This window comes from Malania oleifera, chromosome 2 (genome assembly GCF_029873635.1).
Source record: "Malania oleifera isolate guangnan ecotype guangnan chromosome 2, ASM2987363v1, whole genome shotgun sequence".
NCBI classification, from domain to species: domain Eukaryota; kingdom Viridiplantae; phylum Streptophyta; class Magnoliopsida; order Santalales; family Ximeniaceae; genus Malania; species Malania oleifera.
The window spans coordinates 5,392,789-5,445,019 of record NC_080418.1 but is presented as its reverse complement, the minus strand read 5'-3'; the positions used below and the strand labels follow the sequence as shown (position 1 = coordinate 5,445,019).

Here is a 52,231-nt window from a genome sequence, read left to right as displayed (position 1 = left end):
GTAGGAATCATAAATACGACCTCGCGCCAAAATCATACATAAATACGGCCTTGTGCAGGTATCATAAATACGGCCTCGCGCTGAAATTGTTTTAGGTATATACATTCTAAAAATAAATCATTTATCATATATTCATCAAAATCATCACAACATAACTCATCTTTTCATAATACCTGAAAACATGCTTTGCTCGTAAAATCTTTCATATCATAATACATTTCACGTAAAACAATATTCATGCTACACATGTGCTGTTAAAAGTCATACTTCATATTATAAAATCGTGATTTCTGGCATCTCATACATACATATACATTTTAGTTATCATAACAGTATTTTCCCAATCGTAAATTTCATTCAGAATAAACAGATATAACATATGCTTTTCTGAAAATAGATTTACTCATAATTAATAATAATTTGCATGGGAAATGACTACTTTAGTTTATTCCCTTACCTGGCTATTGAGAAAGCCCCTAAAATATCCTAGCCTGAACCCCGTAAGATTTCCTGATCAATATCTTGAAACTTAAAACTCCCAGTATTAAACTTCAGTATTTTTACGTGTACATCATTTCCTATAACTATCGTAAGACTAAATTCAACTTAAAAAGCCTTACCTTAACTCAGGGATGATTTCCAACTCGCTTTCACTAACGATCCGCTCCGGCAGATTTGGAGAGAACTTCCCCATGAGCGTCGTGGTGACTTTGGATTGTCAATCCGACGTAAATCAGACCCAAAAATGATGTGAGAGAGAGAGAGAGAGAGAGAGAGCCGAAGAGGAGAGAGAGAGGGTGAGGATTGCTTAAAAATGAAGTTAAAAATTGGATTTTTGACTATTTATAGGGCCAGATTCGTCAATGAGACACGTCACCTCGTCGATGAGTCCTTCATTAAATTCGTCGATGAAGCCCTGTATTCGTTGACGAAATTCAGAGCAGCTGAAAACCACGCTCGGTATTTTCTCGTCAATGAATCCTTGTATTCGTTAACGAATTTTCTTTTGCACTCATCAACGAATCCCTGTATTCGTCGACAAAGTCTACGACCTTCTTTTGTTTCTATTTCTATTTCTCTCCCTCTTAATTATTCAGATTCCATTTTTATTCGGGTTGTTACATTAAGTATAGTTTTATAGTATTTGATTTCATGGGAAATACATGTGTATATATATATATATATATATATATATATATATATATATATATATGATTATGCATTATTTTGGAAAATACTGTTAAAAATGATGATATGTTCTAGACACATATAATACCCATGTTGTGTGGCATGAGTAGAAATTATGATAAATTAATGTTTTATGGGAACATGATAATATTATGGATTTTTATATATGTTTTGTCGGCGTACGAGCCGAGTTATGGATATGTTTTTCCGGCGTATGGGCCAAGCTATGTATATGATTTGCCGGTGTACGGGCTGAGCTATGGATATGATTTGCCAGCGTACGGGGCGAGTTATGGTAAAAATATGAAATGCCGGCGTACGGGCCAATGATTTTCATGATGTATATATATATGCAAAACGATATGATGATATTGATTTGGTAATTAATGGTATGAAATATCCATGTATCACAGTTTAATTATATGTTATATGTTATCAGAACCTGGTTGACGTGGTTTAGGCTAGCACTTGCACGGTACCAATGCTATGTGTTCATGATCATCATGATATTGTGTTAATGGTGCTGTACGGAGTAGCGTGAGGACGGATAGTCGATGTGATTTTTAAGAAGTGTGCGTGCCCTTGGTGTACGGACTAGGTCTGGCAGACCCATCGGACTTACAAACTGTACTTTTGACTTGGCAGTGGTCGGTCAACCATTGTCAGGTCCCATTTTCAGGCTACACAACCCAGTCATTTGAGGGTTATACGTGACAATAGTCAGCTAACCTACCAGGGTTGTTTTCGTATTATTATCATATGAGATGAATTATATTCTATGAAAATGCAGTATGTTTTGTCATGTTATGATGATATATGTTTTCCCATATATGAGATAACAATTTATTAAATATGTATATATGATTTATGTATAGCACAGAAAACTTATGTGGCCACACACTAGTATTAGTTTATCTTTCCTTACTAAGAGGTGTCTCACCCCGAATTATATGAACTTTTTAGGAGCCCCTAATAGGAGAGCGGATAAAGCTCCACTAAGGCAGTTACAGTTGGTCTGCCCTTTCTGAAGGGTAAGTGTTTTGGTAAGGTCGGTTGTATTTTGTGGGAAATGACCGTAGAAATTCCTTTTGGGTTGTAAATATAATTACAATGGATGTAGTAACTCTGGTATTGTGATGGATAATATCGTACATATGGTATTATGAGATGTTTATGATTTTATGTTTCGTACTGCTTAGGCTTCCGTATTGTGTTTCTGACGTATCCCTGATACCCACAGGTTCAAGTTGATTATAATCTACTAAATTTATTAAATTGGTTTTGTATTATCATAAAAGAAAAAAAAAATGTATGAAAATTAAGCAGGTCGTTACAATATAAATATATATATATATATTTTGTGACTTCCGTCGATAAGAATACTGGTTTGACCATTTTATCCAGTACCCATCCCGGGCCAGGTCATGCTTAAATAGTGTCAAGGTGGTGACATGGCCGATATGTTATGTATGTTAATATGTGAAAAAAATGGTAAGAAAAATCAGGGCGTCACATATATATTCTGCAATTGTAATTTTGTATTCTGTATGTCCTGGCTTTATGCTATGTATAATCTATATTTTCATATGTCATGGTTTTATGTTCTGTATAATCATGGTACTGTAAAATTCTGTATAATCATGGTATTGTAGAATTCTGTATAATCATGGTTTTGTATATTTCTGTAAAATCATGGTACTAAAAACACCGTATAATCAACTCTGTAAAACATTGTACAATCATGTTATGAAAAATACTACGTAATCATAATTCTATAATCCATTGTATAAGCATGATTCTATAAAATACTGTATATATAGTTGTAACTTTGTATATAGAACTGTATAAGTTATGTTTCATAACTCTGTAGGCTATATAATCGTGTTTCTATAAAACTGTATAACATTGTTTCTGTAAAAACAATATATATAAGCATAATTCTGTAACTTTGTATGAACATTCTATAATACCTCAGTATTACTCATGCCACACAATTAAATAAAATTTCTATAATCATACTCTGTAAAATTGTATAATTTTCAAGCTCTAATATGTTCAAAAATTATATTCTAATACTCATGATCAAATACTCTACTTTATTGGTAAATTTTCTAATACAACTGGCATAACATGTATTCCCTTTACATGACTATCTAGCTCTAGATATTATTTAATAATCTCACGCATGCAACGTTAATAATTTTCAACACCCTGAAATAACACTCATATAATTCCCAGTCACAAAAATGAATTTACAATAATAATTATCACATTCATATTTTCCCCAACTTCACGTATTCAAAATTTCTAACTATAATTTACGTGGGCTCTTGGAAAGATACCTGCTGGAGTCCTCAACTCATGCCTGCAGGGTCTCAAAAACACCCTAATCCTAAAAATACAACACCCCAAAGTTACTTCACAAAACTCCAGTATATCCTCATACCACACAAAATCTAGGCTTAGATAAACCTGGTAATACTAAAAATACCCAAATAATCTACTTACCTTAGTTTTAGAATGGTGCCCAAGTTGGTCTAACCAACAATCTACTCCAGCAGACTTGAAGAGAATCTTCCCAGGAGTAACGTGGCGGCTTCCGATTGTCGAACCGGCTAAGAACAAAGCCGAAAGCATAGAGAGAAGGAGAGGAGAATGAATTTTAAAGAGAAAGAGAGAGAAAACATGGCATGTAATCATCGCAGAAATGTGATTTTTGGCCTTATAGAGTGCTTGTCCATGTGGCCTCGTCGACAAGCCACGTCATCTCGTCGACGAGTCCGAGTAGAGGGTTCGTCAATGAACACCTAACCCTCGTCAACGAGTTTTAGGTCCTAAAATCAGCCCTCTCGGTAAGTTCTTGTCGACGAAACACGTGTCCACGTCGACGAGCCCAAGTAGATTGTTCGTCGACGAGACCCTGCTGGGTCTCCTTTGAAATTTCTTTTTTCTCTCTTTTCTTTTATTATTAAATTGCTATAAATTTTTCAGGTTACTACAAATATCAATTAATGCACGAAAATGAGAGTAATGAGCTTTAGGAACAAATCCATGTAGGCACACACCAAGTAAAAATCAAACTCCCTCTAACTTGCAATTAGTTTGCAAGAAATGAGTAAGCAAAAATTACTCTCTGGTTTTGAAAAGATTTTTCAAGCAAAAATATATGAGAGTATGAAGTATAGGCTTGAAGATATGAAAAATATGCAATGTAGGCTAAGAAAAAATTAGAGAGAATGAAGGGTATATATAGAATTCCCTTAATTTTAGACCGTTAGGGGCACAAAAGGAATTTTTAAAAAGTTTAATTAATAATTAACCCCTATTTAAAGCCAATTATCGTGATTAAAAATATGAAAACCCGAGAGATTCGGTCGCCCGAACAGACACAATCAAAAAAGTGAAGGTTCGGGTGGTTGGGCCAAGGCGATTTTCCAAACACTTGAGGTTTGGTCGCTTGTTGGTTAGTTTGGTATACTGAACTTCATACTTCAGTTACTCGGTGTATATTTGAACTTGCTTCTGCATCTTGCCATTTGGCTCATTTCCTTATGTTAAGAGTACCTGTTTGGTACCTTTTCCGAGTGCCTCCGTTATCTCCGCCACTGGCGATTTCGCCGAAGATGACGACAATCTCTCCGACAATATGCTCTATCTTTTCTTCTACATCAGGTCTTTTTTGTTCTCGAGCTTCCCTTCGGCAATCTCCCCTTTTCATGAACCCTAATAGGTTTAATGACCCAAAGATTAGTGGTATTTAAGTAATAAAGAGATAGGGAAATGGAAACAGTAACAAAGGAGGTAGCAGACTTCGTAGATGACGTTGCACTTTGGGCTCATCGACAAGGGTTTGCTTCATCGACAAGTAGATACCGAGACGATACCTGGGCAAATTTGAATTTCGTCAACGAGGGGGGGAAGTTCGTCGACGAGTTGCCTTCTTGACCTCATCGACGAGGTGACGTGACTTGTCGACGAAGGCTAGTGTATAAATAGTCTTAAACTTGGATTTTACGCAGAAATTTTTAGTAGAAAAACTCTCTCTCTCTCTCTCTATCCTTTACGATTCCTCCCTCTTTTCTCTTCGATTTCTGCCCCGTTAGTCGCCGGATCGATGATCTGAGGCCACCACAACGCTCTTGGGAAAGTTCTCTCCAAGTCTGCCGGAGCGGATCCTTGGTGGGACTGAGTTGAATTTTATCCCAGATTTAGGGTAAGGTCTTTTATTCAAAATTAGGTTTTCCAACAGTTGTAGGAAATGTATTAGACGCAGAAATAATAATATTTTATTATGGAATGTATTGTTTTCAGGGTGTTAAGTGGGGAACCATGCGGGAGTAGAAGCCGTGTTAGTAGGAGATTTTAGCAGGAATCAGGTAACGGAAATATGTATGCTAGGTAATTTTATGATTCAATATAAATCATATGTTTTTGGCAAATTATTATTCATACCATATATACAGTTTTTAGAGCCTGATAATATTGATATTTAAGTTGTGTGGCATAAGTTTAAGGATCAGTACAGGGTTTATATAATTTTTAGAATACCATGATTTACAGTATACATACAGAAACTTGTATTTTATAATATTTTCATAATACTATGTTGTGCAAACCTCATAACCATAACATTCAGCTACTACAGTTAATCAGATATTTCAGCTATTCAGTTACGTAGATATCTCAGATATTCAGTCATTACAGTTTATTCAGATCAGTTTTTATAATGTTATTGTTATTTCAGTTATTACAAAATCATGGTAAAAGCAGTATTTTAGAAATATCTGTTATTTATATATATAGTATTAGACCCTGATGGACCATATTCAGCTAGCAGAGCATGGTACCGTAGCTATATTTAGTTCAGAGTGCAACCACTACTCAAATAGTATTTGGTATTCAGAAGTCGATAGTGTTTATGTTGTGGACAAGCTCCCCATTAGATATGGGTTGAGGGGGCTGATCTAACTGTCGGAGTCAGTTGACTTACCCTGGTCGGCCAGCCAGGTTAGGTCCCGCCTACGGGCCGCACAACCCTATCATGAGGGGTTAAATCATGACTTTCAGTTATCCAATAAGGGAATCTTTTCAGTTATTATTTATGTGTATGATCAGATTTTCATAAAATAGTCATACCTATAGATATTAGTAGTATTATGAATAAATGTTCAGGAAAATCAGTTTATGTTAAGCGACATAGATATGACTTATATTGCAACAGGTTTACAGGTTTGACTCAGCTTTGTTATTTATGGTATTTTTTAAGTTAGATTGTATTAGCATGTAGCTCACTTGCCACACACTAGTAATAGCATATTTCGTCTTACTGAGCATTGTCTCATCCCAATAATTGACATTTTTTCAGGTGATCCAGCTAGGCGAGCATATCAGGCTCGCAGATAGAGGGGGTTACAATGCAGGCCTGTTAGTAGGGTGAGTTTTTTTTGGGAAAAGGAGTATTTTTGTGTAGCCTTAATTCAACTGTATATGTGTATTTTGGGGTTATTTTGGCACTCTCGTATTGTATATATATATTTATGGTTGTGGAAATATGAATTCAACTTCTCGCTGCTTAGGTTGATAGTTAGATTTTTTTTGGAAAATAGCAGAGTAGTGTAAATTTTAGTTTACATAAATATTATAAAAAAAAAAAAAAATCTAGCAGGTCGTTACAGATAGGTGACCTCTTTTTATCTGGGTCTCGATTTCATTTTTGAGGTGAATGCACTTCTCTGTGTCATACCCGTGATCCTTGTGAAACTGACAGAGTTTCGACATATTTCGCTTATGCGAGGGCGTACGCATAGGTTCAAGCCATGAAACATATCCTTTTTCTCTTATATGAATTAATACATTGGCTCGAGGTGCATTCAGGGGGGGGTATAAGATTGAAACTTACTTGCGTGTCCTGACCCCCTAGAGCTACTTTGTAGCTTGCTGCTCTCCTATCTCTTTCGTGCTCTAGAAGTTTCGTTGACGTCTCTCGCACCCTTTCTTTTCAACTTGGCCCGATCTCTCATTGTATCCATTACTTCTTCCAAGTTGATATGCTTTTGCGCCTTTTCCATAAGTTCTCCCATGTCTGCTGGGGGCCTCTTTTCCAGCAAGTATAGGAAGTCTCCAGGGTAGAGGGTTGTGGTTAGGGCCGCTAGCTCTACCCCATGATCCAAGTTACGGATCTCCAAGGTTGTTGTAACGAAGCAATGTATAAATTTTTTCAGCGTCTCCCGTTCTCCTTGAACCAAACTCATTAGATGAGCTGAGGTTTTGGTGATCCTTCGATTGTTAATGAAATGACTCGTAAACTGCTACTCCATCTCAGAGAAGGAGCTGATCAACCCAGGCTTTAGGGTTTGATACCACGCCCTGGCATTACCTTTAAGGGTAGCAGCAAATGCACGGCACATGATGGCATCGGGGCACCCTACAATTGCATCAATACCTTGAAGGTATCTAGGCGATCCACTGGGTCAGTTGAGTCTTCATACATTTCAAAAGTTGGCATTTTGAACTTGCTAGGCAGCGAAACTTCCATCACTTCTTTGGTGAAGGGTGGATCTGATAACTTTAAGGAGGTTTCTCCATAAGAGGGGTTGGTTCGACCCTCTGTCATCATTTTTTCTATCTGATCTATCTTTTTTATTCTCTTCTCTAGCTCATTCAATCATTACTCATTGACTCCCACGTTGTTCGCATCCTCCACCTTCTTTGTGGGGATAGATTTTTCATCACTTTCTTTCGAGTTTTCTACTTAGGTGAATTGGGGTCAGCCCACTGGTGGTGGGGGATGAGTTCTCTTTGACCCTTTTGTTGTAAGAATAGGTTGAACATGTTCTCCATTTTTCTTCTAGGATGCTACCGTATCTTCCATTCTCTTTTGGAAGACGAGGAATTCTTCCATGGTCACCCCCGGACGATCTCCGGGCGTAGAGTGAACGGATTGAGGCGATAAATCGCCCGCAACAAGATCAAACCTGGAATTAGTGGTTGTTGTCATGACTCGAGAATCGAGGGTTGTAAGTAGGATGTACACCTCTCAAAAGTGTTCCCACACACGACATCAACTATTGTGGGATAAAAAGTAAAAGAACTTCCGGTGGACCTTCTGATCTCGATCCTTTGAAAAGGACAAAAAAAAAAGTAAAGCTTGGAAGACCCGAGGTGTACTCCGAGAGATCACTCTAATGCCTAAGTAAGTGATTGCTCTAGAGAGGTAGCAAGCAACAGTAAAGATGGGTTAAGATTAAGATACTTTAGCCTCTTCTCCGAGTCCCTATTTATAGTGACGGGAGTTGACCTGAGGGTGTAATGTCATTTATTGGTAAATTATGGTGCGGGTGTGAATCGCTCTGGTCTTTATGGATTGACGCCAATTGCTCTGGCTGAGCAACTGTCTTTGAGTGACAATGACCATTATTGTTATTGTGCCTTAATGCTCATTTATGGCAGATTGACTCTTTTGACCTTAATATATTTAGGGTATATCAATTCGAATCACATCTTTTAAAAATTCAATACAAATTCAAAACTATGGGTTCTTTCAAACATAGAGTTAGTATTTATTTTAATATTTATAAGTGATACCAAGCGTTTAATGTTGCATTTGGGAGCATAAATTTCAAACTTTTTGTTTCTTTTGATTTGTGAAATGCTTGTTTTAAAGAATAAATTATTTTTAATAGATTAGTTATAATTAGTAATATAAGAAATTACATTGTTACTATAAAGTAGATAACAATATGAAACATTTTATGAGTGCATGATAAAGAATATATAATAAATAACTATTCCCAAATTTCATTATAGGGTGTCTATTTCTTTCTTATTCTTATAACATGTTGAATGAAATAATTATAAACACATAAGAAATAAGTACTTCCTTAATTTCTAATATTTAATTATTTCTAATGCCAAAATTAGTAATGCATTAATTAAATATTACCATATTATATATATTAAAAATTTCCCAAATTATTAATTCCAATAATTCATCTAGAATCCCGTGCATTGGGTCACGAGAGCCTACTCGTATTTAATAATTTAAAAACTCGATCGTCTTTGAAGAACTCAAAATTTGAATATGCATTCCATACATAATAAAAACTAATTTTAAAATAAAAATAATAATAAATATTTGCAACGCCAATAAAGACTCTCTCAACCACCAAAAATTACATATTAATATTTTAAAAACATTATCATTTATTACCATATTAATGTCCAACTACACAACATCACCATTAATTTATTATTTGTCAGTGTAATCATATAAATTTTATATAACATAATAATATATATATATATATATGTGTGTGTGTGTGTGTGTGTGTGTGTGTGTTAGTCTCGCTGCCCACTGCAGAGGTTACCAACAGACCATGGCAGCAGTCACTGAGAAGGCCGGAGAAGAAGGGGGAGAGATGAAGAAGATGATGTCCGGGTCGGGTTTCGAGTCTTACCCCCCTGCGCTTCGCCCGACCCACGAGAGCGTTGAGTCCGACGAGCACGGTGAAGAGGTGGAGGGTCCGGACACTGTGCCGGTCATCGACGCAGAGAGGCTGGACCCGGGGAAGCTGGGGGAAGCCTGCAGGGAGTGGGGAGTGTTCCGGTTGGTGAACCACGGAATGGGTTCGACCCTTTTGAGCGAAATCCGGGAGCGGGCGAAGGAGGTGTTCGGGCTGCCCTTTGAGACGAAACGGGCCCTGTTCGCCGCCACGAACCCGCTGTCGTACTTTTGGGGCACTGCCGCCCTCGCCCCATCCGGGTCAGCGCTGTCGAGGGGCAACCATGACGCGGACCGGGTCGAAGGGTTCAATGTTCCTTTGGGTCAGCTGTCCCAGTTCCGAGCTGGAGATCCCCTGATTGATTCGTTCAGGTACTTTAACCATTTTGGGTCGATACTCATTTATTCGTTTTTTTTTTTTCCAAATTTTTAATTTTAATTTTTTAAAAAATATATTAATTTTTAGAATAATAATTAATTAATTAATCGGGATAATGTGTCTACTCTTTTACGGTAAAATTTGAATTTTGATGGATAATGAAGTTTTAGTTAGTTAAGTAAATTCATGAGTCATCTTCAATCATAATTTTTTTTAAAATATTAACAAAATATTTTACTCTTTGTATTTTTGTTATTTTCTTTTTATAAAAAAAAACTGAAACCTCAGCAGCTGTTTGCTAATTTCCAAAGAAAATTTTAATTTATGTGCGTGTTTGTGTTTTTTTTTTTCAAAATTTTAATTTTAATTTTTTGAATAATAATCAATTAATTAATCAGGATAATGGGTCTACTCTTTTACGGTAAAATTTGAATTTTGACAGATAATTAAGTTTTAAATAGTTAAGTGAACTCATGAGTCATCTTCGAAAGATTGATCACAATTTTTAAAAAATATTAACAAAATTATTTTATTCTTCGTATTTTTGTTAGTTTTTATTCATAAAAAAAAAAACTGAAACCTCAACAGCTGTTTGCTCATTTCCAAATAAAATTTTAATTTATAAAGTTCTGATTAAGAATTTTATTTCAAAAAAGAAAAAAAAAATTTGTTTGTATTGTTTTCTATGTCAAATGATATTAAAAATAAAATTTTATCATGAGATATTTAAAACTAAGAAAATCAAATATTAGTGGTATATAAAATCAAATTTTTGTTTATTTATTTGTTATATTATTTTCCTTCTCATCTATGATAAGGAAAAATTAAAAACATAGCCCGAGGTTTGTTTTTAAAAAGGAAAATAAAGAAAAAAAAAATATTTAAACAATTAAATGCAATTTAAACAATTTATTATTGAAGTTTCCCAACAATGCATTTATTTATTTATTTTTTTTTCGGGTTCAAGTTGAGTTTGAGTTTGCCTGTATTTATTATGATTTATAGAAACTTTATTCAATTCACATTCGGTCATAACAAAAATTCTATTTAATTAATTTTATATGTATATTATCATTGATTTTTTTTAAGTAGATAATATGAACAAGTTTACTTTTAAAAATTCTAAAATTTAAACTCGAAGTGCAAAATAAAAAATCTTGATCAAATCGTAATATCGAATCGAAAACTTGATTTTCTTTATTTTTCAATTTGCAATTTACAAATTTTTTGTTAACGGTTTGGTTTTGAGTTGACCTATTCGATAAAAAAGTATTATTATTATAATTATTATTTTTGTCTAAGGAAAGTAAAGAAAAGAAATGAAGATTTTTTTTTTCTTAATATATTTTCTCTCCACATCAAAGGTACTTCTTATGAGATTTGCTAAAAAGATATTGATCTCTTGTGAGATTTGATAAAAAGATATTGACCTCTCCTAAGATTTCAAAATTTTTTCATAAATCTTTTGTGAAAATCTTAGGCAAAGTTGTATCAGCATTTTTTGGAAAAAAAAGTAATAATAAGAATTAAAGTTTTATGACATGTAAAATCAAATATATCAAAAATAAACTAATTCAAGTTTTTATTTTTTTAATATATTTTTAAGATCCATACAAGCCTTGAAGTTTTGCCAAAAAATAAAAATTGAAAGTAAGAAACAAAAAAACTCAAAGCTAGCACCACCATACTTGCCAACCATGCATCAATGACAAAAATCTTATTGAAAAGTAAAGATCTCAATCTTTTCAATCTCAATAATGAGTCCTTTTTGCCATTATCAACATCACTTTCATAACTCATGCTTTCATTTGGTGATGTGCATATCTTCTCATTGATTTAAAATAATTTTATGATCCGTTTGAATTTTTTTAAAAAAATATATATATTAGAAAAAGAAAAAATTCACACTTTTATGTTCGGAAAATGAATATATATCTCGCTAATAATTAATTAATTAATTAATTTTAGCATAAATAATAATTAATATTTTTTTAAAATTTATTCTTACTAATATTTGATATAGAGAGAAAATATAATAAAAATATATTTTTTACATTTATATTTTTTATTTTCCCATATCGAGAGAGACCTTTGTTCTCACATCAGTAATTATCGTCATGGTAATAATTATTTTGGACTTTACTAATTAATTTGTCTCGATATTTTACTGTCGAAAAATCGGGAGCTATCCATTTTCTTATTTATTTAATTTAATTGTGTTTAACTTTGTGTGCTTAATTCATAAGGGATATGCTAGAAGAGTATGGAAGGCATCAAGCTAGGCTTGCAAGGACCATTTTTGAGGCATTGGCCAAAAACCTCAAGTTGGATCCGAAACAATTGGATTCCCATTATATGGCTGAATCCACGGGCATAATACGGGTCTACCGCTACCCGGCCCGCTCCAGCGGTACTCGGGCGCTCGGGTTGGAAGAGCATACCGACAGCTCCGTTTTGTCAATACTGAACCAAGACGACGTCGTTGGTGGGCTTCAATTCCTGAAGGACAACGAATGGCTCCACGTCAAGCCCGTACCCGACACACTGGTTGTCAATATAGGTGACATGATGCAGGTTAGTGAAGTATTAAAAGTTAATTATTATATATTTGCATTAATTAAATATTTTGATTAAACGCATTAAAACTAATTAAGACTCCAAAATTAATAAAAATTTGTAGAAGGGGGTTGACTGATTTGACCCGTTTGCAATTTTTGTTTGATAATAATGATTTTTATAATAAAAAAATATTTATTTATTATATATATATATATTTTACATTTGTGTTTTATTGGTCTTCTCAAATTTTCAAGAAATTGTCGTTTTGTGTTGCTCACCCTTAAAATCAAAATCGCAGCCGATTTTTAAGGTTATTAATTTTAGTCAAAAATTAAATTTAAAACGTTAGTTTTATTGGTTAAAATAATATTGAAATTTTTGATCTATTGTTGTATGTAAAATATTAATACTACTACTATATTACATTGAAGTGAACTACTCAAATGAATCTATTCAACTAATCAATTTAGTTGTTTGTAAACTAATTGAACATGTTAATTAACTACGGTTTAAAATTAAATCAACGTAGGCAATGAGGGATGACGAGTACAAGAGTGTGAAACACGAAGTAGTGGGGAACAAGCAAAGGGAGAGGATCTCAATTTGCTACTTCATTATGATTAAGAACAATTTCTTTTAACAATGTCTGGTACACCTCAGCAAAATTGTGTGGCTGAAAGACAGAATCATACTTTTATAGAAATGGTTAGGAGTATGTTGAGTAATTTCTCAGTGCCCATTTCATTATGGATGGAAGCCCTTAAAATAGCAGTGTATGTGCTAAATCGAGTTCCTAAAAAGACAGCTTGGAAAACTCCTTTTGAACTGTGAACGGGAAGGAAACCGAGTTTAAGACACTTTCATGTTTGGGATTATCTAGTAGAGATTAGATTCTATAATCCCAATGAAAGGAAATTTGATTCAAGGATTGTGAGTGGGTATTTTATTAAATATCCAGAAAAGTCTAAAGGGTATAGGTTTTACTGTCCTAATCATAGTATGAGAATAGTTGAATCTGACAATACAAAGTTCCTTAAAAATGGTGAAATCAGTGGGAGTGATATATCACGAAATGTGGTCATTAAAGAAATTCAGGTTCCTATACTGATATCTAGACCTTTAACAGATATTGTTGTTCCTTTAGTTGTTGAAAGGCATGATAACACTTAACAACAATCTAATGATGTCTCACTTCGTAATGAAAATGTCACCATTGAGCTAATTGCAGAACAATCACAAGAAATAGCATTAAGAAGATCTTAAAGAGTAAGGAAACCAGTTATTTTTTATGATTATTTTGTATATCTATAAGAGACTGATTATGATTTAGTAACTAGTAAGGATCCGGTTACGTTTTCACAAGCCATTAAAAGTGATGATTCTGAAAAGTAGATCAATGCCATAAATGATGAGTTGAAATCTATGGAACAAAATAAAATTTGGGACATCATTGATTTGCCTAATGGATTTAAAACAATTTGGTATAAATGGGTCTTTAAGACCAAACACGACTGTAATGACAACATTGAACGATATAAAGTTAGACTTGTAACAAAGGGGAAAACTTAGAGGGAAGGTGTTTGGGGCGCCTCGAACCCGTCACGTGGAGCCCGGGTGCCACGTGTTCCAATCACCTGTATCTGATACCATAATTAACATGCACGCAGCGAAACATAAATAAATAACCTCGAATAAATATTAGAGTTCTATATAACAACCCAAAAACGAACACTACAACATCCAGATATCCGTATCCACAACCAGTATTTAAAATATAACCCAGTACAAATATATTTGTATATATATACCAGTATCTCACAATACCCCAAAAAGAAACCACCAAAAACAGTCCCAGCCCAGGCCTTCAAACCTGATCTCCAGAAGAACCTGAAAAGTTGTTAATCCACTAGGGTGAGACACTTCTCAGTAAGGGTGGAATAAATTATAACAGTGTGTGACAAATGAGTTTTAATATTTACATATCAAAATAAACTGTTTCTTATATAATATCAATAACAACTGAGAAAATGTACCATTAATAACATTCCCGACATCTAATATCATACACACATCCAATATGCACAAGTACATAATTTTTAAGCAGGCGAAAGTCCCCGAGGATAGGGAAGATTACCCGTCCATACAATTAACTTCTCTCTGCTCTGGTACCTAAAAGATACCTATCAGAGCACTCACCTTACTCGATAAGCTCACAGGTGAAGTATTACCTCGCCACCAGTACACATATCTTTATTATTTTAAAAGCGAAGGTTTCCGAGAATCAGGATGTTTACCCGCCCATACAAGTAGCATCCCTTTGCACTGATACCATGAAACTACCTAGCAGAGCACTCGCCTTTCTCAGCAAGCCCTCAGCTGTATGTTTACCTCACCGCATGCACACGCATGCATTCACAATATGTTATATCATTATTATTAAGCTATAATTAAATTCATATGCGCACAATACATCCACACAGGAATCATGCATCTCATACTTCGTCTTCCAATGTCATCAGTACGTGGCCCACACAGAGCGATGACGTACATATCAGTAAGTGGCCCACACAGGCACCTACATACTTTTTATCTACATGTGGCCCACACAGGCACCACTACCCATACAGGGTACATAACATGGCCCACATAGGCGCCATTATCCACACAATATATAATGTGGCCCACACAGGCACCATTCCAGCTTTCGCAACACGTGGCCCACACAGGCACCACTATTCACTAGTATCCAATTCCCATGACCCACTTGTCGTACATCAATAGAACAAGCTCCTCGACCTACCAATGTCCTACCCCATATAAATGACAATATGACGAGCTCCTCGACCTGCCAACGTCATATCATGATTTATATCTAGGCAATATAACAATATGCTTATACCAATGTTATATTGAGATGCATACGAATAATCACACCAATTAGTTCACACAGAAGCATCAATGCATTTCCACATAGGAATCTAACAGATCAATACATTTCCCACACAGTATCCCAATAAATCAATACATTTCCACACAGGAGTCAAACATAACAATTCATTCATCATGTCATAATCATTTCATACATCCCCACATGCAAACTCAAATATCACAGTAATTCATATTCAATTTATTAGGAAAAATTGTTCTCATGTCACACGAATTTAATATCATATGTAATTATCCCAAATATAAATTTTAAACAAAATCATCATTTTCTAGCACTCAGACGATTCTAAAAATCATATAGATAAATAATAAATTTTATACGCTTTTAAATAATTGGTTCATCTTAATAAAATACTGATATAATTATATTCCCCCTTACTCGATTCCCTGAATCATGCCTGCAAGGCTCTCAAAATTATACTCGCGGCGCTCACCCGAACCTTGATTCAATCAAATCAGCCCCAATAAAATATTATTTTAACTTTTCCTAATTTACAATAATTAAATATCAATTAATTTCTAAATAACCCATTTATCATAATTTTGGGGTTATTTTTACAACGACCCCACGAGAAATCTGTTCCGCTAGACTTATAGAGAATCATTCCTAGATTCTCATGGTGGTGTCCGATCGTCAATTTGACTTAAAATTTAGGAAAAATTGAGGTAGGAGTAAAAATTTGTCTGACTCTAGGAGATATGTCTACGTTGCTCCTATGACAAATCTACTTTGGTAGATATGTCGGTGGCAGAGAATGGAGTCTAGTGGTATTTTCGAATTTTCAATTGATCGAGAATTCGCCGCAAAATCGTAGAGAGAGGAGGAGGGGAGAGCGTGAGCTGAGAGAGTTTTTTTTTTTTCTTTTTCTTCCCTTTCTGCGCGTGAAGCTTCTTTCTTTTTTTCTTTTTTTTTTTCCTTATATCCTCTTCTTGCTTTGTTCAGAAACTTAAGAACTAAGTTTCCTTTTTTTTTTTTTTCTTTTATTCACAGCCCTTCCTTATCTTCTTCTATCTTTCTTTATTTCTTTCTTTTTTTCCCTTTATCTCTTTACTTAATACCTTATATATATATATATATACCCAAAATCCTCAAATGTCCTAATTTAATTAATTTTCTTAATAATATATTTTTTTAATTATTTTTTTTTTGGTTGTTACAGTTGATTATAAAGAGATGTTTTCTCCTGTGTCTAAAAAGAACTCTCTTAGAATCATAATGGCTTTGGTGGCTCATTTTGATTTAGAGTTGCACCAAATGGATGTGAAAATTGTCTTTCTAAATGAGAATTTAGATGAAGAGGTATTTAAGGATATTCCTGAAGGTTTAATGATTAAAGGAAAGGAGCACATGGTTTGCAAATTAAAGAAATCAATATATGGACTAAAACAAGCTTCGGGGCAATGGTATTTTAATTTTCATGATACCATCATGACCTTTGGTGTCACGCCTAGAACCCCGAAGTGGGACCCAGGAGTGAATTTAGTAACTAAACCCATCTCTGTATCAATTCAAAACATACATAATACAAACCAAGAGGGGGGGGGGTCCAACCCCGTGGGGTGAACGGATGCCCACATACACACACAACCATTCATACTCATCCAAAATACGCAGCGGAATATGGTCTTTTATACATAAACAGCATCATACCAAAGTTTATACAAATTAAGACATACATTCCCATAATATAAAACATACCCCAGGTGTCTACAAAAACCATCCTGACAGCCTGGATACCTAAACTCGTACCTAAATAGGTACTAGCAGTAGCTACAACACCCTTGCTTCCAGACACTAGTATGCTACTTACGACTACCTGAAGGACCTGAAAAAAAATATTGTATGTACATTCGGGGTGAGACACCTCTCAGTAAGAAAGAAAGCAGGTTATATCAGTGTGTGACATACTAGTGTTATTTTACGTACTCTATAACACTATAAAATACGATACAGTTCGAAACAATTACATACAGTTTCATACAGTTCTATACAGTTCCAGTATTTTCACAAAAACCATTCCAGTACATAAGATACCAAAAACATACGGTCAGTATCGTCACACTAGTTCGCAACTACACAAGGTCACCCTCGTCTCACAGCGATTACATTACTAACAACACGCAACTACGCTTGCGACGACCAAGGCCCAATAGTGATTACATTGCTCCATACGCAACTACACAAGGTCACCACCTCGTCTCACAGCGATTACATGACTACATACGCAACTATGCTGCGACAACCGAGGCCCACAATGATTACATTGCTACAATGCGCAACTACACAAGGTCACCTCGTCTCATAGGGCGATTACATTGCTACATATGCAACTACGCTGCGGCACTCAAGCCCACAGTGATTACATTGCTACATACGGTTAGAACACACCCTTTGGTGACTAGCCGGAACATACGGGTGATATTTCACCAACCCCGGATATAGAGTCGGCCACTCTCGCCCACGTAGTTAACTGGATCATGGTTGTTTTACAAATCCTTGGAATCATTTTGGAACTCACGTTCCTATATATGTCAGCGTACGGTAATAAGCCACCACATAGCTGTTTACAAATACCACTGGAACAAATACATACATTCATACATACCACACTTATTTGGTTTACGACAAAATCATATCGTTTACCAATTCAAGTATAGCAGTCTATGAAAAATATGGATAACAGTCATCTTAATAATACAGTTTAAACAAAACGAACGATTTTCCAAACAAAGTAGAGATGATACCCGAAATCCCTAATTTTTTCAAAAATTGTACCCTGAAAAATCCCGCATTTTTACCCCGATAGATTTCCCCAAACAGTGGCCAAAACTTACATACGATTGTAGCCTACAAGCTTACCCGCCTTGATTTTAAAAATAACTGAGATAAACTGAATCCCTTTACCTTAACCAGAATTCAGTTACGAACTCTAACGGTCCCCAAAACTACGAACCGAGACTCCAAAACCTACAAACCACAGTACATTACATACTTACAATCCGTACTACGAACACATATACTGAATCATAAACAAAAACCTGAACCTTACATCGATTTTAGCTCAAAACCCTAGATCGCTCGAAATGGGAATTCTGATCCGCTAGAAACGTGGAGAATCCTTCACTGATCCTCGCAGTAACTTTGGATTTACGATTCCGGCGACAAAATAGCGAAGTATTGAGGAGAGAGAGAGAGAGAGCTTCAATCTTAGAGAGAGAGAGAGAGAGGAAAACCATAACTTAGCCAAGAAAGAAACTACAAATATCCTTATATAGACCTTTGACCCGGGGGATTGCATTGACGAATTGATGTTTCTCGTCGACGAAGTCCTCAGTGATTTGGTCGACGAAACGGAAATTTCGTCGACGAATCCTGATATTTCCAACTTCCGCCTCTCGGCTTTTCCTCATCGACGAATTATGGCATCGTCGACGAAGTCTGCAGAATTCCATTTTTACTTACCTCTTTTACATAATAAACCCTCATCTCACGGTTGGGGTTCTTACAATCTCCCCTCTTTACAAAAATTTTGTCCTCGAAATTTGCAATCTCTTATTACAAACACATTCATACTACTACATACATACTCACTCTGAAGCGAAACCAAACTGTCACGATTCATACATACATAACTCTAGAGAATACGGCGGCTATTTTTTATGCAGTCCCATTACAATACATACATACATACTCTAGAAAATACGGCGACCATTTATACGCCGACGCCCCGTTACGATACATACATACATACATTCCCTCACTTATGGCGGAGGAATAACCGTGGTTACATACATACGTGGCCTCGGAAGTTTATAACACAACAAGATTCTCCCAGAGACTAACTACCAAATACAATACGATAACAGAGTATGACACACATACATACATACTCATACTATCATGTTATCCAAATATTACTCAAACAACTGTGGATACTTCCGACGTATTTCTGTTTTTAGTTCCCAGAAGCTTCCTCGTTCTCGTGGTTCGCCACAATACCTTCACCATGGTATTTCTTTGGTGTGAAGCTCGAACTTTATGATCTAGAACCTAAACAGGTATCGCAGCCTCATACGCGAAAGTATCCCTAATTTCCAACTCTCATAACTATAACTGTGAAGTATCCAACACGTACTTCCTCAATATGGACACGCCAACACATCATGGACCGCTCGAAAGTGCTATGAATAATACAACTCTGTAAGCACCCACCCACACTCCTCAATTACGCTCGAATGGTCTCTATGCCTCGAGCTCAACTTGCTTTCCTCCTAATCTCATCACCTCACACCCCCCTCACCCCCTTTCAATGTAATCGGAGTGGGGGGCTGATACGCAGAACTCCTTACCTTACCGCCCACCTCGAATCCAACTCACGGTGGCGACCAGTCCAGTTCGCAACAGTGCCCACACAGGCACCACTTTCACTAGTAATCCAATTCCATGACCCATTGTCGTACATCACTAGCAAACCCCGTCCTCGACCTACCAATGCCCTACCCCATATAAAGGACCACTATGCCGTGGGAAAACGCGCGAACGGCCCCAAGGCCAGAGCAAGGAGGGAGAGCGAGGCAGAGAACAAGAGGCGGAGTACCAAGGGGAGAGGGAGAGGCAGACGAAGAAGCACACCAATGAGGCACACAGAGAGCAGCAATGCATGGGCCAATAGGAAGCGAACAGGAGCAAGACAGGGCCCACACAGGGAGCCCAAGGAAAGCATATACAGGGCCACACAGGAGGCAAATCAGAACAAGGCAGGCAGCAGGGCAGAAGCAGGGAGACAGCCCAAGGCAAACGCAAATAGCACAGGAAGGGCAGAGGCGAAGGGAGGAGTCATACCTCCTCTCCCTAGACCCCCCCTCTGAGCCCCCCCGCTCTCCGCTCATCGATCCAACCCCTCCCCCTTTTATCTCTCTACCATCCCCCCCTTTCAAATCACCCCTTCTACCTCCCTCGCTCCCTTGCCACAACCCCTCCCACACTTCCCTCATCTCCATCCCACCTCTTTTCATCAACATTGCCCCTAAATCTCCCCCCTCTTTCCCCACCTCTTGTTCTCCCTCTCTGGCTCCTCAACCCCGGTTTCCCCCCCCGCCCCCCCCCCACCCCTACCCCAATTACTCCCCCCTCCTCACCCATTTCACCCTACCTTCCCACTTCGCGCCTTCCTTCTCTACAGCCTCTCCCCTTCCTTACCCCATCCCACACTTCACCTCTCACTTCCACCCCCCCTTACCTCTCCACCTCCTCCCTGTGCCCGTATACCCCCCCGTTACATCCCCCAACCTTTCACACTCCTATACATTACTCCCCCCCCCATCTACATCTCTCCCCGACCATCTCCCAAGCCCCTCCCCTTTTCCCTTCTTTTCACAGTCCCCCCCCCCCCCCCACCTCCCCCTACCCACCCCACCCAGTTTCCACTTTTCTATATACCACACATCTTCTCCACTTTCTTTTTCCCCACTTCACCCCTGCCCTCCTCTCAGGAAAAATTGTTCTCTGTCACACGAATTTAATATCAATGTAATTATCCCCACTATAAATTTTAAACAAAATCATCATTTTCTAGCACTCACAGACGATCTAAAAAATCAATAGATACAATAATAAAATTTTATACGCTTTTTAAATAATTGGTTCATCTCCCCCCCCTAATAAAATCCTGATATCTTATATTCCCCCTTACTCGATCCCTGAATTCATGCCTGCCAAGGCTTCAAAAATTTACTCGCGGCGCTCCACCCGAACCTTGATTCAATCAAATCAGCCCAATAAAATATTCTTTAACTTTTCCTAATTTACAATCATTAAATCTCAATTAATTTCTAAAAATAAACCCATTTATAATAATTTGGGGTTATTTTTACAACGACCCCACGAGAAATCATGTTCCGCTAGACTTATAGAGAATCTCCTAGATTCTCATGGTTGGTGTCCGATCGTCAATTTTGACTTAACATTTAGGAAAAATGAGGTGGAGTAAAAATTTGTCTGACCTAGGCGATATGTCTACGTGCTCCTATGACCAAATCTACTTTGGTGATATGGTCGGTGGCAGAGATGGAGTCTAGTGGTATTTTCGAATTTCAATTGATCGAGAATTCGCCGCAAAATCGAGTGAGAGGAGGAGGGGGGAAGAGCGTGAGATGAGAGAGTTTTTTTTTTTCTTGTTCTTCCCTGCTGCGCGTGAAAGCTTCTTTCTTTTTTTTTTTTTTTTTCCGTATATCCGCTTCTTGCTTGTTCAGAAAATTACGAACTAAGTGTCCTTTTTTTTTTTTTTCTTTATTCACAGCCCTTCCGTATTCTTCTTCTACTTTCGTTAGTTGCTTTCCTGTTCCCTTTAGGCTTTTACTTAATACCTTATATAGAGTATATATACAAAATCTCAAATGTCCGAATGTAATTAATTTTCTGAATAATATATTTTTTTAATTATTTTTTTTTGGTTGTTACAGTGATTATAAAGAGATGTGTTTTCTCTGTGTCTTAAAAGAACTCTCTTAGAATCATAATGGCTTTGGTGGCTCTTTTGATTTAGGTCACCAAATGGTATGTGAAACATGTCTTTAAATGAGAATTTAGTGAAGAGTATTTAAAGGCTATCCTGAAGGTTTAATGATTGAAAGGAAAGGAGCACATGGTTTGCAATTAAGAAATCAATATATGGGACTAAAACAAGCTTCGGGGCCATGGTATTTTAATTTCATGCTACCCATCATGACTTTGGGTAACGCTAGACCCCGAAGTGGGACCCAGGAGTGAATGTAGTAACTAAACCCATCTCTGTATCAATTCAAAATACATATACAAACCAAGAGGGGGGGGGGTCCAACCACGTGGGTGAACGGATGCCCACATTACACACACAACCTTTCAACTATCCACAAATACGCAGCGGCATTGGTCTTTTATACAAAAAAGCATCATACCAAAGTTTATACAAATTAGACATACATTCCCATATATAAAAACATACCAGGTGTCTACAAAAAAACCATCCTGACAGCCTGGATACCTAAACTCGTACTTAATAGTTACTAGCAGAGCTAAAAACACCCTTGCTTCCAGACACTAGTATGCTACTTACGACTACCTGAAGGACCTGAAAAAAAATATTGTATGTACATTCGGGGTGAGACACCTCTCAGTAAGAAAGAAAGCAGGTTATATCAGTGTGTGACATACTAGTGTTATTTTACGTACTCTATAACACTATAAAATACGATACAGTTCGAAACAATTACATACAGTTTCATACAGTTCTATACAGTTCCAGTATTTTCACAAAAACCATTCCAGTACATAAGATACCAAAAACATACGGTCAGTATCGTCACACTAGTTCGCAACTACACAAGGTCACCTCGTCTCACAGCGATTACATTACTACACACGCAACTACGCTGCGACGACCAAGGCCCAATAGTGATTACATTGCTCCATACGCAACTACACAAGGTCACCTCGTCTCACAGCGATTACATTACTACATACGCAACTATGCTGCGACAACCGAGGCCCACAATGATTACATTGCTACATACGCAACTACACAAGGTCACCTCGTCTCATAGCGATTACATTGCTACATATGCAACTACGCTGCGGCAACTCAAGCCCACAGTGATTACATTGCTACATACGGTGTAGAACACACCCTTTGGTGACTAGCCGGAACATACTGGTGATATTTCACACCCCGGATATAGAGTCGGCCACTCTCGCCCACGGTAGTTAACTGGATACATGGTTGTTTTACAAATCCTTGGAATCATTTTGGAACTCACGTTCCTATATATGTCAGCGTACGGTAATAAGCCACCACATAGCTGTTTTACAAATACCTGGAACAAATACATACATTCATACATACCACACTTATTTGGTTTACGACAAATCATATCGTTTACAAATTCAAGTATACAGTCTATGAAAATATGGATAACAGTCATCTTAATAATACAGTTTAAACAAAACGAACGATTTTCCAAACAAAGTAGAGATGATACCCGAAATCCCTAATTTTTTCAAAAATTGTACCCTGAAAATCCCGCATTTTTACCCGATAGATTTCCCCAAACAAGTGGCCAAAACTTACATACGATTGTAGCCTACAAGCTTACCGACCTTGATTTTAAAAATAAACTGATATAAACTGAATCCCTTTACCTTAACCAGAATTCCAGTTACGAACTCTACGGTCCCCAAAACTACGAACCGAGACTCCAAAACCTACAAACCACAGTACATTACATACTTACAATCCGTACTACTACACATATACTGAATCATAAACAAAAACTGAACCTTACATCGATTTTAGCTCAAAACCCGAGATCGCTCGAAATGGGATTCTGATCCGCTAGAAACGTGGAGAATCCTTCACTGATCCTCGCAGTAACTTTGGATTTACGATTCCGGCGACAAATAGCGAAGTAATTGAGGAGAGAGAGAGAGAGAGCTTCAAATCTTAGAGAGAGAGAGAGAGAGGAAAACCATAACTTAGCCAAGAAGAAACTACAAATATCCTTATATAGACCTTTGACCCGGGGGATTTCATTGACGAATTGATGTTTCTCGTCGACGAAGTCCTCAGTGATTTGGTCGACGAAACGGAAATTTCGTCGACGAATCCTGATATTTCCAACTTCCGCCTCTCGGCTTTTCCTCATCGACGAATTATGGCATCGTCGACGAAGTCTGCAGAATTCCATTTTTACTCCTCTTTTACATAATAAACCCTCATCTCACGGTTTGGGTTCTTACAATCTCCCCTCTTTACAAAAATTTTGTCCTCGAAATTTTGCAATCTCTTATTACAAACACATTCATACTACTACATACATACTCACTCTGAAGCGAAACCAAACTGTCACGATTCATACATACATACTCTAGAGAATACGGCGGCTATTTTTATGCAGTCCCATTACAATACATACATACATACTCTAGAAAATACGGCGACCATTTATACGCAGCCCCGTTACGATACATACATACATACATTCCCTCACTTATGGCGGAGGAATACCGTGGTTACATACATACGTGGCCTCGGAAGTTTATAACACAACAAGATTCTCCCAGAGACTAACTACCAAATACAATACGATAACAGAGTATTACACACATACATACATACTCATACTATCATGTTATCCAAATATTACTCAAAACAACTGTGGATACTTCCGACGTATTTCTGTTTTTAGTTCCCAAGAAGCTTCCTCGTTCTCGTGGTTTCGCCACAATACCTTCACCAATGGTATTTCTTTGGTGTGAAGCTTCTGAACTTTATGATCTAGAACCTAAACAGGTATCTCCTCATACGCTAAAGTATCCCTAATTTCCAACTCATCATAACTAATAACATGTGAAGGATCCAACACGTACTTCCTCAATATGGACACGAGAAACACATCATGGACCCTCGAAAGTGCTAGAAGTAATACAACTCTGTAAGCTACCCAACCCACTCGCTCAAGTACCTCGAATGGTCCGATATACCTCGAGCTCAACTTGCCTTTCCTCCTAAATCTCATCACCCCTTTCATCGGAGCGATACGCAGAAATACCTTACCGCCCACCTCGAACTCCAACTCACGGTGGCGAACATCTGCGTAACTCTTCTGCTGACTCTGAGCCAATCTATTCCTCTCCTGGATCAAACCTACTTTCTCAGACGCCTGCTGTACAAGTTCAAGTCCTAAAACCTGACGTTCACCGACCTCATCACAATACAAAGGAGATTGACACCTTCGACCATACAAAGCCTCGATCGGTGTCATCCCTATACTAGCCTGGAAGCTGTTGTTATAGGCAAACTCCACTAGTGGCAGAAACTAAATCCAACTACCACCGAAGTCCAATACACAAGCTCGTAATATATCTTCCAAGATCTGTATCGTCCTCTCCGACTGTCCATCAGTCTAGGGGTGGAACGTCGTACTGAAAGTAAGCTTCGTCCCCAGTGCTTCCTGCAAGCTCTTCCAAAATCGAGAAGTAAACCTCAGATCCCGATCAGAAATAATGGACACCGGCACTTTGTGCATTCTCACTATCTCATGCACATATAGGTCCTCTAGCCTACTCAAAGGGTAACTAACCTTCGTCGGTACAAAGTGAGCAGATTTCGTCAACCTGTCCACAATTACCCAAATAGCATTCTGCCTGTGAAGCGTTGTCGGTAATCCGGTAACAAAGTCCATGGAAATATGCTCCCATTTCCATACCGGAATAGGCAAAGGCTGCAACGGCCCTGTTGGCCTCTGATGTTTAGCTTTTAACTGCTGACACGTTAGACACTGCTCCACAAATCGGGCAATATCTCTCTTCATACCACTCCACCAGAAGGACTCGCGCAAATTCCGATACATTTTCGTACTACCCGGATGTACCGTATATAAAGAACGATGCGCTTCCTCCAAAATTGTCCTTCTGATCTCATCGTCATTTGGAACACACAGCCTGATCCCAAACCTCAACACACCTCTGTCAGAAATGTTAAAATCCGCAGTTGAACCCTGCTGCACTTTCTCCACAATCTCAGCTAACTCTGCATCATTTGCCTGCGTGGCTTTAACACGCTTAAACAAAGTCGGTTGAATCACCAAATTAGCAATGAAAGCATGATGATCACCGAACACCATTTCCACGCCAAGGCTTTCCAGGTCCCGCCTGACATGATGTTGAGTTACAACTGCAAATACTGCTGCATGTTCTGACTTCCAACTCAACGCATCAGCTACCACGTTAGCTTTCCCCGAATGATAGCTAATCATGCAATCGTAGTCCTTAATCAACTCTAGCCACCACTTCTGCCTCATATTCAGCTCCTTCTGCATGAAAAAGTACTTGAGGCTTTTGTGTTCAGTGAAAATCTCACACTGAACACCGTACAAGTAGTGTCGCCAGATCTTCAAGGCATGAACAACAGCTGCTAACTCTAGGTCATGCGTAGGGTAATTCTTCTCATACTCCTTAAGTTGCCGAGAAGCATAAGCTACCACCTTACCCTGTTGCATAAGCACACATCCCAAACCTTTCAGGGACGCGTCACTATAGATTACAAAACCCTCATTCTTCGAAGGAATGATCAACACTAGAGCAATAACCAGCTGGTGTTTCAATTCAAGAAAGCACTGCTCACACTCACTAGTCCAGTCAAACTTCGCCCCCTTTTTAGTCAATCGTGTCAGAGGTTCAGATAATTTAGAGAAACCCTCCACGAACCGACGATAGTAACCCGCCAGTCCTAGAAAACTTTGAACCTCTTGTGTACTCTTCGGTCTAACCCAGTCGACCACAACTTCGATCTTGCTAGGATTAATAAAGATACCGCCCTCAGACACCACATGGCCTAAGAACGCGACCTGATTCAACCAGAACTCACACTTCTTCAGCTTAGCATACAACTTCTTCTCTCGTAGAATTCGTAGCACCAACCTCAAATGGTTTTCATGTTCTTCCGGACTCCTCAAGTATACCAAAATGTCATCCATGAACACCACTATGAACTGGTCCAGGTACTCATGAAACACCCTATTCATCAGATCCATAAATACTGCCGGCGCATTGGTCAACCCGAACGGCATAACTAAGAACTCATAGTAGCCGTATCTGGTTCGAAAAGCAGTCTTCGCTACATCCTCAGACCTAACCCTCACTTGATGATATCCTGACCGTAGGTCGATCTTCGAAAATACCTGTGTTCCCTACAGCTGGTAAAAAAGGTCATCTATACAAGGCAAAGGGTAACGGTTCTTTACCGTCACTTTGTTGATCTCACGGTAGTCAATGCACATATGCATCGACCCATCCTTCTTCTTTACAAACAATACTGGAGCTCCCCAGGGCGAAACACTCAGTCGAATAAAATCTTGGTCCAGTAGTTCCTGCAACTGCTCCTTCAACTCTCGAAAGTTCTGCTGGAGCCATTCGGTAGGAGCTTTAGAAATCGGTGCTTTGCTAGGCAACAACTCTATCGTAAACTCCACCTTACGATCCAGAGGTAAGCCTGATAAGTCATCTGGAAACACATCCAGAAACTCGTTGACCACCCAAATACCCTCAAGTCTCAACTCATCCCGCGGTGGTTCCTTTACGCAAGCTAGGTACCTCTGACAACCATCCAAGAGTAACCTCCTTGCCTATAATGTCGATAAGATCTGTGGCGCCGGACGCACATACGATCCCACAAACTCATACTCCTGCTTCCCAGGAGGTCTAAACACTACTACCTTTTTACGACTCAATTACCGCATAGCTAGAGAACAACTAATCCATTTCCAGTATGACATCGAAACCCGACATGTCGTATACTACAAGATTTTCCGGTAGCAGTCTCTTCTGAATCACAACTAGGCAGTTTCCTATCATCTTATTACAAATCATTACACTCCTAGTTGGCGTAGTTACGGACAACATCTCATTCATCACACAGGTTTCTGCCTCACACAACTTCACGAAACTAGCAGATATGAACAAATGGGTTGCTCCCGAATCAAATAAAACAATAGCTCTATTCGAAAGCAATGACATGGTACCTGTCACCACGTTCCCAGCATGTTTTGCATCTGTTGGAGTAGGTGAATATACTCTTACCGGAGCTGTGGTTGTCTGGTGGATCCCCCGAGACATCAGATTACTCCCACAGTTTTGACTCTATGCAGGCATAATCCTCCTCTGTTCCTAACAGCTCTTCGCCATATGGCCCGACTTGCCACAATTGTAGCAGAAACCCCAGAAAGGCTGACATTCGCCGTCGTGCCATTTACGACACTTAGTGCACGGTACGGAGGATGGATTCCCTTAAGAACCCGGCCGCTCGGTATTCTGCCGGTAACCAGAGCTGTAATTCTTTTTCTTCTTCCACTGTCCCTGCTAAGGACCACTCTGAGGAGCAGAAGATACTGGCCTCTTCCCTTGAATCTGCACTACCTCATCTCCCCGAAGATCGGTCTCAACTATGGTGGCTTTATCCACTAGAACAGAGAACTCACGGATCTACAGCATCCCCACTAAACGGCGGATGTCTTACCTCAGACCCCTCTCGAACCTCCGAGCCTTCTTGTGCTCATTCGGAACCAAGTATGGTGCAAATTGAGACAACTCGATAAACCTAGCAGCATACCTTTGCACTGTCAACATCCCCTGTATCAGGCCCGAAAACTCATCAGCCTTCGCATCCCGAGTGGAGACCGTAAAGTATCTCTCGAAAAATACCTCCTTGAAGTGGGCCCACGTCATACCATATGGACCAACTCTCTGCCTTTCTAGTAGACTCACTGTCGTCCACCATCGCCCTGCCTCCCCAGTTAGCTAGAAGGTAGCATACAAAACCTTCTGCTTCTCAGTGCAGTGGAGGACTTCCAAAATTCTCTCGGTCTTCTCGACCCAGTCCTCTGCCACTATCGGATTCGGTCCTCCTGTGAATGTCAGAGGGTGCATGCGTGTGAACCTCTCGATGGTACACCCCGCATCAGTAGGAGAGCTCTCGTTTCTCCTAATACTCCACCCAATCTCTCGGATCACCTATCTCGCCAAACCACGAGACACAGAAGGAGACTCATCGCTTGCCGTCTCCTCGAAGCCACTTTCCAAGTTATTATCCTTAGGCTCCATTCTGAAAACAGAATAGGAATTGGTTAGAATTCCTATATCATACACAATTAACACAATCACAAACCTAATCATGTCAACTATTACCCTCACAGGTCTAAGCTTGTCCCGTCACATCGACACGAATCCATCAATGGTCTGCCTTGCCTTTACTGGAATCTTAATTCCAGGAAAAACACGGAATACCGTTGACACATCTTGATCTAACAACAGAACAACCCTCGACCAACACTACCCATTTCCTACATCCTATACTCTGGTATGTACACATCAATACTCCTAACCAAGTCTACAAGACCCAATAACTTGGTTAGTTCTGATACCAAGTTGTCACGCCCCGAACCCCGAAGTGGGACCTAGGGGTGAATTTAGTAACCTAACTTGTCTCTGTATCAATTCAAAACATATATGATACAAACCAAGAGGGGGGGTCCAATCCCGTGGGGTGAACGGATGCCCATATGCACACACACAACCATTCATACTCATCCAAAATACGTAGCAAAATACAGTCTTTTATACATAAACAACATCATACCAGAGTTTATACAAATTAGGACATACATTCCCATAATATAAAACATACCCCAGGTGTCTACAAAAACCATCCCGACAGCCTGGATACCTAAACTCGTACCTAAATAGGTACTAGAAGTAGCTACAACATCCTTGCTTCCAGACGCTAGGATGCTACTTATGGCTACCTGAAGGACATGAAAAAAAAAATATTGTATGTACATTTGGGGTGAGACACCTCTCAGTAAGGAAGAAAGCAGGTTATATCAGTGTGTGGCATACCAGTGTTATTTTACATACTCCATAACACTATAAAATACGATACAGTTCGAAACAATTACATACAGTTCCAGTATTTTCACAAAAACCATTTCAGTACATAAGATACCAAAAACATACGATCAGTGTCGTCACACTAGTTCGTAACTACACAAGGTTACCTCGTCTCACAGCGATTACATTACTACACACGTAACTATGCTGTGACGACCAAGGCCCAATAGTGATTACATTGCTCTATACGCAACTACACAAGGTCACCTCATCTCACAGCGATTACATTGCTACATATGCAACTACGCTGCGACAACTGAGGTCCACAGTGATTACATTGCTACATACGCAACTACACAAGGTCACCTCGTATCACGGCGATTACATTACTACATACGCAACTACGCTGCGACAACTCAGGCCCACAATGATTACATTGCTACATACGGTGTAAAACACACCCTTCGGTGACTAGCCGGAACATACTTGTGATATTTCACACTCCGGATATAGAGCTGGTCACTCTCGCCCACGTTAGTTAACCGATACATGGCTGTTTTACAAATCCCTGGAATCATTTTGGAACTCACGTTCCTATACATTTCAGCATACGGTAATAAGCCGCCACATAGTTGTTTACAAATACCTGGAACAAATACATACATTCATACATACCACACTTATTTGGTTTATAGCAAATCATATCGTTTACAAATTCAAGTATACAGTTTATACAAATATGGATAACAATCATCTCAATAATACAGTTTAAACAAAACGAACGATTTTCCAAACAAAGTAGAGATGATACCCGAAATCCCCAATTTTTTCGAAAAATGTACCTTGAAAATCTTGCATTTTTACCCGATAGATTTCCCCAAACAAGTGGCCAAAACATACATACGATCGTAGCCTACAAGCTTACCAACCTTGATTTCGAAAATAAACTGATATAAACTGAATCCCCTTACCTTAACTAGAATTCCAGCTACGAACTCTACGGTCCCCAAAACTACGAACCGAGACTCCGAAACCTACAAACCACAGTACATTACATACTTACAATCCGTACTACTACACATATACTGAATCAAAAACGAAAATCGAGTCTTACCTCGATTTTAGCTCAAAACCCGAGATCGCTCGAAACGGGATTCTAATCCGCTAGAAACGTGGAGAATCCTTCACTGATCCTCGCAGTAACTTTGGATTTACGATTCCGGCAACAAATGGCGAAGCAATCGAGGAGAGAGAGAGAGAGAGAGCTTCAAATCCTAGAGAGAGAGAGAGAGAGAGAGAGAGAGAGAGGAGAAAACCATAACTTAGCCAAGAAGAAACTACAAATATCCTTATATAGACCTTTGACCCAAGGGATTTCGTCGACGAATTGGTGTTTCTCGTTGATGAAGTCTTTAGTGATTTCGTTGACGAAACGAAAATTTTGTCGACGAATCCTGATATTTCCAACTTTCGCCTCTCGGCTTTTCCTCGTCGACGAACCTCTGAATTTCGTCGACGAGAAGCCTTCTACCTTCGTCGATGAATTATGGCATCGTCGACGAAGTCTGCAGAATTCCATTTTTACCCCTCTTTTACATATTAAACTCTCATTTCATGGTTTGGGTTCTTACATTTGGTTTTAAAGAAAACATTGTTGATCGGTGTATATATCTAAAGGTCAATGGGAGCAAGTTTATCTTTCTAATTCTATATGTTGATGATATTTTACTTGCCAGTAATGATTTTGGCTTATTAAATGATACCAAGAGATTTCTTTCTATGAACTTTGAAATGAAAGATATGGATGAGACAACTTATGTGATTGGAATTGAAATATTCCGCGATAGATCACTTAGACTGTTAGGGCTGTCTCATAAAGGATATATTAATAAAGTTCTAGAAAGATTTCATATGCCTGATTGTAAACCAACTCCTACTCCTATTTGTAAAGGGGACAAGTTCAGCGTAAAAGATTGTCCACAGAATGAATTTGAAAATAAAAGTATGGAAAATATTCCTTTTGCATCTGTTGTTGGGAGTTTGATGCATGTGCAGATTTGTACGAGACCAGATATTAGTTTTGCAGTTGGGATGCTCGAGAGGTACCAAAGTAATCCTGGAATGGAGCATTGGAAAACTGCAAAGAAAGTCTTGAGGTACTTAAAAGGAACCAGACATTGTATGCTCACATATAGGAGAACAGATCAGTTGGAGGTGGTTGGCTACTCTGACTCAGATTTTGCTGGATGCGTTGATAGTTGTAAGTCAACGTATGACTATTTGTTTTTGTTAGCTGGAGGAGCAATATCATGGAAAAGAGCCAAACAAACTATCATAACAACATCTACTATGAAAGTTGAATTTGTGGCATGCTTTGAGGCCACGATTTAGGCTCTATGGTTGTGGAACTTTATCTCAGGACTTGGGATTGTCGACAGTATAGTTAGGCCACTGAGAATTTATTATGATAATTCCACAGCAGTCTTTTTTCTCAAAAAACGACAAATACTCTAATGGCGTTAAGCATATGGAGCTCAAGTATTTGGCTGTTAAGGAGGAAGTTCGGAAACAAACAGTACTTATAGAACATATAAGGACTGAGCTCATGATAGCTGATCCTTCAACGAAAGGATTGACACCAAAGGCATTTAAAGAACATGCTGATCACATGAGTCTTTGTTGTAATCCTTGATGTACGATAGTAGATCTTTATGTTTTGTTCTTTAACATATATAATGATATCAATAAAAGTGTTTCCGAAAATTATTTTCGTTTACCATCAATCACGTGATTATGGAGATGGTTTACTGTTAAACAGAAATAGTCTTTGACAAAGACATTACAGGGACATTAGGGTAACTTTCTATTATGGATTATTGTTAAGTAGTTTATTAGTATTGTGGTACATGGAAGGGAAGATGTCGCTCTAATGATATTTACCGTCATGACTCGTATTAATGAGTTGCTTAATTATGATATTATGGTAATCTCATTGAAAAGTTTAAATAAGTTAATGTTTTGTGCACATTATGGTTATTTGCTAATCCATATTAATATCATTCATATGAGCCAAATGGGAGAATGTAGGATTTATATCTTAAAGGATATGTCCCACATGAATGATGAGTCCCACATGTAGGGTATGTGTCCCATATGATAAGGATATGAATTAATGGTTGTATGAGTTAACTAAAGGGTTGGCTTATTTAATATGAGAAATTAATGGTGGAAGTTTGAAGAAATTCGTATACAAACATATACATATATATATTAGCTACTATTATGGGGAGTAGTTATAAGGGCATGCTATACATCAAGCTAAGCTCTAAGGGTAGGAAAAGAGAGTTAAAGAAGAGAAGGGAAAAGTTAAGCTCATAAGCTCTAAGGGGTTAACTACATGGTAAAGCAAAGAAAAGATAGGAAGAAATGAATTGTCCTCTTTCTGTCTCTACTTCTCTAATCATCAAGAAATCCCATAGATCTGGTAAAGGAAGGAAAGAGAAAGAGGAAAAGTAGGAGAAACGATTCTTCGGATTTTTCGAGTATTCTTCTCGATAGGTTTGATATGGCCGATTCTGGTATATAAATTTTATTTTCCCACATAAAGGTTATTGATGTGAAGTTCGTGATAATTGAAGATCCTTGATTGCAGTATATTTATAAAAATTATCCTAAAAAAATAATAGTAGCATCTAAAAATTTTCTTACATATATATATATATATATATATTTTATATTTGTGTTTTATTGGTCGTCTCAAAATTTTAAGAAATTGTCGTTTTCTGTCACTCACCCTTAAAATCAAAATCGCAGTCGATTTTTGAGGTTATTAATTTTAGTCAAAAATCAAATTTAAAAGGTTGGTTTTATCGGTTAAAATAATATTGAAAATTTTGATCATATAAAATATTAATACTACTATATTACATTGAAGTGAACTACTCAAATGAATCAATTTAGTTGTTTGTAAACTAATTGAACATGTTAATTAACTATGATTTAAAATTAAATGAACGTAGGCGATGAGCGACGACGAGTACAGGAGCGTGAAACACAGAGTAGTGGGGAACAAGCAAAGGGAGAGGATCTCAATTTGCTACTTCGTGTTCCCGGCGGATGAAGGCACAATTCGAAGCTCAAGGTACATACCTTTCTCTTACACTGATTTTCGTGCACAGGTGCAGAAAGATATAAGGCAGTTGGGCTCCAAGATTGGCCTCCAACGTTTCAAGCTTCCCACCGCAGTGGATTGATATTACAGATTACAACTTTTCATGTCTACAAATATCCTAAGCGACTCAAAGGATCACTCCGGATTCGGTTCCAGTGAGAGATGATGCCTTATCATTATTATTATTATTATTATTATTATCATTTTAAATGTTTCGCCTGCTATTTCTCGACCCAAACAAAAGATTAAGGAAGCCAAATGAATAAAATTTAGCAGTTAAGAAAATTAACTAAAAATTTGCCTCGTCTCGTGTATTATCGATGCTTTTGCGCATGGGATTGAGTATATTATCCAATTATTACACATGCAAGTTTATGAGTGTGTGAGAGCACGAGCTCGTGAGCATATCTCATGAAGGTAAGAGGAGAAGATGAAGTTCTATATGATGATAGAGGGAAAACGAAAAGAATGGGAAGGCAAAATTATCACTACGAGACTACCAAAATTTTCTCTTCGGCCTTTTAGAAATAGTTAATGTTTAAGCTATTCAAAAACTCGATTCAATATGAGATTCATTTTATTGTTTAAACCAAATGTATACTGAATTCTAAGATGAGCCCATAGAATGTTTATGTGATACAAGCGAAAGCCAAGTCTAGCAACGCACGAAGACTTGTGTGTTATATCTGTTCATTTTTAACAAGTTGGGCTGGGCTGGGGTTTGTGCCAAGCCTGAGCAGATATTTGACCCAACAGGAGCCAAAAAAGGCCTTGGATTGGGCCTGGACAATTCCAACACCAGGCCTTACTTCACTAAGCCCAGGCGCAGGCGCAGGCCCATCCATACCAAAATTGGCAAGCAGCTCTTATTTTTTATTTTAGTTTTCCAAAAAATTGTTAAAAAAAAGTTTAGATAAATATCCGGTCTTATAATATTTGCATGAAAAAAATGAAAAATAATAATTTTTTTTGACATTATTTGCTTGCGAAAAAATTTTATTTTAAAAGTCTTAAACTTTTACAAAATGTCACTTTATTTTATAATTTTTAAAATTTTGATAAAAAAGTTGGAAAATATTTTTATATTATTTTCTATATATTTTATCCATACTCTATTATTAGGAGTATGAAATTTAGATTTTGGATTTGAAGTTGCGTAGATTATGACAAAATATAGGATAAAATTACTTTGAGTTTCTCACAAATTTCGTGCAAATCCAGTTCAAGCCTTAGAAATTTAGATTTTGGATTTGAAGTTGCGTAGATTATGACAAAATATAGGATAAAATTACTTTGAGTTTCTTACAAATTTCGTGCAAATCCAGTTCAAGCCTTAAAATTCATAGTCCGAAATACTACTTTATGTAACTTTTAAAAAATTTAAAAACTTATCTTTTTTTGTGATTATTTGAAATCTGGAATTAAAAAAAAATACTTTGCACAATTATAAACGAACTCTTTATTTTCTACATTTTTTAACACGGATCTTGAAAATTTAAAGATAAGTTAAAATTTTTTTTTTTTTACCTATATGGGGTAATTTAAAAATATTAATGTCATCCCAAAAGGAGAATAAATTGTTTGGCTAGTTTTGAATGTGTAAGCACATCAATTTCTTTTTTGTTCTAAAATAGGTGAAAGCGTGATTTTAAAATATGAATAATATGCTAAAAGAAAATAATTTGATTGGTGGATTTTGGAGTACGAATGACAAAAAATAATTAACCTTATTTTAGTTTTAGTAACAAGTTAAAATAAAGGTATATTATTTGAATGGTAATTTCGAGCATACCTAATATTTACGGTACACATACTATAATAGGTAATGTAGGTCATATTATTTGCTTGAGCTATAAATATGGCATGCATTCGACCATGTCGTATGAGCCCACTAAACGAAGGTGACATAAAAGAATCAGTTGTTTTGTCTAATGACCATAGTCCACGGCTAATCTCTTATAGCAAAAACACCAAAGCATTGATGCACACAATGGGATTGGGATCAAAATAGTTTTACAATATTGATAGGAAACTAAATTTTACTATATTATATTTGTAGTGTGTGTGTAACGACCCAAATTTTTTATACAGCGGAAGATCTCAAATATATTTACTAGAGTACTAAAAACCTTTTATTATAACAATATTTCCAATATAAAATATTATCATCCGTAAAATTCTAAAACATTAAAAACACAACTAATTTAATATCTATTATAAATAACTCTTCTATCCCACCCACGCTTTCGTTATGCTACTCTGATTTCGGTTATACTCTTCAAGGTATCTAAAATGTAAAATAATAATGGGGGTGAGACACCTCTCAGTAAGTATGGAGTATACTATCATCAATGTATGGCTAAAATGAGTTTTAGTGTAAAAATAATTTAATTATAGTTTTATTTTAATAAAAATATCATTGGAAATTTGTTTATCACATATATACTTGTTAGGAGAGATATCAACAAACAACCATTGCGGAATAATTCTTCTCCCTATATGCAAACAAATATAGTATATCTCTACTTTTATATGTGCTATAAATAATAAGAAAAATAATCAATTACACCAACTCACAAGAATACAAGCAATTTTTTATGTAAAAAACTTCCCTAGTCTGAGGAAGAAAAACCATAGGACCTAGTCCAGTTGAAACTTCCACTATCAACCAAATAATGGGTATACTAAGTATTCTCTAATCGCAATTAGAGGTTACAAATATATATCTCATCAAGATATCAACAATCTTGGCAAATACAAAGAGAATTAGAGAGAATATACCAAAATTGCGGTTACTGTTCACGGGCAAAAATCCAAACTCTTGAGCTCAAAATCCGATCTCCACCGTTCATATTTTAGCTCCTTGAGTTGTGAACCTCTCCTCTAAATTTCAGCTTGATCGGACCACAAACGAAATGGGATCAGAGTCTTGATGAAATCTGTGTAGCATGAGAAAAATCACGTTTTTCTTTCTTTCTTTTGAGAAGTGACGGCTCCTCTCTTCTCCTCTATCTTTTTATTACTTCCTTTAGGTTACCACATTAAAGGGTTGGGTTTTGGGCTTTCCTCCACATGGAAGGAAATAACCCAACGAATCTCCCCCTTTCCGACTATGTGAAGGGAATCGTCATTCCGGCGATCGAACAACAAACTTCAAGCTTCTCCCTTGGTAGTGTCTTTGTCAATGTATCAGAACCATTATCATCAATGTGAACCTTCTCAAGTTCAAGTAACTTATCGTTCAATGCATTTCTGATCCAATGGTATCGTACATCAATGTGCTTCGATCTTACATGGAAACTGGAATTCTTAGCAAGATAAATAACACTCTAACTATCACAAAACAACACATACATCTGCTGCTTGAAACCAAGTTCTCTCAAGAACTTCTTTGCTCATAACAACTCTTTAGTCGCTTCTGTTGCTACAATGAACTCTGTCTCTATCGTAGAGAAAGGAGTACACCTCTAAAGTCTCGATTGCCAAGCTATAGCCCCACCTACAAAAGTTATCAAATAGATCGAAATAGACTTACGAGTATCCACATCCCCAGCCATATCTGCATCTGTGTATCCAACTAACAATGGTTGTCTATTTCTTAACCCAAGTCTCAAACTAAAAGTGCCTCGAAGATACCTCATGATCCACTTTACTGCATTCCAATGCTCTCGTCCTGGGTTTGACAAGAATCGGCTAACTACTCCAACTGCATAGGCTATATCTAGTCTCATGCAAACCATTGCATAAATCAAACTTCCTACTGTTGAGGCGCAAGGAACTCTTTTCATTTTTTCCTTTTCCTTATTTGTAAAAGGACACTTTTTTGAACTTAATCTGAAGTGGATAACAAGAGGAAAGCTAACCACTTTAGTTTTGTCTATATTGAACCTCTGAAGCACTTTCTTAATACCTTTAAATTAAATAAAAACCTCATTTCTTCAAAATAATTGACCATAATTATTAAAATTTAATAAAGGTATGACTTTCACTACTATAAAAGGGGCATCCCGAGAGGAGGCAAGCATCACTTTGTCATTCATTCTTATTATCGCAGTAAGCTTGGCCTCCCACACTCCCTAACATAGGCATCAAAGTCATCCTCCGAAATACACCTCAGGTCATCCAAGTAACTTTTTATAATTCTTTGCAGGTGGTCACGATCAGAGATCAGTCCATGTTGTGCATCCAATTTTTAGTAGCAACACTATCTGTGTTAGCATTTCGTAAATAGTATTTTTTTTCTTTTATCAGCAGTAGTGTCCCAACTCTTAATAAACTAAATTTATTGATACATCTAAATTTTGATATAATTAAAATGTTCTTTCTTCTATTTTATTTATGTTTATGAATTATTAAATAAATAAAAATAATGACGTTCATAAAAAGGGAAAAAAATGATGCAAATAATAATTATAACTATATAATATAAGATTTAAGTCACTTTGTGCAGATATGAGATTGAGATTGTTGTCTTTATTGAAGTTGTCCCATTCCCACAAATCTAGGGTATGGATATATATAGCCACATGCACACACACAAAAATATCTTTAAAAAAGACAACATATGAAGCAATGATAATAACTAACATTAAGGTTATGTTTGGTTCGTGAATATATATATATATATATATATATATATATATATATATATGTTCCAAAAGCTCCCCAAATTTTTTTTTTTTTCAACAAGCTCAATTTTTTTAAAAACAAACTTATAATATCTATTTTTTATTTTTCAAGAAAAGCCTCGAAACTTATAAATCTATGAATCTGTCATTTATATGATAACATGAGTAGGGAGACATTAGTAAAACTAAGTTTGAAGAGTTGATGAGTACTGAATTTAAATAAGATTTATAAATTACTTAAATATTAATTTGACCCGATCATTAAATCAAAATACTAAATTATTTTAGATAATTAGTATCTAACATTGGACATACGTTCTCTTTCACTTTCGAGATTATAACGATTAACAAGAAAACATAAATTAAAGTTTTTAATTTAACATAAATTAATAAAGATAAAATATTTTTTATACAAAAATAAAAATAATTTTAATTTTAACTAGGGTGCTAATTTTTTTTGTGTAATTATTATAAAGAGTTGTTATAAAATGATGATAATCATCAAATATGATTTTGAATTTTATGTGTAATTTAATAATTATAACAAAATAAAATCTTCCATTTTTATTTATTTTCAGATAGAATTTATTTTCTCGTTAAAATCACTAAATATATAAATTTGTCTAATTTTCAAAAATAAATTATGACCGGAAATAAAACAGGAATTTTTTTTTAAAAAAAATCTTCTACCATCATTAATTAATTTGAAATTTTCCTAATTGAGAAAACTCCAAATTCAGAAGGAGAGAGGCTTTTGTATTTCTCAATTTAAATATTATATTTTCCGTTGCTGATTTACTCAATTTTCGGTTCAAGTCAAAGTCGCTTCAAAAAACGACCACGTGGGCGCGCGTGGCCAAGGAAATGCCGGTACGAGATTCGCGCCTCGCGATCTGGGCCGTTGGATTTCCTCGATGATCGGGAGAGCCCCACGTGTCCCGACCCAGCAAGACAACCATCTAGAAAGGTAACTTTCCTTCTTTTACTTTATATTTTTTTTTTTGACGGTGAGGTTTGTGGAAACTGGAAATTACCTTTTTACGCTTTCCTAAATAAAAAAAACTACTTTCCGAAAAGGAATTTCGGAAAATCTGGGATCCGTGATGAGCCAATGCAAGGGGATGGGATCTGGTGCGACCGAGGTCGTAGCCCACTGATGTCCACGTGGACTTCCTAGGAAGTGGCACGTGTTTGCGTTTATACGTTGGGCTTACCAACTTTATCCTTCACGTTTGACGAGGCCAAACATTATATTAACATGTGTAGTTTTTATTTTTAATTTTTCAAAATTACAGAAATTAGTAAAACAGACCACTTCGGTAACTAATTTTAATAATAATATCAGAATTTAAGACATTATTTTACATCATTGTTTAATAAAATTGTTGAATATTGATAAATTTATATGAATAGTATACTATTTATGAAAATTGAATGTAGTAGATAAAATTTCAAAAATGTTACGAACACGTGCATATGATATAAATATATTTGCGGCGAATCAATTTAAATATAAAATTAATTTAAAAATAAAATATAGATATGGAACATACTAACACTGAAAAATAATTTAAAATATAAAATTTGAATAAAATTTAAATACTTATAACATATATGAAATTGAACATATATTAAATTTACATACATTTATTGTATTGTATATATATTATATTAAATATTTTAAAAATAATTTCAATCATTTTTCTAATTTTAATGTAAATAAAAATGTAACACGATATATATATATATATATATATAATATTGCTTTATTTTCAATAATATAAATTAAAATTAATTCTATAATTTTATTGGATGTAAATATAAATCAAATATAAAGAAAGCGTGAACTAAAAGTTTAGATTAATTTTATAATATAAGAGTATTGAAAAAGAACGTGTTTCATTATTTCCAACTCTCTTGTACAAATATAAAATTTGAAAAAATGTGAACTAAAAATAATACTAATCATAGCATTTAGTATTGTTTGAGTAGTTTAGTTAGTTTAGTTCCCCAACACATTAAAAAATGTGAAATAATGGTACTCAAATGTATTATGCTCATTGACAGTAAAAGCACACGCTAAATTACAATCGACTTTTGAGTACATTTCTTTTAGCACATGTGATATTGCTTATAAAGTGTATAATTTTCTCTTTTTTAAAATTAAGGCTTATTTGCCCTTTTGGCCTTAACTATTTTGTCAAGCTCTTTCAAGTGGACATGAGATTGTATGCCATAGGCTTGCTCCTTACGGCTATTTGCCAAGTGTCACGGACCCCTAAATAAAACTCGATTAAGGGTTGTGTGGCACTCGTTGAGAGCTCTATCCCAACCGAGTCACTCGATAATCACATGTTCAAGCCTTTGAGAATCCAAGTGCAGGGCTGCCTTTTTTTCTCTCTTGGATGCTCTTATGATCGAACCTAGCTTTTCCCTCTTCTCTTCCTTGAGAGGTCGTGCTTCCCTTGGCTGCTCTCTCTTCCTTCTTGGGTTGTTGTGCTTCCCTCTCTCTCTCTCTCTCTCCCCCGCCCCCCCAAGCTCTCTTATTTTCTAACCCTAATTTCCTCACTCCTTTTTGTCTCTCCTAAGCTCTCACCAATTGGTTCCTTGTTGTTTATGGTGTGGTTCTTATATTTCGGGGGTTTATAAACAAAGGGAGAAAAACATATGGATGTGTTCTTGGTGTAGGGCAATAGTAAAGAGTCGTTGACGAGTACCGAGAGCTAAAAAATCTTAGAGTTTAAAGACTCATCAACGAGTGGATAGACTAGTTGACGAGGGGTCTTCTCTGTCTCGTGGACGAGTACCCTGTTCTCGTCGACGAGTGCTTCTGGGCTGCGAGAAAAAATTTGAATTTTGAATGTAAACGAAGTGATGATTGGGGATTCGGAGGGAAGCCTCTGAGAGCTTGTTATATATGTTCTTCTAGGCATATTTTGACATGTAAGAGAGTAAGAGAGGGGTGAGAGAAGGAGAGAAGATCATTGAGTATGTATCTTTGATTTTCATAGTGAAATCTCATACCGATTGCTCCGATGGATGTAGGCTTTGCCAAACCACGTAATTCCTGGTATCGCTGCTCTTATCTTTATTTTCTTTATATTGCTATGGTTGTGGAATAATCTTGTATTTTACCATTGAGATTGTTGCATATGGTATTGTTTGATCATTTACAATATTTATTTCATTGTGCATTGTTTGAAGAGGTGTTATTTTCACAACATTCCTAATTGTCTCCTCCCTTGTTATTGAAGGTCTTCATCTTTTCAAGAACTATTAATTCCTTTGTCACTTCTGTCGTTTGTATGTTTATACATCTTGTTGGGATTTTGTTCATTATTGGCGAACATTGGGTATTTCCTTTTTAGAGGACTATCTAAAAAATCATCTAGCCATTCGATTGTTGTGAGGGTAGAGGGGAGGTCACGAACCCTTTGCCTTCGCAGTTCATTCTTTGGTCATGTCTTCAATTTCTGAAGGAAATGGAATAGTCTATCATATTCAACCATGTCTTTAATGCCAAGCATCAGGGCCTGGAGCTTTTGTACATAACTCCTTATCGAGCCTGTTATGATTTTGATATAATTTGCCAGCGTACGGGCTGTACTATGATATGTTTTCCAGCGTACGGGCTATGTTATGATATGATTTGCCGGCGTACGGGCCGAGCTATGGATGTGATATGCCAGCGTACGGGTTGTGCTATGATTTACCGGCGTACGGGCCGATGATTTTCACGATATACGTATATATATATATATGCAAAATGATATGATTGATCTGATAATTAATGATATGAGATATCCATGTATCATGGTTTCAGTATATGTTATATGATATCAGAACGTGGTTGGCTTGGTCTCGGCTAGCACTTGCACGGTACCGTTGCTATGTGTCCATGGTTTTCGGCATCATGATATTTGTGTTAACGCCGCTATACGGAGTGGTGTGAGATTGGATGGTCAATGTGGTTTTTAAAGAAGTGTGTGTGATCGCCCTTGGTGTACGAACCAGGTTAGGCAGATCCATCGGAATTACAAACTGTATTTTTGACTTGACAGTGGTAGGCCAAACATTGTCAGATCCCACCTTCGGGCCACACAACCTAGTCTTGTGGGGGTAATACATGACAACAACCAGCTAACCTACTAGGAATGTTTTTGTATTATAATTATTATATGAAATGATATATGTTTATGAAAATGCAGTATATTCTGCCATGATTTGATGATATATGTGTTTTCCCATATTTGATAAAACAGTTATTGAATATGTTATGTATGGTATATGTATAACACGGAATACTCATGTTGCCACACACTGGTATTAGTTTATTTCTCTTACTGAGAGGTGTCTCACCCCTAAATCTTATAAACTTTTCAAGAACCCCAAATAGGAGAGCGGGAAAAGCCCCGCTGATATAGTGCTGTTTATGTGCCCTTTTTGAAGGGTAAGTTTTGTAAGGATAGTTAGATTTTGTAGGGAATGTCCCTAAATTTGATTTTTTGGATGTATATACTGAGATACAGTGATTGTAGTAACTCTGGTATTGTGATGTATGATATGATGAGATGTATATGATTGTATATTTCCTGCTACTTAGGCTTCCGTTTTGTGTTATGATGTATCCCTGGTACCCACAGGTTTAGGTGGATTGTGACCTGCTGAGCTGGAATGTACGATGTTAATTTTATTATTATATATAAAAAAATGTGGAAAATAAGCAGGTCGTCACAAAAACAGTAATATAGAAATATCAGTTACTTATATAGTATCAGACCCTGATGGACCAAATTCAGTCAGCAGAGTATGGTACCATAACTATTTTCAGTTCAGAGTGCAACCACATAACTCAGATAGTATGTGGATTTTTAGTAGTCGATCGTACTTATGTTGTGGACAGGATCCCCGTTAGTTAGGGTTGAGGAGGCCGATCTGACTTTCAGAGTTCAGTTGACTTATCCTAGTCGGCCAGCTAGTGATAGGTCCCGCCTGTGAGCTGCACAACCCTGTCATGAGGGGTTAAATCATGACTTTTAATTATCTATCCAGGGAAAATTTCTCAGTTATTATCTGTAGACATACTTATAAATATTAGAAGTATTATGAATAGAATATTCTAAAAATCAATTTATGTTAAGTAACATAGGTATGAGCTATATTGTGTAATATTTATACGTGTTTTCTCAGACTCAGTTATTTATGACACTTCTAATCAGATTTTACAATTATGTAAACTCATTTGTCACACACTAGCAATAGTATATTTCGTCTTACTGAGCGTTGTCTCATCCCAGTGATTTAACATTTTTCAGGTGATCTAACTAGGCGAGCAAATCAAACTCGTAGATAGAGGGGACTGCAGTACCGCCTTGTTTGTAGGGTGAGTGTTTTTGGGAAGTCATTTTTGGAGTAGTCCCTAGGTCCAAATGAGGGTATTTTGGGAATGGTTATGTATGCAATTTTTTGGGAAAAATTCTGACACTCTCGTATTGTATATATATTGACGTGGTTGTATGTAATCTGCTTCCCACTGTATAGGTGGTTTATTGAGTTCTAGATTCCATAGTCCCTATTTGGCCGTAATGATGGTTTGGTTTATATTAGAAGGTATCAGAGCAGTGAAATTTTACAGTCAATATATGTGGAAAAAAAATGACATGATAAAACAGGTCGTTACAAAAAACATATGTTATAATTCCATGTTTACATTTTTCAAAAACAACAATTCTTAGAATTGTCCTTCTCCTATTGGGTAAAAATTAATGTGGATCAAAGCCCTTCTCTAATCCGAAAATGGCAAGGTAAGAGGCTTTTGTGTGATAATTATGGACAATGGGTGGTGGTTTTTTCAGTCAACTTGAAATTGCCTCGCATATGATTACTAAAGTATGGAGAATTAGATTTAACTTAATGTCCATTTCCATAATATCATATAATTTCGACATTCTAACACGTTTTGTCCTATGCAATTAAGATAAAAATATGTTATACTACCCGGAAGATGCATTTTTGATATATAATAATGTAAAAATAATTAATCATCAATCATAATATTCAAAGAAACATCAATATAATTCAACATTTTAAAATTCATACAATGAGTGGAAATGAATGAAGTAGAGGGTTGGACACTATCTCTTTGAAGAATAAATTTCTGCAGATTAAGTGAAAGACACCTCACTTCAAATAACACCCTAAAACCCTTTCAAAAGAAGAAAAGTGTGGTTTTCTCTCTCTTTGTCCCTTCAAATAAAATCCCTTTTGAACCTTTTAAAAACTTTGAAAAACCTCACCTTGCCACTACTTGGATGTCCTAAACTTGCCTACAAAAGACCCTTTTATAAACCTTCAATGGAATGGATGGAAGACCTATTTTGAATTTGAATTTTGAAAATTCAAATTCAAAAATAACAACAAAAAACTATCAACTATCAACTGTTATTGTAGAAGTTGATAGGTGGCATAAAAGAGGCAAGTGATAAAAATTCCCATCCAATCAAAGGAAATAACTTTAAAATTTAAATTTTTTTTGGGTTGATCGACCACCTAAAGGAGTCAATCAACCGCTTATAAGTGGTGTCAACAAGTGGAATTGGAGGGAAGGCCAGTCGACCGTCCTAAGTGGCTAATTGACCACCTAGTGAGATTTTTGTTTTTCTCTTTACTTTTCCTTTGAAGTCTTTATTTGGGTTAAAATTTGTTTCATAAAAATGACTATCTACGGGAATGATAAAAAGGAGTTTTAAAGGAAAATGAATAAAAAAAAAAAAAAAAGCTTAGACTGTCATACTAAGTCAAGAAAACGTATATAGCTTTTTGTTTTTAAGATGATTAAAATTCCACCTACAAATTCTTTAAAAGGGTGAGAGCATCATTCATCATTTTATCAGTGATATAAGCAGCCTCTATATAAATATTAAGAGGTGTTTTTAAATAACCTTTGATGTCTTATAGTTGATTGTTAGGGAAAAATACAGAAAATATTATGTTTGGGAGTATAACTTTGAAAAAAGATACATGAAATACTTAGAAGGATGAGTTTTGGACTCACTAATACTTTGCATCAAGGTCTACCTTTAGTCTTTTAACTTTATTGCTTTGGTTATGAGGTACATCCAAAATTAGGTTTCATAGTCTACATTATTTGTTGATAAATGTTATCTTAGTGAAACTTAAGGTGTAGTAGAAGTTCAAATTATGAGAGAAGCATCATAACTAAAAGTTTTAAGATAAGTAGAAGTAATAAAGAGTACATGAAATACAATTTTAGTCATTATAGGAGGATAATGGAAAAATACTATGCTTAATAGGTAAGAAATTAAGTTTGAGTAATTGTAGATTTTGGTACATTAGATCTATTGTAAGTTGAAAGATAAAATGAAGATGTAATGCACAGTTAAAGCAGAATGGATAAAATAGAGGCATGATTTTTATTATTTTTATCTTTTAGTGATCCTATAATCACATTAAAATTAGAAGAAAATCATGAGAGGATGTGATCAATCTCATCGTTCCCTCTTGATAAATCAATTATTAGCTTTTGTGCATACTAGAATCCAATACCTCCTATTACTACAAAGTCTTACTGTCCATTTATTTCCATTTAAGTCAACACTTGGGAATATTAAGCAAATTGTTGGCTTTTTGAGTCAGATCCCTACTTTGATGCTGACAAAGTACAAGTATCTCATGTGTGCATTTAGTGTTTTTGAACAGGTTCATGATTCAGCACACACATGAGGTAAATGACATGGAAGCGTGAAGGAACATAAAGATCATATTATCCGGTGTATTCCATGAAAACTGAAGAGCAAAAGATGAAGACGTTTATTTTAATTTGTATATGCATTTAATTTTTATATTTTGGTTTGTAATAATTGCATACATCTTGCATAATATAACTTAATGCTCAGACAGGACCATAGATTGATCGTTGGGAAGTCAAAGGTCGACCGACGCCGTATTTTTGGGCTTAATTTAAATGCCTAGGCCATAGACTGACCTTAGGTCCCCAAGCACCATACAACAAATCTCCTGTATCTTAAAAGTTATACTTATATGAACATGGGTGACTTCAAATTAAAATTCGAACTTAAATGCATAATTTGAATGACCTCGATCGACCGAACCCGAAGCTATATAAAAGCCTCGGTCGACCGAACTTGCTAGAGTCAACGATTTGACTACTCAGTCGACTGAACCCGAACCTACATAGTAGCTTCCTTCGACCAAACCTCCCTAGGGTTAAATGTTGACCATTTGGTCGACCATATTAAAAATGAACTCCAACGCTCTGGTCGATCGAATTGGCATGTGGGGAATTCCCAACGTTTTGATCGACCGAACTTCTAGTTATAATATGACCTGGTTGATCGAACTTATGAATTGGTTAATCGAACTCGAGTTGGTCGGCCGAACCTCAAAGGGTTCAAAATCACTCTAATACAGTCGACCAAACCTATAGTTCAAAAGTTCCTTGGTCGACTAAATTTGTCAATATGGTCGACCGAACCTTCAATATGGTTGACCGAAACTCTCGAATTGGAATTTTTTAAAAGCGCTAAAATGTCATTAATTTTTAATTAAACTTTTTCAAAATACCGAGCGTGTCCCCACCAGTTATAATTCTTAGAAAATCTATAAATACCCCCTCATTACTCCAGATTAGTAACTTTGATTAGCCTAACTTTTCTCTTAAATCTTTTTCCTAATCAAAGTTCACCCAGATACTCTTTTACTTGAAAAATCATTTTGGGGTCAAAATTTTCATACTCTCTAAACTCTCTTTCATTTATTTTTTGTAAATCATTTTTAAGAGAGTATTTTATTTGGGCATTTGTTTTTCTATTCACAATACAAATATCTTTGAACTTAACTCCTAAATTCTCCAAATATTTGTCATTTGAATAAATCTTTGTTGGAGAACATAATACTCATTTTTTCATATATTTTATTTGTGCAAAAACTATTTGAAAACCAAACCCTAAGTTCTCTTGCTTATTACTGCAAATATTTTTTGGAGAAGTATTTTATTAGGGTTCAAATCTTTGATGTATTTTATCATATATGTCTTCCATCAAAGATTGAAATATTTGTTTTACACCCTTTCTTTACTGAGTATTATTGCATATCATGTGAGAATACATTTGAGTTTAAATGTGTACATTTTTGTTTGTATTTTTTAGAAGCATTTTCATGTATAAAAACGTTTTTATTGTACTGATTGGGTTCAGCCTAGAATTGAACTAGGGAGTCTCAGCCCCTAAATGAGATCGGTTCGGTTCAGCTCAAAAATTAAACTAGGGAGTCACAACCCAGTAAGTGAGACCGGCTCATTTCAGCGCTAAAATTGAACTGAAATTTTTCTTGCCCCATAAGGAGAGGATGTAAACGGCTTCTGCTCTGCTCGTTTAAGTGAGCAAGGATAGTGTAATCCTTGGGGGGTATGCCCAAGGCGGGGACGTAGACTAGTTTGGCCGAACCTCAATAACAAATATTGTGTGTCCCTCTCTCCCAATCTCATTTAAATTACTGCACTTAATTCAGTATGTGTACGCTTATTTATTTACCGTCATATTTATTTGCATGCACACATTTAAATTAAATGAGATATACTGCACACGTGTATACCTACACTCACAGTTTAATTATTTTACATACACATTTGTATTATGAATGTGATATGATATGTGGTGAATCGATGTAAATGTTTAATTTAGTTAAAATATTTTAAAACCCAATTCATCCCCCCTCTTGGGATCACACTAATTCCAACACAAATATCATACCACACCATGCTAACTATACATATTAGAATGTTGAGAAACTAATAAACATTATGCAGTGATTCCAAATAAATAAATAAATAATAATTAGTTAATTAAATAATAATTATTAATTTAATAATATAATATAATAATATATTAATATAATATAATATAACATAATAATATAATATTATATATATAATATAACCAAACCCTCGGGATGAAGCAATCCTGAGAGCATACCCCCCTTTCATCTCTCTGCGCACACCCCCCACTCTCTCTCTCTCTCTCCTCCGTTCAATCCTCTCTCTCTCCCTAATTTGTCAGTGATAAGTGCGTCGATTATAGAACATTAAATATCACTGCGTTCCATTTCTAGTCACCAACGTTTAAATCGGGGTGATCTCATTGTTAAGGCGTCGTAGGTACCACTATTGGGATAAGATAAATGGAATAGATCATGTCAGTTTATTTTGAAAATATTCTCGATTAAATTGTAGTATTTGGTTTCAAGAATAATATATATGATTTTCTGAGTATTTAGGCTTATAGGAATGAAAATTTTGAATTATTATACGTATATTTTGGGGAATAAATTTTAATTAAATTAAATTACAGAGTTTTGATCAGATTGGGATTTTTGGGAATATATTCTAATTAAGTTAAACTCCAGGGATTTGATCAAATCAGACTTTTTGGGAATATTTTGGAGTTAAATTAAATTGTGGGGATTTGATCATATTAGGGTTTTAAAAATATATTGGGGATTAAATTTAAAAATGAGGAATTGATTATACCTGCGTTATAATTAAATTTACCAATTATATAATTTGAAAATTCTGCAAGCAATTGGTGAAATTATAATTATTGAATAAATCGTGTGGCATGAGATTTAATTATATTTTACTGCATAATTGAATCTGAGTATTTTTGTGGTATTATTGTGAAAATGTGATTTGTACTATTTGATGGAAATACTAGAAATGTGGTGGAATTTGTGAAATGAGATATGATGGCTAAGAGCCAAGTTTGATATGACGACTGAGTGCCGAGTTTGATGTGACGGTTATACTGAATTACGAAAATGAGAATTTTATTATAGTTTTATTACTTAAATTGCATTATATGATTTAAGAATCCTGAGGATCAGTTGTGATGAAAGTATGGTACCGTAGTTAGTAAATGAGATAGTGCAGCCACACTGTTTTGGATAGAAGTGTTAATAATGAAAAGTTGATTTGGCCACGAAATGGTTGTGTACCCTCCTAGAGTTTGGACTAGGTTGGGTAGGCAAATCGGACTTGCAGACATGAGGTTTGGACTAAGTCTAGTGGTGGGCTAGCTAGGGGTAGGTCTAGTCTTCGGACCGTACAATCCGATCATGGGGGTTTATACATGATGATGTTGTTTGTTTAAAAAAAAATTTTTTTTATACATATATGTAAGTTTATGTAAATGATATTATTTACTGAATTGATTATATTGCGAAGAAAATGTATATTTCTAACTGTAAAGGTGTGAGTTATATTATACAAATGTCATATTTGCCAGATAAAGTAAATTAAGTGATGAGATGTTTGATTTCACTAAAATTCATGTTAGCCACACATTGACAATAATTTATTCCGTCTTACTAAGAAGTGTCTCACTCCAATAAATATATTAAATTTTTAGGACCTAAAGGAAATCGAATCTAGGAGTTTCAGGGTGGGACCTAGACGAGCTAGCCGAAAGTGGGCTTGGTAGGATACTATTTTGTTATGTTTAGTTGTTTTCGAACATTCTAGGTTGTATAATGTTTTGGGAAAATTTTAGTAAGACTATTGAAAGTAGTAGTCAGATATGTATGGTTGTATAAGTATATTTTACTTCCATTGGTTGTATGTTTATATTAATTATGGATGTTGATAAGGTGGTATTAGAGTATTATAGGGGTATTTATGAAATATAAGCACTCCAGACCCCACTGGATTCGGGGTGCTACACATTAAATACAATGGGCCTCGGACACCACTGTTTAATAATAATAATAATAATAATAATAATAATAATAATAATAATAATAATAATAGGTGTGTTAAGAGGGAAAAGTCTTTTCATTTAACAAATTTGTCAAATAAAGCTAAATTCCTAAAATATCTTAGATGATGATATGGACAATTTTGTTTAATTTATGATTCAAATTATTTGTTCTTAAAAGTTATCCTAAAATGGTTAAACTTAGTTTTTTAAGAGTTCAAAGTAAGTTACCAAATGTTTCCAACCTAACTTTTAGTTTCCTGTTAAAAAGATAGAACTTCCAAAAAAGGGTGGGTCAATGTCGAGCTAGTATTCTAACTCCTTGAAACCTTTCTAAAAAATCATAGAAATTAAATTTTTTACTTTTAAAAGCATTTATTTGGTTTAGCTTGAGATAATGACACTTATGTGGTCAATGAAAAAGATAATTTATTTGTAGTAAAAAGGATTGGTGCATATACGAATAATTTTATTAAAATATTTTAAATTTTAAAATATTAAAACGGACAGATTTACTAAATCATAAGGAATATCTAAGTAATTAATTTTATAATAGTTGTAAAAAGCTAACACAAATATGAAAGTTTATTAGAAAAAAAACAAAGTTGTGAAATGTCTCAAACTAAGTAATTATTAGGCCAGATGATCTAATTATTCATATTTTAGATAATAATTAAATTATTGTATTTTGATCAAAATTTTGAAAATCAGACTTGGTAGCATGGCTACTCAATCATATCTTGAGTTGACTGGTCTAACTAAATCAGTTTAATTAACTAAAAAATATAAGGTTTTAATTTTAAAAGTTGAACTCATTGAGGTTGAAACATTTATCTACTTTATGTATGAATTTGAAGCACCAAATGCATATGGCTCTGAGATGGGTTGATATATATTTTTTAATTTAATTTTTTTTTGTCTTCTATCTCTCTGTGTGTTAAACAACCGAGGAAAGGGACCCATGTGAACCTCACTAATTCTTTTATATACTGACTTTTCTTTTCTTTTTTGTCCTCTTCGCTATTTCTATATCTATCATCTATGTTTGTTGGAGGAGAAGGGAGCCCATGCGGGCCCTACTCATTTTGAAATTTGTTATTTACCCTTCTCTCGCGCCTCTGATAGAGTTAGAACTGCAAACGAGTCAAGCTGAATCGAGCTGTGCGAGCTTGAGCTCAGCTCATTGTTTTATAAGTGAGCTTAAGTTGAGCTTGAGCCCAACTTATTTAGCATATATATAACTCGAACACAACTCGATTAAAGCTCATTTAACATATAAATGAGTCAAACTTGAGCTCAAACTCAGTTCTACTAAAGTTTGCTTTAAACTAATAATGAACCAAGCCACTAACTAATTAAATTAACTAATAATTAATAAATATATATATAAAAATATTTTAAAATAAAAAAATTTAAAGTCAAATATTTAATGTGATTAATATTGAGTCAGTTCACGAGCTTAATATCGAGTTAGTTCATGAGCTCAATGTCAGGCTAGTTCATGAGTTACTAACTAATAAATGAGCTGATAAACGAGTTGACTTACAAGTTGTTAAACAAACCAACTTGCGAGCTATTAAACGAGCCAGCTCATGAGCTTTTAAACGAGTTAGTTCATGAGCCTAAGAAGCTAAATATAAACCAACTCGAGT

At 36.0% G+C, this 52,231-nt stretch overlaps 1 protein-coding gene across 1 annotated transcript; it reads left to right on the top strand.

Moving 5' to 3' along the window:
• Nucleotides 1-9,496: 9,496 nt before the first annotated feature.
• Nucleotides 9,497-34,458, top strand: LOC131149075 (gibberellin 2-beta-dioxygenase 6). Its single transcript, XM_058099143.1, has 3 exons — nucleotides 9,497-10,060; nucleotides 12,314-12,641; nucleotides 34,011-34,458. Exons 1-3 carry the CDS (start codon nucleotides 9,564-9,566, stop codon nucleotides 34,242-34,244), a joined length of 1,059 nt encoding a protein of 352 aa, XP_057955126.1. The 5' UTR covers nucleotides 9,497-9,563; the 3' UTR covers nucleotides 34,245-34,458.
• Nucleotides 34,459-52,231: the final 17,773 nt, after the last annotated feature.

Coding starts and splice junctions, on each gene's coding strand:
- LOC131149075 (XM_058099143.1), top strand. CDS start 9,564: ATGGCAGCAGTCACTGAGAAGGCCGGAGAAGAAGGGGGAGAGATGAAG. Junction 10,061..12,313: donor CCCCTGATTGATTCGTTCAG/GTACTTTAACCA, acceptor TTAATTCATAAG/GGATATGCTAGAAGAGTATG. Junction 12,642..34,010: donor ATATAGGTGACATGATGCAG/GTTAGTGAAGTA, acceptor AAATGAACGTAG/GCGATGAGCGACGACGAGTA.